This window comes from Bombina bombina, chromosome 12 (assembly GCF_027579735.1).
Source record: "Bombina bombina isolate aBomBom1 chromosome 12, aBomBom1.pri, whole genome shotgun sequence".
Taxonomy (NCBI): domain Eukaryota; kingdom Metazoa; phylum Chordata; class Amphibia; order Anura; family Bombinatoridae; genus Bombina; species Bombina bombina.
The window spans coordinates 99,585,168-99,657,256 of record NC_069510.1 but is presented as its reverse complement, the minus strand read 5'-3'; positions in this window follow the sequence as shown (position 1 = coordinate 99,657,256).

Sequence of the window (72,089 nt, the reverse complement as noted above, 5' to 3'; positions counted from 1 at the left end):
TATTTGGAACTTTGCTTGCTAGACTAATCTTCTGATTAACCCCAAACTGCTTGATTACACGTTACTGGACACTGCTTGTTTGACAATTCTACTGTTTAACCCCATACTGCTTGATTACACGTTGCTGGACTTTGTTTGTTTGATAATTCTACTGGTTAACCCCAAACTGCCTGATTACTCGTTGCTGGACATTGCTTGTTTGACAATTCTACTGTTTAACCCCAAACTGCTTGATTACACGTTGCTGGACTTTGCTTGTTTGATAATTCTTCTGGTTAACCCCTAACTGCCTGATTACACGTTGCTGGAACTTTGCTTGCTACTCCAAACTGCCTGATTACACGTTGCTGGACATTGCTTGTTTGACAATTCTACTGGTTAACCCCAAACTGCCTGATTACACGTTGCTGGACATTGCTTGTTTGATAACTCTACTGGTTAATCCTTATCTGCTTGATTACATGTTGCTGGACATTGCTTGCTTGATTACTCTTCTGGTTAACCCCTACCTGCCTGATTACTCGTTGCTGGATATTGCATGCTTGATTACTCTTTTGGTTAACCCTATCTACACAAAGTTTCTTCTCCTGACCCTGCTGTGCCAACTTCCAGTTTATTTCAGTGAGTATTTTACTGTAGCTGTCGCAGGGTCAGGTCCTGGTATATACTCACAGTGCTAGTGTGTTTACAAACTTCATTCTAGCATTTGGGTCTAACTCTGGACTTAACCTATCCTGACACTGACACTCTGCGAGCAGAAGAAATAGCCACCAGAAATAACACTTTCCAAGATAATAGCTTAATATCTAAGGAATGCATAGTCTCAAACAGAGCCCCTTGAAGAACATTGAGAACTAAGTTATGACTCCATGGAGGAGTAACTGGTTTGAACACAGGCCTGATTCTGACCAAGGCCTGACAAAAAGACTGAACATCCGGAACATCCACCAGACGTTTGTGTAACAGTATAGACAAAGCTGAAATTTGACCCTTTAAGGAACTAGTAGATAAATCTTTCTCCAACCCTTCCTGGTAAAAATTCTAGGAATCCTAATTCTACTCCATGAGTAGCCCTTAGATTCACATCAATAAAGATATTTACACCAAATATTATGGTAAATCCTTCTAGATACAGGTTTACAAGCCTGAATCATGGTCTCTATGACCGAAACAGAAAACCCTCGTTTGGATAAAATTAAGCGTTCAATCTCCAAGCAGTCAGCTTCAGAGAATCTAGATTTGGGTGAAGGGCCCCTGAACCAGAAGGTCCTTTCGCAACGGAAGTCTCCAAGGAGGTAGACGTCATCTGCACAAGATCTGCATACCAAATCCTGCGAGGCCAGGCCAGTGCTATGAGAATCACTGAGGCCCTTTCCTGCTTGATTCGAGCAATTACTCGAGGAAGAAGAGCAAATGGAGGAAACAGGTATGCTAGATTGAAGGTCCAGGGGGCCGCCAGAGCATCTATTAGCTCTGCCTGGGGATCCCTGGATCTCGACCCGTATCTCGGGAGTTTGGCATTCTGCCTGGATGCCATGAGATCTATGTCCGGCTGACCCCACTTGAGGATCAGACTGGAGAACACTTCCGGATGTAGTTCCCACTCCCCCGGATGAAAGGTCTGCCTGCTCAGAAAATCCGCCTCCCAGTTGTCCACCCCTGGGATGTGAATTGCCGACAGACAAGAATGGGCCTCCGCCCACTGAATTATTTAGGTTACCTCTGTCATCGCCAAGGAACTCCTCCCTGATGATTGATGTAGGCCACTGATGTTATGTTGTCCGTCTGGAACCTGATAAACTGAGCCGAAGCTAACTGGGGCCAGGCTAGGAGAGCATTGTAGATTGCTCTCAGCTCCAAAATGTTTATGGGCAAAAGGGACTTGGAACTAAATTCCCTGAGCCTTTAGGGAGTCCCAGACTGCTCCCCATCCTAGTAGGCTTGCATCTGTTGTCACAATCACCCAAGATGGTCTGCGAAAGCATGTTCCTTGGAAGAAATGATCCAGAGACAACCACTAATGAAGAGAATCCCTTGTCTCTTGTTCCAGTAGAAGCCGAGGGGACAAGTCTGAAAAATCTCTGTTCCATTGTCTCAGCATGTTCAACTGCAGAGCCCTGAGATGAAAGTGAGCAAACGGAATGATGTCCATTGCTGCCACCATCAGTCCGATTAACTCCATGCACTGAGCCACTGAAGGACGAGGAGTGGACTGAAGGGCCAGACAAGAATCGATAATCTTTGATTTCCTGACTTCTGTCAGAAATATCTTCATAGACAGAGAGTCTATTATGGTTCCTAGGAAAGTCACTCTTGTGTGTGGAACCAATGAACTCTTTTCTAAATTCACCTTCCAACCGTGGGATCTTAGGAAGGACAGCACCAAGTCTGTGTGGGATCTTGCTAGCTGAAAGGATGGCGCCTGAACTAGAATGTCGTCCAGATAAGGCGCCACCGCAATGCCCTTTGAACGAAGTACTGCCAACAGAGATCCCAGAACCTTTGTGAAGATTCTGGGGGCTGTGGCAAGACCGAAAGGAAGAGCCACAAACTGGTAGTGTTTGTCCAGAAAGGCAAACCTTAAGAACTTGTGATGATCCCTGTGAATGGGAAGATGTAAATACGCACCCTTCAAGTCCACTGTGGTCATAAATTGACCCTCTTGGATCAATGGCAGAATGGAACGAATGGTTTCCATTTTGAAGGACGGTATCCTGAGAAACTTGTTTAGACTCTTGAGGTCTAAAATTGATCTGAAGGTTCCCTATTTTTGGGAACTACAAACAGATTGGAATAAAATCCCAGTCCTTGTTCTTGCACTGGAACGGGAACTATCACTCCCTGGAGAACACTTCCGGTGGGAGGAAAAACCTTAAACTCCAGCTTGTATCCCTGAGACACTATTTCTATCACCCAGGGATCTTGAACATCCCGTACCAAAGCTTGAACAAAGAAGGATAGTCTGCCCCCTACCTGATCCGGTCCCGGATCAGGGGCATACCCTTCATGCTGACTTAGAATCCCCAACCTGCTTCTTGGGCTGTTTGCCCTTGTTCCAAGACTGGTTGGGTCTCCATGCAGGCTTCGACTGCTCTTGCTTAGAGGAGGAAGAGGAAGAGTTTGTCTTGAAGTTTCGAAAGGAACGAAAATTACTCTGGCGACCTTTTTGCTTATTTCTCTTATCTTGCGGGAGAAGATGACCCTTACCTCCCGTGATATCAGAAATAATCTCCTTGAGATCAGGTCCAAACAAGGTCTTCCCCTTATATGGAATGGCTAAAAGCTTAGACTTAGAAGATAAATCCGCAGACCAAGGTTTTAACCATAAGGCTCTGCGGGCCAAGACAAAGAAACTCGATATCTTCGCTCCCAATTTAATAACTTGAAGGGAAGCATCCAAAATAAAGGCATTTACAAGTTTAAGAGCCTTTATCCTATCTTTGATCTCATCTAGAGAAGTCTCAGTCCTGAGGGCTTCAGACAGCACATCAAACCAATATGCTGCCGCACTAGTAACGGTGGCAATACACACGGCCGGCTGCCACTGCAGCCGGCCTGCAGTGGCAGCAGGCCATCGCAATGCCCTTTGAACGAAGTACTGCCAACAGAGATCCCAGAACCTTTGTGAAGATTCTGGGGGCTGTGGCAAGACCAAAAGGAAGAGCCACAAACTGGTAGTGTTTGTCCAGAAAGGCAAACCTTAAGAACTTGTGATGATCCCTGTGAATGGGAAGATGTAAATACGCATCCTTCAAGTCCACTGTGGTCATAAATTGACCCTCTTGGATCAATGGCAGAATGGAACGAATAGCTTCCATTTTGAAGGACGGTATCCTGAGAAACTTGTTTAGACTCTTGAGGTCTAAAATTGGTCTGAAGGTTCCCTATTTTTGGGAACTACAAACAGATTGGAATAAAATCTCAGTCCTTGTTCTTGCACTGGAACGGGAACTATCACTCCCTGGAGAACACTTCCGGTGGGAGGAAAAACCTTAAACTCCAGCTTGTATCCCTGAAACACTATTTCTATCGCCCAGGGATCTTGAACATCCCGTATCAAAGCTTGAACAAAGAAGGATAGTCTGCCCCCTACCTGATCCGTTCCCGGATCAGGGGCATACCCTTCATGCTGACTTAGAATCCCCAACCTGCTTCTTGGGCTGTTTGCCCTTGTTCCAAGACTGTTGTCTCCATGCTGGCTTCGACTGTTCTTGCTTAGAGGAGGAAGAGCTTGTCTTGAAGTTTCGAAAGGAACGAAAATTACTCTGGCGACCTTTTTGCTTATTTCTCTTTTCTTGCGGGAGAAGATGACCCTTACCTCCCGTGATATCAGAAATAATCTCCTTGAGATCAGGTCCAAACAAGGTCTTCCCCTTATATGGAATGGCTAAAAGCTTAGACTTAGAAGATACATCCGCAGACCAAGGTTTTAACCATAAGGCTCTGCGGGCCAAGACAAAGAAACTCGATATCTTCGCTCCCAATTTGATAACTTGAAGGGAAGCATCCAAAATAAAGGCATTTACAAGTTTAAGAGCCTTTATCCTATCTTTGATCTCATCTAGAGAAGTCTCAGTCCTGAGGGCTTCAGACAGCGCATCAAACCAATATGCTGCCGTACTAGTAACGGTGGCAATACACACGGCCGGCTGCCACTGCAGACCCTGGTGTACATCAATTTTCTTGAGTAATCCCTCTAATTTCTTATCCATGGGGTCCTTGAAAGCACAACTATCCTCTATGGGGATAGTAGTTCTCTTAGCCAGGGTAGAAACTGCTCCTTCTACCTTAGGAACTGTTTGCCAAGCCTCCTTAACAGTGTCGGCTACTGGAAACATTTTCTTAAAAATGGGAGAAGGAGAAAAAGGGATTCTCGGTCTCTCCCACTCCTTAGTAATAATTTCAGTAGCTCTTTTAGGGACTGGAAATACATCTTTATAGGAAGGAACCTCAAAATATCTATCTAGTTTACTAGATTGTTGGGGAACAACCACAACTGTGGAGTCACTGTCGTCTAAGGTAATTAAAACCTCCCTAAGTAGTAGACGAAGGTGTTCTAATTTAAATCTGAAGAATACCACCTCTGAGTCAGTCAGAGGTAACAAACCCTCTGAGTCTGAAATTTCTCTCTCAGAAGCTACTACAGCATCCTCCTCATTAGGTTGTTGAGAAGGCACGTCTGAAATTGCAACAATGGCGTCTGACACCTCGCTCACTGAGTGTCTGGCCTTTCTCTTACGCTTACCCTGTAACATAGGAAAGGCAGACAAGGCATAAGATATAGTTAAAGACATAACAGAAGCTATGTCTTGTAAAGAAATCCCCGCAGGGACTATAGCAGAACCGCAGGGTACTGTTTGTGAGGGCAGAAAATTCTGGGACGCTTGGGGAGAGAGCTGCGGCATAGATTGACTTTAAACATTAGATTCCTGGACAACATCTGCCTTAGATGAGACTGGCTCAGAAAAAATCTTGTCCCTATAGCTTACAGTCCTTTGAATATATGAAGGACAGAAAGGGATTGGTGGTTCCACATTAGCATCAAAGCATAGGTGACATCTTGCAAGTCCCCTTGGTCCATACTTGCACATATAAGTAATGAAATTTAGCAGGTAAATAGAAATACTTAGTTTTGAGAAAAAACGTTACTGTCTCTTTAAATTTTAAATGGTTGTTTTCTCTTTAACTGCAGTAAAATGACAAATAACGATCTTTTTAGTCTGAAAAACAAAATTTATGCTTACCTGATAAATTTCTTTCTTTTGCGATGTACCGAGTCCACGGATTCATCCTAACTTGTTGGATATTGTCCTTCCTGACAGGAAGTAGCAAAGAGAGCACCACAGCAGAGCTGTCTATATAGTTCCCCCCTTAACTCCACCCCCCAGTCATTCGACTGAAGGCCAAGGAAGAAAAGGAGAAACTATAAGGTGCAAAGGTGACTGAAGTTTACATAAAAAAATACTATCTGTCTTGAATAGACAGGGCGGGCCGTGGACTCGGTACATCGCAAAAGAAAGAAATTTATCAGGTAAGCATAAATTTTGTTTTCTTTTGCATGATGTACCGAGTCCACGGATTCATCCTAACTTGTGGGATACCAATACCAAAGCTTAAGGACACGGATAAAGGGAGGGACAAGACAGGAACCTAAACGGAAGGCACCACTTCTTGCAAACCTTTCTCCCAAAAATAGCCTCCGAAGAAGCAAAAGTATAAAATTTGTAAAATTTTGAAAAGGTATGAAGCAAAGACCAAGTCGCAGCCTTACAAATCTGTTTAACAGAAGCATCATTTTTAAAAGCCCATGTGGAAGCTACCGCTCTAGTAGAATGAGCTGTATTCCTTTCAGGAGGCTGCTGTCAAATCCCTCTTGGAAAAAAGACAAAATCCTAGGAATCCTGATTTTACTCCAGGAGAAGCCTTTGTATTCGCACCAAAAAATATATTTACGCCATATCTTATGATAAATTTTCCTAGTAACAGGCTTTCGAGCCTGAATCAAGGTATATATGACTGACTCAGAGAAACCCCGCTTTGATAGAATCAAGCGTTCAATCTCCAAGCAGTCAGTTGCAGAGAAATTAGATTTGGATGCTTGAGTGGACCTTGAATCAGAAGGTCCTGTCTCAATGTCAGGGACCATGGTGGAAGGGATGACATGTCCACCAGGTCTGCATACCAAGTCCTGCATGGCCACGCAGGTGCTATCAAAATCACCAATGCTCTCTCCTGTTTGATTCTGGCAATCAGACGTGGAAGGAGAGGGAAAGGTGGAAACACATAAGCCAGGTTAAACAACCATGGTACTGCTAGAGCATCTATCAGTACAGCCTGAGGATCCCTTGACCTGGAGCCGTAACGAGGAAGTTTGGCGTTCTGACGAGATGCCATCAGATCCAACTCTGGTGTGCCCCATAGCCAGACCAGCTGAGCAAACACCTCCGGATGGAGTTCCCACTCCCCCGGATGAAAAGTCTGACGACTTAGAAAATCTGCCTCCCAGTTCTCTACACCTGGGATATAGATCGCTGACAGATGGCAAGAGTGAGCCTCTGCCCATTGGATTATCCTTGAGACCTCTATCATCGCTAAGGAACTCTTTGTTCCTTCTTGATGATTGATATAAGCCACAGTCGTGATGTTGTCCGACTGAAACCTGATGAATCTGGCCGAAGCCAGCTGAGGCCATGCCTGGAGAGCATTGAATATCGCTCTTAATTCCAGAATATTTATCGGTAGGAGAGCCTCCTCCCGAGTCCACAAACCCTGAGCTTTCAGGGAATTCCAGACTGCAACCCAGCCCAGAAGACTGGCGTCTGGCGTCACTATAACCCATTCTGGCCTGCGGAAACACATTCCCTGGGACAGATGATCCTGTGACAACCACCAAAGAAGAGAGTCTCTGGTCTCTTGATCCAGATTTATCTGAGGAGATAAATCCGCATAATCCCCATTCCACTGATTGAGCATGCATAGTTGCAGTGGTCTGAGATGCAAGCGAGCAAACGGAACTATGTCCATTGCCGCTACCATTAGTCCGATTACCTCCATACAATGAGCCACTGACGGCCGAGGAATGGAATGAAGAGCTCGGCAGGTGGACAAAATCTTTGATTTTCCTGACCTCTGTCAGAAATATTTTCATGTCCACCGAGTCTATCAGAGTCCCTAGAAATGAAACTCTTGTGAGGGGGGAAAGAGAACTCTTTTTTACGTTCATTTTCCACCCGTGAGACCTTAGAAAGGCCAACACTAAGTCCGTGTGAGACTTGACTAGTTGGAAGGACGATGCATGAATTAGAATGTCGTCTAGATAAGGCGCCGCTGCTATGCCCCGTGGCCTTAGAACCGCCAGAAGGGACCCTAGCACCTTCGTAAAGATTTGCGGCGCCGTGGCCAACCCGAAAGGAAGAGCCACAAACTGATAATGCATGTCCAGAAAGGCGAACCTGAGGAACTGGTGATGATCTTTGTGGATAGGAATGTGTAGATACGCATCCTTTAAGTCCACGGTGGTCATATATTGACCCTCCTGGGTCAATGGTAAGATAGTCCAAATGGTCTCCATCTTGAAAGATGGAACTCTTAGGAATTGGTTTCCCTTTTTGGGAACTATAAACAGATTGGAGTAGAACCCCTGCCCCTGTTCTGCTTTTGGAACTGGGCAGATCACTCCCATGGTAAAAAAGGTCTTCTACACAGCGTAAGAACGCCTCTCTTTTTGTCGGGTTTACAGACAATTGAGAAAGATGGAACCTCCCCCTTGGAGGGGAATCCTTGAAATCTAGAAGGTATCCCTGGGTTACAATTTCTACTGCCCAGGAATCCTGAACGTCTCTTGCCCAAGCCTGAGCAAAGAGAGAGTCTGCCCCCTACTAGATCCGGTCCCGGATCGGGGGCTACCCCTTCATGCTGACTTAGTGGCAGCAGCAGGCTTTTTGACCTGTTTACCCTTGTTCCAAGCCTGATTAGGTCTCCAGGTTGGCTTGGATTGAGCAAAGTTCCCCTCTTGCTTTGCAGCAGGGGAAGAGGTAGAGGGACCACTCTTGAAGTTTCGAAAGGAACGAAAATTATTTTGTTTGGTCCTTGTATTATTTGACTTATCCTGAGGGAGGGTATGACCCTTCCCTCCAGTAATGTCTGAAATGATCTCTTTCAATGCAGGCCCGAATAGGGTCTTACCTTTGAAAGGGATGGACAAAAGCTTAGATTTAGATGACACATCAGCTGACAAGGACTTAAGCCATAACGCTCTACGCGCTAAAATGGCAAAACCTGAATTCTTTGCCGCAAATTTAGCAAGATGAAAAGCGGCGTCTGTAATAAAAGAATTAGCCAACTTAAGAGCCTTAATTCTGTCCAAAATATCATCTAGTGGGGTCTCCATCTGAAGAGCCTCTTCTAGAGCCTCAAACCAAAAGGCAGCTGCAGTGGTTACAGGAACAATGCACGCTATAGGTTGAAGAAGAAAACACAATTTATGCTTACCTGATAAATTTATTTCTCTTGTGGTGTATCCAGTCCACGGATCATCCATTACTTGTGGGATATTCTCATTCCCAACAGGAAGTTGCAAGAGGACACCCACAGCAGAGCTGTAATATAGCTCCTCCCCTAACTGTCATAGCCAGTCATTCGACCGAAAACAAGCCGAGAAAGGAGGAACCATAGGGTGCAGTGGTTACTGTAGTTTAAATTTAAAAATTACCTGCCTTAAAATGACAGGGCGGGCCGTGGACTGGATACACCACAAGAGAAATAAATTTATCAGGTAAGCATAAATTGTGTTTTCTCTTGTAAGGTGTATCCAGTCCACGGATCATCAATTACTTGTGGGATACCAATACCAAAGCTAAAGTACACGGATGAAGGGAGGGACAAGGCAGGAACTTAAATGGAAGGAACCACTGCCCGTAAAACCTCTCTCCCAAATATAGCCTCTGAAGAAGCAAAAGTATCAAATTTGTAAAATTTTGAAAAAATATGAAGCGAAGACCAAGTCTTCGCCTTGCAAATCTGATCAAAAGAAGCCTCATTTTTAAAGGCCCAAGTGGAAGCCACAGCTCTAGTGGAATGAGCTGTAATCCTTTCAGGAGGCTGCTGTCCAGCAGTCTCATAGGCTAAGCGGATTAAGCTTCTTAGTCAAAAAGAAAAAGAGGTTGCCGAAGCCTTTTGACCTCTCCTCTGTCCAGAGTAGACAACAAACAAAGCAGATGTTTGACGAAAATCTTTAGTAGCTTGTAAGTAAAACTTTAAAGCACGGACCACGTCCAGATTGTGTAACACAAGGATGGAACAACAATCTCTTGATTGATATTCTTGTTAGATACCACCTTATGTAAGAACCCAGGTTTGGTACGCAGGACTACCTTATCCGTATGAAAAATCAGATAAGGAGAATCACATTGTAAGGCAGATAGCTCAGACTCTACGAGCCGAGGAAATAGCTACCAAAAAAAGAACTTTCCAAGATAAAAGCTTGATCTATGGAATGAAGAGGTTCAAACTGAACTCCTTGAAGAACCTTAAGAACCAAGTTTAAGCTCCATGGTGGAGCAACAGGTTTAAACACAGGCTTGATTCTAACTAAAGCCTGACAAAATGCCTGAACGTCTGGAACATCTGCCAGACGCTTAATTAGCTGACAATCCTTTTTCCAAACCTTCTTGGAGAAAAGATAATATCCTAGAAATCGTGACCTTACTCCATGAGTAACCCTTGGATTCACACCAATAAAGATATCTACGCCATACCTTATGGTAAATTTTCCTGGTGACAGGCTTTCGTGCCTGTCTTAAGGTATCAATAACTGACTCGGAGAAGCCACGCTTTGATAAAATCAAGCGTTCAATCTCCAGGCAGTCAGCCTCAGAGAAATTAGATTTGGATGGTTGAAAGGACCCTGAAGTAGAAGGTCCTGTTTCAGAGGCAGACACCATGGTGGAAAGGATGACATGTCCACTAGATCTGCATACCAGGTCCTGCGTCGCCACGCAGGTGCTATCAGAATCACTGATGCTCTCTCCTGCTTGATCTTGGCAATCAGTCGAGGGAGCAGAGGAAACGGTGGAAACACATAAGCCAGGTTGAAAGACCAGGGCGCTGCTAGAGCATCTATCAGTGTCGCCTTGGAATCCCTGGACCTGGATCCGTAACACGGAAGCTTGGCGTTCTGGCGAGACGCCATGAGATCTAGTTCTGGTTTGCCCCAACGATGAATCAGTTGTGCAAATACCTCCGGATGGAGTTCCCACTCTCCCGGATGAAAAGTCTGACGACTTAGAAAATCCGCCTCCCAGTGCTCTACACCTGGGATATGGATAGCTGATAGGTGGCAAGAGTGAATCTCTGCCCAGCGAATTATTTTTGAAACCTCTAACATCTCTAGGGAACTTCTCGTTCCCCCTTGATGGTTGATGTAAGCTACAGTCGTGATGTTGTCCGACTGAAATCTGATGTACCTCAGAGTTGCTAACTGAGGCCAAGACTGAAGAGCCTTGAATATCGCTCTTAGTTCCAGAATATTTAATGGAAGGAGAGACTCCTCCTGAGTCCACGATCCCTGAGCCTTCAGGGAATTCCAGACTGCACCCCAACCTAGAAAGCTGGCATCTGTCGTAACAATTGTCCAATCTGGCCTGCGAAAGGTCATACCTTTGGACAGATGGACCCGAGATAGCCACCAGAGAAGAGAATCCCTGGTCTCTTGGTCCAGATTCAGTTGAGGGGACAAATCTGTGTAATCCCCGTTCCACTGACTGAGCATGCATAGTTGCAGCGGTCTGAGATGTAAGCGTGCAAACGGCACTATGTTCATTGCCGCTACCATTAAGCCGATTACTTCCATACACTGAACCACCGAAGGGCGCGGAATGGAATGAAGAACCCGGCAGGAATTTAGAAGCTTTGATAACCTGGACTCCGTCAGGTGAATTTTCATTTCTACAGAATCTATCAGAGTCCCTAGAAAGGAAACTCTTGTGAGTGGGGACAGAGAACTCTTTTCCTCGTTCACTTTCCACCCATGCGACCACAGAAATGCCAGTACTACGTCCGTATGAGACTTGGCAATTTGGAAGTTTGACGCCTGTATCAGGATGTCGTCTAAATAAGGGGCTACTGCTATGCCCCGCGGCCTTAGGACCGCCATAAGTGACCCTAGAACCTTTGTAAAGATTCTTGGGGCTGTAGCTAATCCCAAGGGAAGAGCTACAACTGGTAATGCCTGTCTTGAAAGGCAAACCTGAGAAACCGATGATGATCTTTGTGTATCGGAATGTGAAGATAAGCATCCTTTAGATCCACTGTAGTCATATATTGACCCTCCTGGATCAGTGGTAGGATGGTACGAATAGTTTCCATCTTGAACGACGGAACTTTGAGGAATTTGTTTAAGATCTTTAGATCCAAAATTGGTCTGAAGGTTCCCTCTTTTTTGGGAACCACAAACAGATTTGAGTAAAAACCCTGTCCCTGTTGCTCCTTTGGAACTGGATGGATCACTCCCATAACTAGGAGGTCTCGTACACAGTGTAAGAATGCCTCTCTCTTTATCTGGTGTGCAGATAATTGTGAAAGGTGAAATCTCCCTTTTGGGGGGGAAGCTTTGAAGTCCAGAAGATATCCCTGGGATATAATTTCCAACGCCCAGGGATCCTGAACATCTCTTGCCCACGCCTGGGCAAAAAGTGAAAGTCTGCCCCCTACTAGATCCGTTCCCGGATAGGGGGCCGTTCCTTCATGCTGTCTTAGAGGCAGCAGCAGGCTTTTTTACCTGCTTACCTTTTTTCCAGGTCAGGTTTGGTCTCCAGACCGTCTTGGATTGAGCAAAAGTTCCCTCTTGTTTAGCATTAGAGGAAGTTGATGCCGCACCTGCCTTGAAGTTTTGAAAGGCACGAAAATTAGACTGTTTGGCCCTAGATTTGGACCTGTCCTGAGGAAGGGCATGACCTTTTCCTCCAGTGATATCAGCAATAATCTCCTTCAACCAGGCCCGAATAGGGTCTGCCCCTTGAAGGGAATGTTAAGTAGCTTAGATTTTGAAGTCACGTCAGCTGACCATGATCTAAGCCATAGCGCTCTGCGCGCCTGTATAGCAAAACCAGAATTCTTAGCCGTTAGTTTAGTCAAATGAACAATGGCATCAGAATAAAAGAATTGGCTAGCTTAAGTGCTCTAAGTTTGCCAAGTATGTCATCCAATGGAGTCGCTACCTGTAAAGCCTCTTCCAGAGACTCAAACCAGTACGCCGCAGCAGCAGTGACAGGGGCAATGCATGCAAGGGGCTGTAGGATAAAACCTTGTTGAATAAATATTTTCTTAAGGTAACCTCTAATTTTTTATCCATTGGATCTAAAAAAAAAAAGCACAACTGTCCTCGACAGGGATAGTAGTACGCTTTACTAGAGTAGAAACTGCTCCCTCCACCTTAGGGACTGACTGCCATAAGTCCCGTGTGGTGGCGTCTATTGGAAACATTTTTCTAAAAATAGGAGGGGAAGAGAACGGCACACCTGGTCTATCCCATTCCTTATTAATAATTTCTGTAAACCTTTTAGGTATTTGGAAAAACATCAGTACACACCGGCACTGCAAAGTATTTATCCAGTCTACACAATTTCTCTGGCACTGCAATGGTATCACAGTCATTCAGAGCAGCTAAAACCTCCCTAAGCAACACACGGAGGTGTTCAAGCTTAAATTTAAATGTAGAAATATTAGAATCAGGTATCTTTCCTGAGTCATTAACATCACCCACTGACTGAAGCTCTCTTTCCTCAGCTTCTGCATATTGTGAGGCAGTATCAGACATGGTTCTTAAAGCGTCAGTATGCTCTGCATTTTGTCTCACCCCAGAGCTATCTCACTTACCTCTAAGTTAAGGTAGTCTGGCTAATACCGCTGACAGTGTATTATCCATGACTGCCGCCATGTCTTGTAAAGTAAACGCTATGGGCGCCCTAGATGTACTTGGCGCCATTTGAGCGTGAGTCCCTTAAGCGGGAGTCAAAGGGTCTGACACGTGGGGAAAGTTAGTCGGCATAACTTCCCCCTCGTCATATTCCTCTGGTGATAAATTTTTTAAAGACAGAAAATGATCTTTATTGCATAAAATGAAATCAGTACATTTGGTACACATTCTAAGAGGGGGTTCCACCATGGCTTTTAAACATAATAAACAAGGAGTTTCTTCTATGTCAGACATGTTTATACAGAATAGCAATGAGACTAGCAAGCTTGGAAAACACTTTAAATCAAGTTAACAAGCAAATATAAAAAATGGTACTGTGCCTTTAAGAGAAACAAATTTTGTCAGAATTTGAAAAACAGTGAAAAAATGCAGTAAATCAAACGAAATTTTTACAGTGTGTATAATAGGCTAACAGAGCATTGCACCCACTTGCAAATGGATGATTAACCCCTTAGTTCAAAAAACGGATCAAAAAAACGAAATAGACATTTTTTAACAGTCACAACCAACTGCCACAGCAAGCTGTGGCCCTACCTTCCCCAATAAACGACTTTGGAAAGCCTTTGGGCCCTTTAGAGATGTCCTATAGCATTCAGAGGGCCTTTGAGGGAAGCTGGATGTCACAGTTTGTAATTTTAACTGCACCAACTGTAACTTTTATACTACAACAGTGGAAATTGTTTCTAGTCAAAATTTAAGCCAGCCATGTGGAAAAAACTAGGCCCCAATAAAGTTTTATCACCAAAGCATATATAAAAACGATTAAACATGCCAGCAAACGTTTTATATTGCAATATCATAAGGGTATTACCCCTGGGAGTAAGCATGATACCAGTCGTTATTAAATCACTGTATTCAGGCTTAACTTACATTAATCCGGTATCAGCAGCATTTTCTAGTGTTTTCCATCTCTAGAAAAAATAATAACTGCACATACCTGATAGCAGAATAAACTGCACGCCATTCTCTCGCTGAAGTTACCTCATCTGTGTAATCCCCTCAGACATATGTGAGAATAGCAATGGATCTTAGTTACAACCTGCTAAGATCATAGAAACCTCAGGCAGATTCTTCTTCTATTTACTGCCTGAGATAAAATAGCACAACTCCGGTACTATTTAAAAATAACAAACTTTTGATTGAAGAAAATAAACTAACTATATTTAACCACTCTCTCCTACAACGTCCTTGCTTGTTGAGAGTTGCAAGAGAATGACTGGCTATGACAGTTAGGGGAGGAGCTATATTACAGCTCTGCTGTGGGTGTCCTCTTGCAACTTCCTGTTGGGAATGAGAATATCCCACAAGTAATGGATGATCCGTGGACTGGATACACCTTACAAGAGAAAATCTTGATGAACAAAAATTTTCTTTAGGAAACCCTCTAATTTTTTATCCATAGGATCAATGAAAGCACAACTGTCTTCAATAGGTATAGTTGTACGCTTAGCCAGGGTAGAAATAGCTCCCTCCACCTTAGGGACCGTCTGCCATGAGTCCTTTATGGTGTCAGAAATGGGAAACATTTTCTAAAAAACAGGAGGGGGAGAGAACGGAATACCTGGTTTATCCCACTTCTTTGTAACAATGTCCGAAATCCTCTTAGGGACCGGAAACACATCAGTGTAAACAGGAACCTCTAAATATTTGTCCATTTTACACAATTTCTCTGGAACTACAATAGGGTCACAATCATCCAGAGTAGCTAAAACCTCCCTGAGCAATAAGCGGAGGTGCTCTAGCTTAAATTTAAATGCCGTCATATCTGAATCTGTCTGAGGGAACATCTTTCCTGAATCAGAAATCTCTCCCTCAGACAGCAAATCCCTCATCCCTACTTCAGAACATTGTGAGGGAATATCGGATACGGCTACTAAAGCGTCAGAAGGCTCAGCATTTGTTCTTAACCCAGAGCTACTGCGCTTCCCTTGCAACCCAGGCAGCTTAGATAAAACTTCTGTGAGGGTAGTATTCATAACTGAAGCCATATCTTGCAAGGTGAAAGAATTAGACCCACTAGAAGTACTTGGCGTCGCTTGTGCGGGCGTTACTGGTTGTGACACTTGGGGAGAACTAGATGGCAAAACCTGATTTCCTTCTGTCTGATAATCATCTAATGCCAAACTATGCTGTTTGCAATTTATAGACATATCAGTACAAGTGGGACACATTCGAAGAGGGGGTTCCACAATGGCTTCTGAACAAATTGAACAATGAGTTTCCTCAGTGTCAGGCATGTTTAACAGACTAGTAATAAAGCAAGCAAGCTTGGAAAACACTTTATTTAATGAAAAAAAACACAATTTGCAAAAACGGTACTGTGCCTTTAAGAGAAAAAAAAGGCATACCCGAACTGCAAAACAGGTTAAAATTGCTTCAATTTTTCTGAAATTTTAACAGTGTACCCACTAAGCATTAGAAGGATTGCACCACAAGTTAATAAGCAATAAACCCCCAAATAAAAAAAACGGATTGTAATATGTCTAAAACCGGTTAAACACCCCTAAATGCACCTTGCCACAGCTCTGCTGTGGCCCTACCTGCCCTTAGGAACGATAATATGGGGTTAAAGCTTCGAATAGGCCCTCAGAAGAACATCAGGACCTCAGGAGAAGTTGCTTGCTGCTTGTCTGTATAACTAAATGCGCAACTGAGGCCCTGCCCACCTCACTCGATGTTACTGGGGCCTACTCAAATCTAACAAACCTAGTTTGAAAACCATGTGGGTTATAACAAACCCAAAATAAGCCAAATGACCCCTCAAGCAAACGTCCCCTAAACATAAAAAACGTTACTCCCAGAACACACAAACGTTTGTCCCAATTTTACATAAACAAACTGAGTGCCCAAAATTATTTTAGCCCTTTTTGCAAGCTAGTGAAACCTCTTTCATACTAGGATTACTGCTTACCCTTCCCCTAATGGGGATACTGTCAGCCTTTCTGAGTTAACACAGTCTCTGCAGAAAAATGACTGAACATACCTCATTGCTGTATAGCAAGAACCGTTCCTCACACTGAAGTTTTCCTGTACTCCTCAGCTCATGTGGGAACAGCAGTGGACCTTAGTTACAAATGCTAAGATCATCATCCTCCAGGCAGAAATCTTCATCTATGTCCTGCCTGAGAGCAAATAGTACAACACTGGTACCATTTAAAAATAACAAACTCTTGATTGAAGATAAAATAAAAACTAACAGTTTAACACCTCTTCTCTTTACTCTTCCTGCTTAGAGCCAGCAAAGAGAATGACTGGGGGGTGGAGTTAAGGGGGAGCTATATAGACAGCTCTGCTGTGGTGCTCTCTTTGCTACTTCCTGTCAGGAAGGACAATATCCCACAAGTTAGGATGAATCCGTGGACTCGGTACATCATGCAAAAGAAAAAAAACGCTTAAATTTGTCCCAAAAATTAAATAAACTTTTACACCTCAGCACCTGCTGAAGTGCTCCTACCTGCCGGAGTGCCCCAAGGATATTAAATCTTTATCGATTCCAAAGAAGCACCAGAACGATCTTCTTGCAGAATGAATAATAAATCAGTCACTACTAGTCTGTACCGGAATCGCGCAACACATATGCGACTCCCAGACAGACCAAACATAAACTGCGCAAAGAACTAGGTACAGTAGCGCTACTAAAGGCGCCAAAACCCAGCCAGAAAGACAGCCCATCGTGGGCATGGCCTGATCCCTATAGTAAAACCACCGGAGCCCATTTTAAGTCTCACAAATAATAAAAGTCTTTCTCCAGCCCCAGTGCCCTGTATGCTGCCCAAAATCTTTCCCACAGAGAAAAGAAATTATGTCCCACACAGAGTACTCATAAATAAAAAGGAGCCCCTTATGTAATAAGGGTGCTTTTATTTGTACAAGATGTCTGAGTCCTTATCCCAGAAAAAGGAAGCACTTTCCTTGTCTTCTGTCTGGCACCAAAGGCAGCTCTCAGGTTTGAGAGGTCCTATCCCTCACATAGCCCTGAGAAAGAGAATGCTGAGTAACTAAAAAACCTCAGACTAAAGGATAAGGGCAGCAAGAAATCATGGGAGGCGCAGTGAGAATTATGTCCCACAAGTTCCCATTGCTCTAAAGCCACCAAAGCTCTACTGCAGAGACTGATTTTGACTATGGCTACACCCCAGAACAAAGCAGCACTCTCTGGCACTACTTTAAAAATAATAAACTCTTGATTGAAGAAGTTAATCTAACACCTCACTTTACCTCTTCCTATCACTAACGTAGGCAAAGAGAATGACTGGAGAGGGAGGGAAGGGAGGAGCTATATATAACAGCTCTGCTGTGGTGCTCTTTGCCTCCTCCTGCTGACCAGGAGGTGTAATCCCACAAGTAAGGATGATGATCCGTGGACTCATTGTGTATTTAAAAAGAAAAAGGACACGAAGATAAAGTAAGTTTGATAGCGGAAGCAGATTGGAAAGTGTTTGTGTTTTTTTTAATTGCATGCTCTATATCAGTAGTTCCCAAACTTTTTCCAGCCACTGCCCCTTGGTTCCATAAACATCAGCGCCCCCTAGCTTACCTGTTAAAATATTAAACATTTATTATAATAGTATAAAACTAATCTTGATATTGCACTGTAATGCAAGCTTTTTAAAGTTGATAGTCACTGTGCAGAAGTCTTATATATCACTTTTAGTAATTCACTATTCAAAATTTGGTTCATGGGATGAATGGGCTATATAAAGTGATCACGGCATAAAGTTGGATCCAATAACACAAACTATCTTTAGTGCTGTGAAAATATAAAACAGGTTTACTGCACAAAACCCAAGTGGATATCAATTCACTTCAACAGCACAATCTCCTGTATGACTCTTTATTGAAACATAGGGTCTGCAGAAATAGGAAACATTTCGAGCACTCAGCTCTTAATCATGCCATAATTTACACCTTCACTATATCCAATATGTAGCTATAAAATATTCTATAGAGTGGAAAAAGCACCAGACCATAGATCACCTTACAAAAAGTTCATTAGAATGAAAGGTAACACCTAGCAGTCAATTTCAGCAAATACCCTCAATAATATTTAAAGACAGTCTTCTTGATAATTGTTTAAAAAGATAGATAATTCATTTAATAACTATTCCCCAGTTTTCCATAACCAACACTGTTATATTAATATACGTTTTACCTCCATGACACTGGTTTTCAAACCTGTCCTCAGGCCTCCTAAACAGGACAGTTTTTCAGGATTACTTTGGATGAGAGCAGGAAAAATAAACACATTTACTAAGCAGCTGATTTCACCTGTGCTCCAGCTCAGATATCCTCAAAATGTGGCCTGTTAGGGAGGTCTGAGGTCAGGTTTTAAAACCAGTGCTCTATGATTACTTTGTATCTAAGCCTCTGCTTAGATGCACTGAGACTGCCCCTTATCTCAGTGCTTTTTACATACTCACATTATAACCAATTAGTGCTGGTTCCTTCATAACCATTATCCACAGGAGTAAGCACAATGCTGTCTATATGTCACAGATGAACTAGAACTGTCTGGCTGTAAAAAGCTTATAAAAAGCACTGAGGCAAGATGTGGCCTGCAGGCACTAAGAAACAGGCAAATTTAGAGGTTATAAAATATTTTAATATAACAATGTTGGTAATGCAAAGCTGGGGAATGGGTAATAAAAGCTGTTCTCTATCTTTTTAAACAAAAAAATCAAGTAGACTGTCCCTTTAAGGAATGTGATTTTTGTATATAGTATATAAACAAAGGTTTTTGCAACATTTAATTAAAAAAAGTGAAATCCTTTTCACTGTTCACACATTTAGGATACAGTTTCCAAATGTGAAATCCAGCAAGTCTGTTTTAAAAGTAGTTCCCTGTCTCCTACCTTCCTAGGTCTCTCAATACTATAAATAATTTGCCAACGCATTCAGCTTACTGAATGACCTGCATCTAGGAAATGGGATGAGACAGGGGCTTCCTTATTTTTACGTCTAATGTTAGATTAGGGACAGGAACTACTTTAAAACAATCTTTCTGGTTTTCCCATTTAGAAACAATCGGCTAGATTACAAGTTATGGCGTTATGGCTGCTTGCTAATTTCGTATATGTTATTTTCATCGCTCACCTTTTATAGCGCTGCTATTACAGGTTTTGAAAAAGCAGGCTTGCGCGGGCGATATGGTGGCGTTGAACTCCATGCTTCACCCAAATACAAGCGCTGCTTTGACGTGATTGTGCACGATTTCCCCATAGACATCAATGGGGAGAGCCGGCAAAAAAAACAGCCTAACACCTGCGATCGCGGAAACAAAAGCTCCGTAACGCAGCCCCATTGATGTCTATGGGGAAAGAAAAAGTTACGTTTAAACCTAACACCCTAACATAAAAACCATGTCTAAACACCCCTAATCTGTCGCCCCCGACATTGCCGCAGCCTATATAATGTTATTAACCCCTAATCTGCCACCCTTAACATCGCCGTCACCTAAATAAAACTATTAACCTCTAATCTGCCACTCCCGATATCGCCGCCACCTACATACAGTTATTAACCCCTAATCTGCTGCCCCTAACATCGCCGCCACCTAAATACAGTTATTAACCCCTAATCTGCCGCCCCTTAACATCGCCGCCACCTACAATACAGTTATTAACCCCTAATCTGCCGTCCCCAATGTCGCTGCCACTATACTAAACTTATTAACCCCTAAACCTCTGGCCTCCAACAACACTTACAATACATAAATATATTAAGCCGTGAACTCTCATATTAAGAAGGAAAAAGAGGTGTAGAAGTATTATCTTCTTCCTTGGAATAAATCAGAGGAGAAAATTCATAGCGCAATATGTTTGTGTATAATGTATAGATAATAAACAAAAACAAATGCACTCACATTTGGTGAAGCACTTCCAAGTGTTTTATTCGCAGGCCAGATATTCTAGAGTAATCAGGTTAACTCATGCAAGGTGTCAGGAACAAAAGAGCAAGTTGCTCATAGATGTGATTGGATCCAAAAAACTTTACAGGGATTTAAGCCCTAAGCAAATTTTTGTTTGCAAACAAATCCCATGCAAATGAAGTGTACAAAAATGATATTTATTTATCAAAGCTAAAAACACAGCAACGCGTTTCTCAGTATAACACCGTTTCATCAGGCTGCTATTGTTACAAACAAAACTAGAAAGCTAAGGGGCGTTTACGTTCCTGGAGACTGTCCAGTGTGTGTGGAAGCCGGTTGCTCTCTTGAGCCGGAAATGAAACCAACGAAGTTACGTGTTGTAGATGGAGTGAGGTTCTCCTTCCTGAATCGCTATGGCGGTGGACGCTGCCTGCAGTATAGGGATGTGTGTTCGACAATCACATCCAGAGAGGAACAAGCTGAAAATAGAAAACAGAAACAGGCGCAGCCCGATTCAAGTGCAGCAAATTTTATTTGGAGTAAGTGCACATAGACAAATGGCTACTTACAAGATAGAATAGATAAAACAGCATATAAAAAAGGCTTGGTTTCCAGACTGTATTTCACTGATGTGATGAAAGATATCCTCTGCGCAAAATAGCAGCCCAACTGTTACAAGAAACCAAATGTGGCAGAAAGCTGATGGGTGACCTTCCGTGTTACAGGATAGACACCGGCAATTTAGCTGGAACCAAAGTCCAGCGGTGTTAGAGTCTCTACGCATTTCGTCTGAGAACGCTCAGACTTTTTCAAGAGAAAAAGTAAAAGTAACAAAAGAGAGGCTCCTACCGGCTTTTTAAAGGAACCAATAAATGCAAAGTTAGGTTATCAGCCAATCAATGCCCAAGTGTGCTCAATTAATGAACTTTGAATGAAAAAACATATGTTTGTCTAGTAATTACATTGTTTCTTAACACGGTAACATCATAAAAGAATATGTAAAACAAACCACAGTATGAACATTTATAAAATAAACTTAAATGAAACCTATAAACTATGTTAAAAACATTAATAATACTGAAAGTATTAAAAATGTAAAAATATATTTATCTCCTCAGTACCTGCAATTGATAAAAACTAGATGTAGAACTATAAATTAGTGCCCATAGTGAGACAACTGATTTACTATAAAAATTAAAAGATGCAAATACCAGTTACATAGAATACTGTACCATTCCTGACCTTATCAGTAAATTGCAGAGCTAAGAGACAAATCTATGTATACTGCCACAGATAAATGGGTAAGCAGTCTTAATATAATGTATTGGCAGTAATTGTATAATAACTACATGAATGCTTGTAGGTCAAGTTCTAAATTTAACCCTGCCGGTTGCATGGCGTCTGATAAATCCACCATGATTCTCTGCATCTAAGTGTTAACAGTCTATTTGAGAATTTATTAGGGGGTATCCAGTCTATAACCTGAATTTTAAGACTTGAGGGGTTAGAGTTGTGAAAAAGTTTAAAATGTTCTGGCACACTATGTGTGATTAAACCATTTTTTATATTATTAACATGTTCTCCTAGTCTAGTACGGATATTCCTTTTGGTTCTTCCTATATAGATTAAATTACAACTGCAGCTCAACAGGTATATTGCATAAGTGGTGCTGCAGTTACTTCTAAATTTTTACTTAAATACTTTGTTTCCCCCTGAATTAGTGAATGTGGCCTCCCTATTTACATATTTACACATACCACACCTGGGTACCCCGCAATTGTAAGTGCCAGGTTTTTGTTGTAACCAATGTATTTGGTCTTTAGTGTTTTGTTGTTTCACTGTATCTCGCAATTTGGTGGGTGCTAAAATATTTTTAAAATCAGTGTTTTTTCTAAAGGTGACCAATGGTTGGTCTGGTAAACTGCCGCCCAATACGGGATCAGCCTTTAGGACCCCCCAATGTTTCCTCAGAATGTTTTGAATTTCTCTTGAGCCCTGACTATAAGTCGTGATAAATCTAACATTATTTTGTGTATTCTGTTGTCTTCTTATTTTTGTTTTTTCAGTAGGTTGTAAGAGGGATTTTCTGTCCATTAGTGAAACCTTTTCTTTTGCCTGTTCCAGGATTTTGACTTGGTAGCCTTTCTCAATAAATCTAGAGTCTAGTACTGCAACTTCTTGCTTGTAATCGCTTAGTTTGGTACAATTCCTTTTTACTCTTTGGTATTGACCCAGGGGGATGTTGGTTTTCCACCTGGGTAAATGACCACTACTTGCATTAAGGAACCCATTCTTGTCAGTTTGCTTTCTAAAGTTTTTTACTGCTACTCTGTTATTATCATCTTTTTTTTTTTTTTTAAATCATTTTTATTGATTATTCGATGCACAAAAATAAATCACACAAAGATAAACACAAAAAAAAACAAAAAACCAAAAAAAAACAAAAAAAACATTTCGTATATCTTGTCTGGAGACACAGCTCCACGTAGCTATAAATCAGAAAAACTATAAGCATCTAAACATATAATACATTAACATGAAGGGTGTTAACAGATACATATTCCAATCTTCAACAAACTAACCAGTTCTAGTCAGCTTCCTGACTGAAAGTAAAATGATTAATACTACTATCTTGGATAGCTAAAAAATAGACAGCTATCAACTTTCTTATATACATTTTCCCTACATTGCTTTCCATATTCTTTCCCTTCAAGAGACAACAAAAAAAAATATAAGAAGAAGAAAAAAAAAAAAAAAAAAAGAAAGAAATATTTCTCTCTCACTCCCCACCCCCGACGCCCCCCCACCCCTCCACAACGCCACCGACTAGGGATCCCCTAGCGTGTAGCAATCCATGTGTGTGGAAAAACATTAAGTAAAGTTAATTCAGCAAAACTCACTGAAGAAAGGAAAGAAGAAAGGATCCGCTTTTGCAAAGGTAATGAATAAGATAGAATAACTGGCGTCCATTTCCAGAGGAACTTCTTGATTCATTTCTCTGAGGCCTCATACAGATGATATGATTCAAAAACAATTTGATCTTGTAATGTTCTGAAGATCATAGCTAATCCCGGAACAGACCTAGCTTTCCAGTTTTTAAGTAAACAGTATCTAACAGTCAGAATAATAGTATTTAAACTATTAATAGTGATATCATTAACCATCTCTTGTGGGGGGAGTAGGAAGAAGACATCTTCCGCAGATAATCCAATTGTTGTTTTATAAAGTTTATTAAACCAGAAAATAATCTTTAACCACAGTTGTCTTACCATAGGACAAGTCCAAAACATGTGCATCAAATCTGCCCTAACATGTGAACATCGAGGACATAAACTACCCGAGGACGGATAATATCTAGAAACTTTCCACAGAGAAAGATAAAACTTATTGATCAATTTCATCTAGGATTCATTCCACGATATCGGGACTTTACACTTACGTAGAGAGTCAAAGCTCTGAGTAATTTTATCATGGTTTACCGAGGGGATAAGAGGTAGCCAGGACTTACAAATGTTATCTTTAAATAGTAGGCTCTGCTTGGACAGCATAATATCATACATCAAGGATATCGAGGAGTTTCCTGCAACAAATTTTTGTACAGCAAGCTTAATATCCGACCAGGCGGAAAAAGCAGAGAGAGACAGACTTTGTGAAGAAATAAAGTGGCGGATTTGAAAATACGCAAATAAATTAAATCTAGGTAAATCAAATTTGTTAAAAATAACATCCGCCGCTAGTAATTGATCATTTTCATCAAATAACTGTTTTACATAGTGTAGTCCTTTATCAGCCCAGTCTTTGAAAACTTTTTGGTATATACCTGGCAGAAAATTAGGATTATTTGCAATCGGAAGCCATTCAGAGAATGAGAAATCTATATCAAGAATTGCACAAAACTTTTGCCAGGCTAAAACAATATTTCTAAAGGTGATAAGGCAGCTAACATTCTGAGGGAGCTTCTGAACTGGAGAATGTAATATAGCTTTTAACCCGAATGGGGCAATCAAATAATTTTCAAGCTCTTCTGATGAAACCAAATTAGTACCAGCAAGCCAATCTATTGCTGTTTTAACCATCGCCGCCAAGTTATACAATTTAAGATTAGGCAAAGCCAATCCCGCTGATCCACGATTTTGCATTAGTCTTGCGAGCGCAATTCGAGGCCTTTCATTATTCCAAATGAATTTAGAGATTTGAGCATGAAAAAGCTTTAGATCTTTATTCAGTAAAAATAAAGGAAGATTCTGAAGAGGATATAGCAAACGTGGAAAAATGATTGATTTTATTAGATTAACCCTGGCTGTGATAGACAACGGAAAAGCAGCCCAAAGATGCAGATCCATTCCTATTTTTTGAAATAGGGGCTCAAAGTTAGCTTTATACCAGAGTTTAGGGTTTTTGTGTAAAACTAAACCTAGATATTTAATAACCTCAACCTGTTTGAAAGGGATATTAAGTCCTACTAACTGGGAATTATTTATACACATTAATTCACTCTTGTCTATGTTTATCTTATACCCTGAAAAAGAACTAAAAGCTTCCAACACATCAAGGATCATAGGAATAGACTGCTGAATGTTGGCTACAAAAACCAGCACATCATCTGCATACAGCAGTGTTTTAAGACGCTGTAAACCAAATGGGACTCCTATCAGAACATCTCTGAATCTTATTGCGAGAGGTTCCAGTGCGATATTAAAGAGTAGAGGAGACAGAGGGCAGCCTTGCCTGGTGCCTCTCTGCAATATTATTTTAGGTGATAGAGATCCATTGATAAGTAAACAGGAAATTGGATTATAATAATAAGCTTTGACCGCATCCAACGAAAGAATAGCAACGTCTTGCCATAGTGGCTTCTTCCTAGCCTTATCCATATTCCAGGCATAATCCAAAAAGTTAATCAGTTTACGAATATTTTTTATTGGATTTCTAGCTACCATAAATCCTGTTTGGTCAGGGTGAATAATTTTATGTAAGCAAGTAGATAATCTTGATGCAATAATTGCCATTAAAATCTTATAGTCAATATTCAGTACCGAGATCGGCCTATACGAAGCCAAATCCTCGGAATTTTTACCTTTCTTTAAAATAAGGGAGATATTGGCCGCCGAGAAATAGTTAGAGATAGTGTTATTTGAACTATAGTAGAAATTAAAAAGTTTTTCTAATGTTGGAAGACCTCACCAAGACATTTATAAAGCTCCGCTGGGAACCCATCTGGTCCAGGCGCCTTATTCAATTTCAAATGATCTATGGCTCTTCTAATTTCATCCAATGAGATTGGGGCATTAATCAACACTAGATCCTCGCTACTTAATTGGGGGGTCTTTATCATAGACAAAAAAATGTCTTGACTCTCCTTATTTATTTCAACTCTAGAATATAGTTGTTGATAGTAAGCAAAGAAAGCCTCACTAATCTCATTAGTCTCCGTATATCTTCCCTTGTTGGTTTGAATCACGGAAATAAAGTTTTTCTTTTTTCTAGCTTTGGTAAGTCTGGCCAGATATTTTGCAGAGGAGCCATGAACTCCTTTAAAGTGAAGATTTATTTTTGCTTCATCTTCTAGCAGTTTTTGTTTTAAGAACACATCTCTTTCCTTCCTATTATCTTGATACCTTTTCCAGTTTACTGAGGTACGATATAAACAGTATTTTCTATAAGAGATCCTGACTTTATTCACAATTTGTGTTTCACGTGCTCTGCTCTTTTTCTTAGCTATGCCAACATATGTCTGTATTTCCCCCCGCATAACAGCTTTAAAAGCTTCCCAAAAAATTTCCGGTTTGTTGAAGTAACTTACATTGTCAGAATAGTATCGCTGCCACAGAGATCTTAAAAAGTTAACAAATTTGGGATTAGTATATAAGTATCGGGGGAAATAAAAACTCGACGTTTGAGTCCTGTTTTTAAGACAGGTGGGAAATGACACAGAGATAATCGCATGATCTGATATGATAATATCTCCAATTCCTGTCTCTAGATTCTGAATAGAAAGTTTCTCTGAAATTAGAAGAAAATCTATTCTGGAGAAAGTACCATGTACTTTAGACTCACAAGAAAATAACTGTTTATCCGGATTTTTTAGACGCCATACATCTACTAATCTCAGCTTCGTACAGAATTGTGATAGGTATTTTGCCTGTTTCTCATAGACTGATCTATTTTTGTTAGAGAGTCTGTCTAAAGCAGGGCATAGAGTAGCATTAAAGTCGCCCCCTAATATTAAATTTTCAGTGATAAAAGGAAATAATTTAATTTTTATATTCTCCCAAAATTCTCTAGAGAATTTATTTGGGGCATAGACATTACACAGTACAAATTTTATGTTCTTTATAAACACTTGAATGAGAATATATCTAGCCGCAGGGTCTACTTCTACCTTGTCTATCTTATACTCCAATTCTTTGTGAAAAAGAATGACAACCCCACACTTTCTAGACACGCCAGTAGTAGAGACTACTTCCCCTACCCATTTTGTCTTCAATTTAAAAGCTTCTTGCTCATTAAGATGAGTCTCCTGAAGGAGGACAACATCTGGTTTATACTTAGCTAAGGTTTTAATAATTAATTTGCGTTTAATGGGGGAAGTTATCCCAGCTATATTCCAAGATAAAATCTTAAGTCCTTCCACCATCTAAAATCAGGCTAAATAGCCAATTTATAAGGGACAACCCAGTCGGGCGCACCGAGGGCGCGGCGGGGAACCGGGAGCGGCGGAGGGAGAGAGAAAAAGAAAACAAAAAAAAAACAAACAAAAAAAATATATATAAAAAAAAAAAAAAAAAAGCAACGATAATTACACCAAAAAATAACAACCTGCTAACCAACTCTAATATGGAAAGACTGCTATTCACCATTACAGAGTAACGTCAAGACATCTGGCAGTTTTCCTAAGTTTTCTAGGATTAACTGCTTTCAATGTATTTTTTAACTTCTGCAACCTCGTCAAATACATGTCTAATACCCTGATTCTCTACTATAATTCTGGCTGGATAAACCATCCAAGCCTTTAACCCTTTATTTATTAATTGCGTGCAAAGGGGGGCCATTAGTCTTCTTTTCAAGGAGGTCTCAATAGAGAAGTCCTGAAACAATAGTACCCTGCTATTTCCAAAAACTTGAGGCTCAGATTTTTTAAACAGTTTCAGTAAATCAACTTTGTCTTGGAATCTTAAGAGTTTGAATAGACAGACTCTACTTTTTGTAGCTCCATCTGAAGCAGGCTTCTTGGGGCCTAATCTATGGGCACGCTCAATCGAAAGTGGTAACAAATGGGGGGACATACCAAGTGCAAGAGGTAATGTAGTGGACGTAAATTTTATTAAGTCCTCATATTCTACCAGTTCGGGGAGCCCCACTAGTCTAATATTATTACGCCTGGAGCGATCCTTGAGATCCTCCAGGCGTAACTGCATATTTTTAATTTTAGATTCTTGTTTTTGTAAAGTGTCGGCCTGCCTATGAGTCTGATCTTCTATATCAGAGATCCTGGACTCTGCTTCTGTTAACCTTGTAGAAAACTGTCTTACTTCAGCAGAAAGTGAACCTATTTCAGTAGAAATTGAGCCTAGCTCCTTTTTAATCGCCTCAAATTGTGGTGAAAATTGTTCAGACATTTTAGCAATAAGGGCTTGAGAGTCAAAAGGGGATCTGCTGGCTTCCATAGTGCTATCTATACTGGTATCAATTGTTTTATTTTTCTTGTCTTTTGATTTCGCAGGCATTTTAGGTGAGTTAGATTTCCCCTGTGAAAAAAAAAAAAAAAAAAAGGGGGGGGGGAACACCCCCCGTGACCACTGCCGGGCAGAACCAGGCAAAACAAAAGTGCAAAGTGTATATCTTAAACAAGCGTGTAACAAACTTCTCTTGCTTCCCTTATCCCCTTATCTCTATTATTATTGTTCCGTGAGAGAGGAAAAAAAAAAAAAAGGAAAAAAACATAATTTATGCTTACCTGATAAATTTATTTCTCTTGTAGTGTATCCAGTCCACGGATCATCCATTACTTATGGGATATTAACTCCTCCCCAACAGGAAGTGCAAGAGGATTCACCCAGCAGAGCTGCTATATAGCTCCTCCCCTAACTGCCATTACCAGTCATTCGACCGAAAACATGCAGAGAAAGGAAAACCATAGGGTGCAGTGGTGACTGTAGTTTAATGGAAAAATTACCTGCCTTAAAGTGACAGGGCGGGCCGTGGACTGGATACACTACAAGAGAAATAAATTTATCAGGTAAGCATAAATTATGTTTTCTCTTGTTAAGTGTATCCAGTCCACGGATCATCCATTACTTATGGGATACCAATACCAAAGCTAAAGTACACGGATGACGGGAGGGACAGGCAGGCTCTTTATACGGAAGGAACCACTGCCTGAAGAACCTTTCTCCCAAAAACAGCCTCCGAAGAAGCAAAAGTGTCAAATTTGTAAAATTTGGAAAAAGTATGAAGAGAAGACCAAGTTGCAGCCTTGCAAATCTGTTCAACAGAAGCCTCATTCTTAAAGGCCCAAGTGGAAGCCACAGCTCTAGTAGAATGTGCTGTAATTCTTTCAGGAGGCTGCTGTCCAGCAGTCTCATAGGCTAACCGTATTATGCTACGAAGCCAATAGGAGAGAGAGGTAGCCGAAGCTTTTTGACCTCTCCTCTGACCAGAATAAACGACAAACAGGGAAGACGTTTGTCGAAAATCCTTAGTTGCCTGTAGATAAAATTTCAGGGCACGGACTACATCTAGATTGTGTAGCAGACGTTCCTTTTTCGAAGAAGGATTAGGACACAAAGATGGAACCACAATCTCTTGATTGATATTCCTGTTAGTGACCACCTTAGGTAGGAACCCAGGTTTAGTACGCAGAACTACCTTGTCTGAATGAAAAATCAGATAAGGAGAATCACAATGTAAGGCAGATAACTCAGAGACTCTTCGAGCCGAGGAAATCGCCATTAAAAACAGAACTTTCCAAGATAACAACTTGATATCAATGGAATGAAGGGGTTCAAACGGAACCCCCTGTAAAACATTAAGAACTAAGTTCAAACTCCATGGTGGAGCAACAGTTTTAAACACAGGCTTGATCCTAGCTAAAGCCTGACAAAAAGCTTGAACGTCCGGAACTTCTGACAGACGTTTGTGTAAAAGAATGGACAGAGCTGAAATCTGTCCCTTTAAGGAACTAGCGGATAAACCCTTTTCTAAACCTTCTTGTAGAAAAGACAATATCCTCGGAATCCTAACCTTACTCCATGAGTAACTCTTGGATTCGCACCAATATAAGTATTTGCGCCATATCTTATGGTAAATCTTTCTGGTAAAAGGCTTCCTAGCCTGTATTAAGGTATCAATAACTGACTCAGAAAAACCACGTTTTGATAAAATCAAGCGTTCAATTTCCAAGCAGTCAGCTTCAGAGAAATTAGATTTTGATGTTTGAAGGGACCCTAGATCAGAAGGTCCTGTTTCAGAGGTAGCGACCAAGGTGGACAGGATGACATGTCCACTAGATCTGCATACCAAGTCCTGCGTGGCCATGCAGGCGCTATTAGAATCACTGATGCTCTCTCCTGTTTGATTCTGGCAATCAATCGAGGAAGCATCGGGAAGGGTGGAAACACATAAGCCATCCCGAAGGTCCAAGGTGCTGTCAAAGCATCTATCAGAACCGCTCCCGGATCCCTGGATCTGGACCCGTAATGAGGAAGCTTGGCGTTCTGTCGAGACGCCATGAGATCTATCTCTGGTTTGCCCCAACGTCGAAGTATTTGGGCAAAGACCTCCGGATGAAGTTCCCACTCCCCCGGATGAAAAGTCTGACGACTTAAGAAATCCGCCTCCCAGTTCTCCACTCCCGGGATGTGGATTGCTGACAGGTGGCAAGAGTGAGACTCTGCCCAGCGAATTATCTTTGATACTTCCATCATTGCTAGGGAGCTTCTTGTCCCTCCCTGATGGTTGATGTAAGCTACAGTCGTGATGTTGTCCGACTGAAACCTGATGAACCCCCGAGTTGTTAACTGGGGCCAAGCCAGAAGGGCATTGAGAACTGCTCTCAATTCCAGAATGTTTATTGGTAGGAGACTCTCCTCCTGATTCCATTGTCCCTGAGCCTTCAGAGAATTCCAGACAGCGCCCCAACCTAGTAGGCTGGCGTCTGTTGTTACAATTGTCCAGTCCGGCCTGCTGAATGGCATCCCCCTGGACAGATGTGGCCGAGAAAGCCACCATAGAAGAGAATTTCTGGTCTCTTGATCCAGATTCAGAGTAGGGGACGAGTCTGAGTAATCCCCATTCCACTGACTTAGCATGCACAATTGCAGCGGTCTGAGATGTAGGCGTGCAAAGGGAACTATGTCCATTGCTGCTACCATTAAGCCGATCACCTCCATGCATTGAGCTACTGACGGGTGTTGAATGGAATGAAGGACACGGCATGCATTTTGAAGCTTTGTTAACCTGTCTTCTGTCAGGTAAATCTTCATTTCTACAGAATCTATAAGAGTCCCCAAGAAGGGAACTCTTGTGAGTGGAAAGAGAGAACTCTTCTTTTCGTTCACCTTCCATCCATGCGACCTTAGAAATGCCAGTACTAACTCTGTATGAGACTTGGCAGTTTGAAAGCTTGAAGCTTGTATCAGAATGTCGTCTAGGTACGGAGCTACCGCAATTCCTCGCGGTCTTAGTACCGCCAGAAGAGCACCCAGAACCTTTGTGAAGATTCTCGGAGCCGTAGCCAATCCGAATGGAAGAGCTACAAACTGGTAATGCCTGTCTAGAAAGGCAAACCTTAGATACCGGTAATGATCTTTGTGAATCGGTATGTGAAGGTAAGCATCCTTTAAATCCACTGTGGTCATGTACTGACCCTTTTGGATCATGGGTAAAATTGTCCGAATAGTCTCCATTTTGAACGATGGAACTCTTAGGAATTTGTTTAGGATCTTTAAATCCAGGATTGGCCTGAAAGTTCCCTCTTTTTTGGGAACCACAAACAGATTTGAGTAAAACCCTTGTCCCTGTTCCGACCGTGGAACTGGATGGATTACTCCCATTAATAAAAGCTCTTGTACGCAGCGTAGAAACGCCTCTTTCTTTATTTGGTTTGTTGACAACCTTGACAGATGAAATCTCTCTCTTGGGGGAGAGTATTTGAAGTCCAGAAGGTATCCCTGAGATATTATCTCTAGCGCCCAGGGATCCTGGACATCTCTTGCCCAAGCCTGGGCGAAGAGAGAAAGTCTGCCCCCCACTAGATCCGTTCCCGGATCGGGGGCCCTCAATTCATGCTGTTTTAGGGGCACCAGCAGGTTTCCTGGCCTGCTTGCCCTTGTTCCAGGACTGGTTAGGTCTCCAGCCTTGTCTGTAGCGAGCAACAGATCCTTCTTGTTTTGGAGCAGAGGAAGTTGATGCTGCTCCTGCTTTGAAATTCCGAAAGGAACGAAAATTAGATTGTCTAGCCTTAGGTTTGGCTCTGTCTTGAGGCAGGGCATGGCCTTTACCTCCTGTAATGTCAGCGATAATTTCTTTCAATCTGGGCCCGAATAAGGTCTGCCCTTTGAAAGGTATATTAAGAAATTTAGACTTAGAAGTAACGTCAGCTGACCAGGATTTTAGCCACAGTGCTCTGCGCGCCTGAATGGCGAATCCGGAATTCTTAGCCGTAAGCTTAGTTAAATGTACTACGGCATCTGAAATAAATGAGTTAGCTAACTTAAGAGCTTTAAGCCTGTGTGTAATCTCATCTAATGGAGCTGATTCAAGTGTCCCTTCCAGAGACTCAAACCAAAATGCTGCTGCAGCCGTGACAGGCGCAATGCATGCAAGGGGTTGCAATATAAAACCTTGTTGAACAAACATTTTCTTAAGGTAACCCTCTAACTTTTTATCCATTGGATCTGAAAAGGCACAGCTATCCTCCACCGGGATAGTGGTACGCTTAGCTAAAGTAGAAACTGCTCCCTCCACCTTAGGGATCGTTTGCCATAAGTCCCGTGTGGTGGTGTCTATTGGAAACATCTTTCTAAATATCGGAGGGGGTGAGAACGGCACACCGGGTCTATCCCACTCCTTAGTAACAATTTCAGTAAGTCTCTTAGGTATAGGAAAAACGTCAGTACTCGACGGTACCGCAAAATATTTATCCAACCTACACATTTTTTCTGGTATTGCAACTGTGTTACAATCATTCAGAGCCGCTAACACCTCCCCTAGTAATACACGGAGGTTTTCCAGCTTAAATTTAAAATTTGAAATATCTGAATCCAATCTGTTTGGATCAGAACCGTCAGCCGCAGAATGAAGCTCTCCGTCCTCATGTTCTGCAAGTTGTGACGCAGTATCTGACATGGCCCTAACATTATCAGCGCACTCTGTTCTCACCCCAGAGTGATCACGCTTACCTCTTAGTTCTGGTAATTTAGCCAAAACTTCAGTCATAACAGTAGCCATATCCTGTAATGTGATTTGTAATGGCCGCCCAGATGTACTCGGCGCCACAATATCACGCACCCCCCGAGCGGGAGATGCAGGTACTGACACGTGAGGCGAGTTAGTCGGCATAACTCTCCCCTCGTTGTTTGGTGAAATGTGTTCAATTTGTACAGATTGACTTTTATTTAAAGTAGCATCAATACAGTTAGTACATAAATTTATATTGGGCTCCACTTTGGCATTAGCACATATAGCACAGATGTCTTCCTCTGAATCAGACATGTTTAACACACTAGCAAATAAACTAGCAACTTGGAAATACTTTTCAAGTAATTTACTATAATATGAAAACGTACTGTGCCTATAAGAAGCACAGAAAGAGTTATGACAGTTGAAAGTTAATAAACTGAAAGGTTATAGCATCAAATCTTTGTAAAAAACACAATTTTAGCAAAGGCTTGTTCCCATTAGCGAAGGATAACTAACCCTGATAGCAGAAAAAAAAGTTACAGAAATAAACGTTTTTTATCACAGTCAACTACAATCTCACAGCTCTGCTGTGAATGATTACCTCCCTCAAAACAAGTTTTGAAGACCCCTGAGTTCTGTAGAGATGAACCGGATCATGCAGGAAATACAATGAGCTTCTGACTGAATTTTTTTACCTCCCCCTCACACACAACAGTGAGAGAGATCAGTAAACTGTCATAAATTAAATAAAACAACTGCCAAGTGGAAAAAATAATGCCCAAAACATTTTATTCACCCAGTACCTCAGAAAATGAAACGATTTTACATGCCAGCAAAAAACGTTTAACATAAATTAAGTGTTATTAAAGAGCCTGTTGCCAGTCCCTGCAAATTAGGCTAAAGTCTTATGCACACAGTATAATTCCAGTGAAGTGCCATTCCCCAGAATACTGAAGTGTAAAATATACATACATGACAGCCTGATACCAGTTGCTGCTACTGCATTTAAGGCTGAGTTTACATTATATCGGTATGGCAGAATTTTCTCATCAATTCCATTGTCAGAAAATAATAAGCTGCTACATACCTCTTTGCAGATTAATCTGCCCGCTGTCCCCTGATCTGAAGTTTACCTCTCCTCAGATGGCCGAGAAACAGCAATATGATCTTAACTACGCCGGCTAAAATCATAGTAAAAACTCAGGTAGATTCTTCTTCAAATTCTACCAGAGAAGGAATAACACACTCCGGTGCTATTATAAAATAACAAACTTTTGATTGAAGGTATAAAACTAAATATAATCACCATAGTCCTCTCACACATCCTATCTAGTCGTTGGGTGCAAGAGAATGACTGGTAATGGCAGTTAGGGGAGGAGCTATATAGCAGCTCTGCTGGGTGAATCCTCTTGCACTTCCTGTTGGGGAGGAGTTAATATCCCATAAGTAATGGATGATCCGTGGACTGGATACACTTAACAAGAGAAAATGTGAATATATATTTTTTTTTAGTGATAGAGTAAAGCCTGCAGTCTCTTGAACAGATAAAGCTTTTTCTTTCTCTTTAAACCAGTTAGATAGTCTAGACTCCTACAAGACCTATTTTCTTTATAGGGGAGAGAGGATAATATAGGGAGAAAGCCTCAGCCACCCCAATAATGGTTTATACAAAACTTGCAAAGAAATTTTAAGTTGTGAAATTAATCAGCATTACACATATTGTTGTGACTTCACCAAATCAGCATATATTCTGAACTCCTATGAGTCCTACTCTTATTGAAAAGATATTGACCATATAGCAAGATAGAAAGAACTTTCCCCTCCCTTGTAATAATCAGTACAAACTTAACAGGTTACTTAAAATGTACTAAATTCAGCAGCATTAAATAGGTTTTAAACCATTTAGAATTTCTCTAGAAAATGCTCTGATATCAAGCCAATTAGCTATAGTATTCGCCAAGCAGTAACACAAAATTCATATATATAAACAAGAACATAGTGATAGACACATAGACCTGGCGAGAGTCCGATTTTAAACCTCTTTAATAGTACTAGAGGGATTCTGTTTGCCCCTTTCTGTAGTAAAAATAAAAAGTTTGTACTATAACCCTCAGGTTACAATATAGTAAAGCAAGGGACACGCCAGATACTTTAACCAGGTATAGCAACAGTCTCTCCTTGCAAAGATATTGCAAAACAGATCCTTTTTTTCCTGTTTAATAGCTGCGGTATCACACCTCCTTCTCCAGCCCACCGCAGTGAATTTAGAGCCCGTTAGAAATAGTCAAACATGGGCAGAAATAGCAGATAACACTCACAGTCTATGTGCTTCAATGTCCAGTGCGCCTCGGTCCTGGGGGAGCTAAGAGCAACTGAGGGCATCCGAGTTTTGCAGCGAACATCTGCTCCCCTCCTCGAGTTTCGCAACTGATAGACTGTAGTCCTTCCGTGAGCCGTTTCTGCTGTGACGGCAGCTGTGACGACAGCTCCTTGGCACACCTCTGATTCTGATTGGGCAAAAACAGAATTTATGCTTACCTGATAAATTACTTTCTCCAACGGTGTGTCCGGTCCACGGCGTCATCCATTACTTGTGGGAAATGTTCTCCCCCACAGGGAAAGGCAAGGAGAGCACACAGCAAGAGCTGTCCATATAGCTCCCCCTCTGGCTCCGCCCCCCAGTCATTCGACCGACGGTTAGGAGAAAAAGGAGAAACCATAGGGTGCCGTGGTGACTGTAGTGTATAAAGAAAAATTTTTCAACCTGATTAAAAAAACCAGGGCGGGCCGTGGACCGGACACACCCTTGGAGAAAGTAATTTATCAGGTAAGCATAAATTCTGTTTTCTCCAACATTGGTGTGTCCGGTCCACGGCGTCATCCATTACTTGTGGGAACCAATACCAAAGCTTTAGGACACGGATGAAGGGAGGGAGCAAATCGGGTTACCTAAACGGAAGGCACCACGGCTTGCAAAACCTTTCTCCCAAAAATAGCCTCCGAAGAAGCGAAAGTATCAAATTTGTAGAATTTGGCAAAAGTGTGCAGAGAAGACCAAGTCGCTGCCTTACATATCTGGTCAACAGAAGCCTCGTTCTTGTAGGCCCATGTGGAAGCCACAGCCCTAGTAGAGTGAGCTGTGATACGGTCAGGAGGCTGCCGTCCGGCAGTCTCATAAGCCAAGCGGATAATGCTTTTCAGCCAGAAAGAGAGAGAGGTAGCAGTAGCTTTTTGACCTCTCCTCTTACCAGAGTAAACGACAAACAAGGATGAGGTTTGTCTAAAATCTTTTGTTGCTTCTAAATAGAACTTTAAAGCACGAACAACCTAAATTGTGTAATAAACGTTCCTTCTTTGAAACTGGATTCGGACACAAAGAAGGAACAACTATTTCCTGGTTGATGTTCTTGTTGGAAACAACTTTTGGAAGAAAACCAGGCTTAGTACGCAAAACAACCTTATCTGAATGGAACACCAGATAGGGTGGATCACACTGCAAAGCAGATAATTCAGAAACTCTTCTAGCAGAAGAAATAGCAACCAAAAACAGAACTTTCCAAGATAGTAACTTAATATCTATGGAATGTAAAGGTTCAAACGGAACCCCTTGAAGAACTGAAAGAACTAAATTTAGACTCCAAGGAGGAGTCATGGGTCTGTAAACAGGCTTGATTCTAACCAAAGCCTGAACAAAAGCTTGTACATCTGGCAAAGCTGCCAGTCGTTTGTGCAACAAGACGGATAATGCAGAAATCTGTCCTTTTAGAGAACTAGCTGACAATCCTTTATCCAAACCTTCTTGGAGAAAGGAGAGAATCTTTGGAATTTTAATCTTACTCCAGGAGAATCCTTTGGATTCACACCAACAGATATATTTTTTCCATATTTTATGGTAAATCTTTCTAGTCACAGGTTTTCTGGCTTGGACCAGAGTATCAATCACAGAATTTGAAAACCCACGCTTGGATAAAATCAAGCGTTCAATTTCCAAGCAGTCAGCTGCAGAGAAACTAGATTGGGATGTTCGAATGGACCTTGTACTAGAAGGTCCTGTCTCAAAGGTAGCTTCCATGGTGGAGCCGATGACATATTCACCAGGTCTGCATACCAAGTCCTGCGTGGCCACGCAGGAGCTATCAGAATCACAGAGGCCTTCTCCTGTTTGATCCTGGCTATGAGCCTGGGGAGGAGAGGAAACGGTGGAAACACATATGCTAGGTTGAACGACCAAGGCGCCACCAATGCATCCACTAGAGTCGCCTTGGGATCCCTGGATCTGGACCCGTAGCAAGGAATCTTGAAGTTCTGACGGGACGCCATTAGATCCATGTCTGGAATGCCCCATAATTGGGTTAACTGAGCAAAGACCTCCGGATGGAGTTCCCACTCCCCCGGATGGAAAGTCTGACGACTCAAATAGTCCGCCTCCCAGTTGTCTACTCCTGGGATGTGAATAGCAGATAGATGGCAGGAGTGATTCTCTGCCCATTGGATTATCTTGGTTACTTCCTTCATCGCTAGGGAACTCTTTGTTCCCCCCTGATGATTGATGTACGCAACAGTCGTTATGTTGTCCGACTGAAATCTTATGAACCTGGCTTCCGCTAGCTGAGGCCAAGCCAGGAGCGCATTGAATATAGCTCTTAGTTCCAAAATGTTTATCGGGAGAAGCGATTCTTCCCGCGACCATAGGCCCTGAGCTTTCAGAGAGTCCCAGACCGTGCCCCACCCCAAGAGGCTGGCGTCGGTCGTGACGATGACCCACTCCGGTCTGCGGAAACTCATTCCCTGAGACAGGTGATCCTGGGTCAACCACCAGAGAAGTGAGTCCCTGGTTACCTGGTCTACTTGAATTTGGGGAGACAAGTCTGTATAGTCCCCATTCCACTGATTGAGCATGCACAGCTGTAATGGTCTTAGATGAATTCGAGCAAAAGGAACCACATCCATTGCTGCGACCATTAGTCCTATTACTTCCATGCATTGAGCTATGGAGGGTTGAGGAATAGAGTGAAGAACTCGACAAGCTTTTAGAAGCTTTGTCTTTCTGACGTCTGTGAGAAAGATCTTCATTTCCACAGAATCTATTATTGTTCCCAGAAAAGGAACCCTTGTGGACGGTGACAGTGAACTTTTTTCTATGTTCACTTTCCACCCGTGAGATCTGAGAAAAGCCAACACAATGTCTGTATGAGCCCTCGCTTTGGAAAGAGACGACGCTTGGATTAGGATGTCGTCTAGATAAGGTGCTACAGCGATGCCCCTCGGTCTTAGGACCGCTAGAAGGGACCCTAGCACCTTTGTGAAAATTCTGGGAGCGGTGGCTAAACCGAATGGAAGAGCCACAAACTGGTAATGTTTGTCCAGAAAGGCGAACCTCAGGAACTGATGATGAGATTTTTGGATTGGGATATGCAAATACGCATCCTTTAGATCCACGGTAGTCAAAAATTGACCCTGCTGGATTGTTGGTAAGATTGTCCGAATGGTTTCCATCTTGAAGGATGGAACTCTGAGGAACTTGTTTAATATCTTTAAATCCAGAATTGGCCTGAAAGTTCCCTCTTTTTTGGGAACCACAAACAGGTTTGAGTAAAACCCTAGACCTTGTTCCCCGGAGGGGACTGGGTTTATCACTCCCATCTTTGATAGGTCTCTTACACAATGTAAGAATGCCTGTTTCTTTATCTGGTCTGAAGATAAGCGAGACAGGTGGAACCTTCCCTTTGGAGGAAGTCCCTTGAACTCTAGTAGGTATCCCTTGGAGACTATCTCTAGTGCCCAGGGATCCAGAACATCTCTTGCCCAAGCCTGAGCGAAGAGAGATAGTCTGCCCCCTAAGATGCTACTTGTTCAGAGCGGCAAGGAGAATGACTGGGGGCGGAGCCAGAGGGGGAGCTATATGGACAGCTCTTGCTGTGTGCTCTCCTTGCCTTTCCCTGTGGGGGAGAACATTTCCCACAAGTAATGGATGACGCCGTGGACCGGACACACCAATGTTGGAGAAAAGCCGGGCTCGCCTTATCCACACTCGGTGATTGGGCACTTTAATCCATCTGATTTTAACACATACGCCGTCTACGGGGGTCTAAGGCTCAGCAATTAGATATAGCCGCAAAAGTACACAGTGCTCTAGGAGGTCTAGGAGCCCCACAACGAGTACTTATTACCCTCCGTCAGGCGCCGGCTATAAGATAAAGCCCCATATTCAGCCTTCACGGTGCACTTAGGAGCAGCCTGTGCTAATAGTGGTAAACAAATGACAGCAGTAGATTCCATGGTCCGTGGTTTTTAAATAAGTCTCAACAGCAGATAGTTGCTAGCCTAGAGACGGTAGCAAGGTTGCGGCTCTGTCCGAGGAGCCGAAAATGACTCTAGAGGTTTTCCTGCTTGGGCTTGGATGTATTCGCCCACTCCCTAGGATGCAAGCTGCACCGGCAACGGGAGAAACAGCAAGGGGAGATAATTGGAATAACTTGTGCTTCGTGCACACGCCAACTCCAGCGTGTGTGCTGCTCAGCACAACTCCTCCTACCGGAAATCCCCGATCTTCACCCAGTAAAATGTCATTATCATCTATGTATAAGACCAAGTCGAGAAACTCAATCTGTTTCTTATCTATTTTTGATGTAAATTTTAAATTATAGTTATTTGTATTCATATACTCAATGAATTCTTGACTAGATGTTTCATTTCCTCGCCATTTCCTCAATATATCTAAAATAACGAATTAGGTGATTGTTATATGGATTGTTGGACCAAATGTGATTCTCCTCAAAATTGTGCATATAAAGATTTGCATACGATGGGGCAAATGTGGTCCCCATCGCAGTGCCCTGTATCTGTCTATAAAACTGCTTCTCAAATACAAAATAATTATGTGAAAGTATAAAATTAATGCCTGTTAAGATAAACTCGAGGTGTTGTTGTGATGAAAAAACTTTACTTAGTATTTCCTTAATTGCTCTAATACCTTGATCATGCGGAATGCATGTATATAGCGACGATACATCGCAAGAAACCCACAAAAACTCGTTAGACCAGTCTAAACCTTCAAAGGTATTAATTGTGTGTATAGTGTCCCTAAGATACGCTTTAGTAGACTGTACTACGGGCTGTAAATAATGGTCAATGTAGACTGACAAATTGTTGGTTAGTGACCCGATCCCAGAAATTATGGGCCTGCCGGGCGGGGATACTAAGGTCTTGTGCACTTTAGGCAGGTGGTAAAAAGTGGGTATGGTGGGATAATTTTCAGTTAGAAAATGAAACTCATCATTATTAAGAATGTTGTTGTTTTTTGCTTCTTTAAGAATAATATTAAGTTCCTTTTTAAACTTAAGAGTGGGGTCAAAGTTAAGTTTCTTATATGTACTTTGATCATTTAAGATGTTAAAGGCCTCTGCTAAATAATCCTTCCGGTTTTGTATCACCACCCGACCTCTCTTATCCGCTGCCCTGATTATAATATTTCGGTTAGTTTGTAAATCTTTTAGAGTTTCCTTTTCAAGATAAAATAATAACACATTAATTATAGTTTTTCTTAACTCCTCCTCAAGAATACACAATATAATATTTATCTGAGTTTGGTAATTTGAGTCATTATGAATAACTATGAGTTTGGGGATTGCCCAGACAGACACCTTAGAAAAGGTGCACTCAATTTACTAAATCAGACTAATGTTACATTTACAAACTCTGAAAATCTTGATCCTAATGTTTTATTTAAGGATTTAGAAAAATTATTAAATAATGACACTAGAGAATGGCAGGATCTTATACTGCTCGACAATTATGTTTTACATGACATAGTTCCCAGGGGTCTAAGATTATACAAAAAAAACAGCATTTGAGCTGGAGGAAGTGGAGTTTAGTACAGAATGGGACAAAGCTTTCCATGACTGTTCCCTCACCCTGATAAAAATTCTAATAAAATACAGGGAATATAAATTGGATAAAATAAAAGTTGCCCTAGATAAGCTATTACCTAAAATCCAGAATTTCCAAAATATAGATCATTGGAAAAAACTTAACGATAGTATCCAAGAGAGAAACAATAAATATGGGTCTGATTTAATGAGTGCAAAGCATAAAAAGCTTTGTAGGGACATGGAAGACTATCAAAATGACAGAGTCCATACATATAAAATAAAAGAAATTCCCAAAGATTGTATTGAGACTAATGAGATTGATCACGTTATTCATGAACAAAGATCCTCAAATCCCCATATTAGAAAGAATAATTCACACAATAATGACAACTTGTACCATCTGAGACATCAAATAGTGAATTATAATGGGCATTCTAGTGACAACTACAATACTGATTCACAACAAATAACAAATCATAATAGGCAGTTTAGAGAGAATTGTAGTACTAACTTTCAGCTGACAAATGAACATAGAAGAATCCAGCATACACATGCCTCCAACAGGCCGTTTACAGTTCCTAACAAGAGTCACAACACAGGATATAGAAGTGATAATTATTATAATAATAATAATAATAATAAAAATGGCAGTACAAGAAGAAATTCAAATATCGGACATCACAATACACGTCAAACTACACACATGAGTTCATATTCCTCTAAACAAGGCACTTGGAGGAACAGGAACAATTCTAGCTGTTTAACTCCACCTTATTTAAAGGAAACTAGATTCAATATTCCAACTACTAATAGGTTTGATACTCTAGACAATTTAGAGAATGGAGACCCAAAAACATTCCCAAAACAAAATTGGCAAATACAGGGGGCAAAACCTAAGACCACACATTTAACACATAACAAAATGGATCAGAGTAATAGAAATCATCAACTTCATTTTTTAGATCTCGCAACCTCCCCAACAGGGAGATTTCGAAATCCAATAGCGTCACAAGAACATGCAATAGAAAACATAAGAATTTTGCCAGGCAAAAGAAGAAGAGCAAGCGGGGATGTAGAGGGGGGAGAAAGATACAACTACTCAAATACAAAAAGAATGAGGTAGAAAAAAAAAAGCTAACATATTTAATTTATTGTCTACAACATTGGGTAAAAAAGAAATCAATCTTTTAGCTAAAGGCCTCAACTTTGCCCCAATACATAAATATAATGACAATTTATCAATGGATGAGAGAAAAACTCTAAAAGATTTACAAACTAACCGAAATATTATAATCAGGGCAGCGGATAAGGGAGGTGGGGTGGTGATACAAAACCGGAAGGATTATTTAGCAGAGGCCTTTAACATCTTAAATGATCAAAGTACATATAAGAAACTTAACTTTGACCCCACTCTTAAGTTTAAAAAGGAACTTAATATTATTCTTAAAGAAGCTACCCACTTTTTACCACCTGCCTAAAGTGCACAAGACCTTAGTATCCCCGCCCGGCAGGCCCATAATTTCTGGGATCCTGTCACTAACCAACAATTTGTCAGTCTACAATGACCATTATTTACAGCCCGTAGTACAGTCTACTAAAGCGTATCTTAGGGACACTATACACACAATTAATACCTTTGAAGGTTTAGACTGGTCTAACGAGTTTTTGTGGGTTTCTTGCGATGTATCGTCACTATATACATGCATTCCGCATGATCAAGGTATTAGAGCAATTAAGGAAATACTAAGTAAAGATTTTTCATCACAACAACACCTCAAGTTTATCTTAACAGGCATTAATTTTATACTTTCACATAATTATTTTGTATTTGAGAAGCAGTTTTATAGACAGATACAGGGCACTGCGATGGGGACCCCATTTGCCCCATCGTATGCAAATCTTTATATGCACAATTTTGAGGAGAATCACATTTGGTCCAACAATCCATATAACAATCACCTAATTCGTTATTTTAGATATATTGATGATGTCATCATCATATGGCGAGGAAATGAAACATCTAGTCAAGAATTCATTGAGTATATGAATACAAATAACTATAATTTAAAATTTACATCAAAAATAGATAAGAAACAGATTGAGTTTCTCGACTTGGTCTTATACGTAGATGATAATAACAGAGTAGCAGTAAAAAACTTTAGAAAGCAAACTGACAAGAATGGGTTCCTTAATGCAAGTAGTGGTCATTTACCCAGGTGGAAAACCAACATCCCCCTCGGTCAATACCAAAGAGTAAAAAGGAATTGTACCAAACTAAGCGATTACAAGCAAGAAGTTGCAGTACTAGACTCTAGATTTATTGAGAAAGGCTACCAAGTCAAAATCCTGGAACAGGCAAAAGAAAAGGTTTCACTAATGGACAGAAAATCCCTCTTACAACCTACTGAAAAAACAAAAATAAGAAGACAACAGAATACACAAAATAATGTTAGATTTATCACGACTTATAGTCAGGGCTCAAGAGAAATTCAAAACATTCTGAGGAAACATTGGGGGGGGGGGTCCTAAAGACTGATCCCGTATTGGGCGGCAGTTTACCAGACCAACCATTGGTCACCTTTAGAAAAAACACTGATTTTTATATTTTAGCACCCACAAAATTGCGAGATACAGTGAAACAACAAAACACTAAAGACAAAATACATTGGTTACAACAAAAACCTGGCACTTACAAATGCGGGGTACCCAGATGTGGTATGTGTAAATATGTAAATAGGGAGGCCACATTCACTAATTCAGGGGGAAACAAAGTATTTAAGCAAAAATTTAGAAGTAACTGCAGCACCACTTATGCAATATACCTGTTGAGTTGCAGTTGTAATTTAATCTATATAGGAAGAACCAAAAGGAATATCCGTACTAGACTAGGAGAACATGTTAATAATATCAAAAACAAAATTTATGCTTACCTGATAAATTCCTTTCTCCTGTAGTGTGGTCAGTCCACGGGTCATCATTACTTGTGGGATATTAACTCCTCCCCAACAGGAAGTGCAAGAGGATTCACCCAGCAGAGCTGCTATATAGCTCCTCCCCTCTACGTCACCTCCAGTCATTCGACCAAGGACCAACGAGAAAGGAGAAGCCAAAGGGTGTAGTGGTGACTGGAGTATAATTCAAAAAATTTCTACCTGCCATAAAAAACAGGGCGGGCCGTGGACTGACCACACTACAGGAGAAAGGAATTTATCAGGTAAGCATAAATTTTGTTTTCTCCTGTTAAGTGTGGTCAGTCCACGGGTCATCATTACTTGTGGGATACCAATACCAAAGCTAAAGTACACGGATGACGGGAGGGACAGGCAGGCTCTTTATACGGAAGGAACCACTGCCTGAAGAACCTTTCTCCCAAAAACAGCCTCCGAAGAAGCAAAAGTGTCAAATTTGTAAAATTTGGAAAAAGTATGAAGAGAAGACCAAGTTGCAGCCTTGCAAATCTGTTCAACAGAAGCCTCATTCTTAAAGGCCCAAGTGGAAGCCACAGCTCTAGTAGAATGTGCCGTAATTCTTTCAGGAGGCTGCTGTCCAGCAGTCTCATAGGCTAACCGTATTATGCTACGAAGCCAAAAAGAGAGAGAGGTAGCCGAAGCTTTTTGACCTCTCCTCTGACCAGAATAAACGACAAACAGGGAAGACGTTTGTCGAAAATCCTTAGTTGCCTGTAGATAAAATTTCAGGGCACGGACTACATCTAGATTGTGTAGCAGACGTTCCTTCTTTGAAGAAGGATTAGGACACAAAGATGGAACCACAATCTCTTGATTGATATTCCTGTTAGAGACCACCTTAGGTAGGAACCCAGGTTTAGTACGCAGAACTACCTTGTCTGAATGAAAAATCAGATAAGGAGAATCACAATGTAAGGCAGATAACTCAGAGACTCTTCGAGCCGAGGAAATCGCCATTAAAAACAGAACTTTCCAAGATAACAGCTTGATATCAATGGAATGAAGGGGTTCAAACGGAACACCCTGTAAAACATTAAGAACTAAGTTCAAACTCCATGGTGGAGCAACAGTTTTAAACACAGGCTTGATCCTAGCTAAAGCCTGACAAAAAGCTTGAACGTCCGGAACTTCTGACAGACGTTTGTGTAAAAGAATGGACAGAGCTGAAACCTTCTTGTAGAAAAGACAATATCCTCGGAATCCTAACCTTACTCCATGAGTAACTCTTGGATTCGCACCAATATAAGTATTTGCGCCATATTTTATGGTAAATCCTTCTGGTAACAGGCTTCCTAGCCTGTATTAAGGTATCAATAACTGACTCAGAAAAACCACGTTTTGATAAAATCAAGCGTTCAATTTCCAAGCAGTCAGATTCGGAGAAATTAGATTTTGATGCTTGAAGGGACCCTGGATCAGAAGGTCCTGTTTCAGAGGTAGAGACCAAGGTGGACAGGATGACATGTCCACTAGATCTGCATACCAAGTCCTGCGTGGCCATGCAGGCGCTATTAGAATCACGGATGCTCTCTCCTGTTTGATTCTGGCAATCAATCGAGGAAGCATCGGGAAGGGTGGAAACACATAAGCCATCCCGAAGGTCCAAGGTGCTGTCAAAGCATCTATCAGAACCGCTCCCGGATCCCTGGATCTGGACCCGTAACGAGGAAGCTTGGCGTTCTGTCGAGACGCCATGAGATCTATCTCTGGTTTGCCCCAACGTCGAAGTATTTGGGCAAAGACCTCCGGATGAAGTTCCCACTCCCCCGGATGAAAAGTCTGACGACTTAGGAAATCCGCCTCCCAGTTCTCTACTCCCGGGATGTGGATTGCTGATAGGTGGCAAGAGTGAGACTCTGCCCAGCGAATTATCTTTGATACTTCCATCATTGCTAGGGAGCTTCTTGTCCCTCCCTGATGGTTGATGTAAGCTACAGTCGTGATGTTGTCCGACTGAAACCTGATGAACCCCCGAGTTGTTAACTGGGGCCAAGCCAGAAGGGCATTGAGAACTGCTCTCAATTCCAGAATGTTTATTGGTAGGAGACTCTCCTCCTGATTCCATTGTCCCTGAGTCTTCAGAGAATTCCAGACAGCGCCCCAACCTAGTAGGCTGGCGTCTGTTGTTACAATTGTCCAGTCCGGCCTGCTGAATGGCATCCCCCTGGACAGATGTGGCCGAGAAAGCCACCATAGAAGAGAATTTCTGGTCTCTTGATCTAGATTCAGAGTAGGGGACAAGTCTGAGTAATCCCCATTCCACTGACTTAGCATGCACAATTGCAGCGGTCTGAGATGTAGGCGTGCAAAGGGTACTATGTCCATTGCCGCTACCATTAAGCCGATCACCTCCATGCATTGAGCTACAGACGGGTGTTGAATGGAATGAAGGACACGGCATGCATTTTGAAGCTTTGTTAACCTGTCTTCTGTCAGGTAAATCTTCATTTCTACAGAATCTATAAGAGTCCCCAAGAAGGGAACTCTTGTGAGTGGAAAGAGAGAACTCTTCTTTTCGTTCACCTTCCATCTATGCGACCTTAGAAATGCCAGTACTAACTCTGTATGAGACTTGGCAGTTTGAAAGCTTGAAGCTTGTATCAGAATGTCGTCTAGGTACGGAGCTACCGAAATTCCTCGCGGTCTTAGTACCGCCAGAAGAACACCCAGAACCTTTGTGAAGATTCTTGGAGCCGTAGCCAATCCGAATGGAAGAGCTACAAACTGGTAATGCCTGTCTAGAAAGGCAAACCTTAGATACCGGAAATGATCTTTGTGAATCGGTATGTGAAGGTAAGCATCCTTTAAATCCACTGTGGTCATGTACTGACCCTTTTGGATCATGGGTAGAATTGTCCGAATAGTTTCCATTTTGAACGATGGAACTCTTAGGAATTTGTTTAGGATCTTTAAATCCAAGATTGGCCTGAAAATTCCCTCTTTTTTGGGAACCACAAACAGATTTGAGTAAAACCCTTGTCCTTGTTCCGACCGCGGAACCGGATGGATCACTCCCATTAATAAAAGATCTTGTACGCAGCGTAGAAACGCCTCTTTCTTTATTTGGTTTGTTGACAACCTTGACAGATGAAATCTCCCTCTTGGGGGAGAGGATTTGAAGTCCAGAAGGTATCCCTGAGATATGATCTCTAACGCCCAGGGATCCTGGACATCTCTTGCCCAAGCCTGGGCGAAGAGAGAAAGCCTGCCCCCCACTAGATCCGTTTCCGGATCGGGGGCCCTCAATTCATGCTGTCTTAGGGGCAGCAGCAGGTTTCCTGGCCTGCTTGCCCTTGTTCCAGGACTGGTTAGGTCTCCAGCCTTGTCTGTAGCGAGCAACAGCTCCTTCCTGTTTTGGTGCAGAGGAAGTTGATGCTGCTCCTGCTTTGAAATTACGAAAGGAACGAAAGTTAGACTGTCTAGCCTTAGGTTTGGCTCTGTCTTGAGGCAGGGCATGGCCTTTACCTCCTGTAATGTCAGCGATAATTTCTTTCAACCCGGGCCCGAATAAGGTCTGCCCTTTGAAAGGAATATTAAGCAATTTAGATTTAGAAGTAACATCAGCTGACCAGGATTTTAGCCACAGTGCTCTGCGTGCCTGAATGGCGAATCCGGAATTCTTAGCCGTAAGTTTAGTTAAATGTACTACGGCATCCGAAATAAATGAGTTAGCTAACTTAAGGGCTTTAAGCTTGTGTGTAATCTCATCTAATGTAGCTGATTCAAGTGTCTCTTCCAGAGACTCAAACCAAAATGCTGCTGCAGCCGTGACAGGCGCTATGCATGCAAGAGGTTGCAATATAAAACCGTGTTGAACAAACATTTTCTTAAGGTAACCCTCTAACTTTTTATCCATTGGATCTGAAAAGGCACAGCTATCCTCCACCGGGATAGTGGTACGCTTAGCTAAAGTAGAAACTGCTCCCTCCACTTTAGGGACCGTTTGCCATAAGTCCCGTGCGGTGGCGTCTATTGGAAACATCTTTCTAAATATTGGAGGGGGTGAGAACGGCACACCGGGTCTATCCCACTCCTTAGTAACAATTTCAGTAAGTCTCTTAGGTATAGGAAAAACGTCAGTACTCGACGGTACCGCAAAATATTTATCCAACCTACACAATTTCTCTGGTATTGCAACTGTGTTACAATCATTCAGAGCCGCTAACACCTCCCCTAGTAATACACAGAGGTTTTCCAGCTTAAATTTAAAATTTGAAATATCTGAATCCAGTCTGTTTGGATCAGAACCGTCACCCGCAGAATGAAGCTCTCCGTCCTCATGTTCTGCAAATTGTGACGCAGTGTCTGACATGGCCCTAATATTATCAGCGCACTCTGTTCTCACCCCAGAGTGATCACGCTTACCTCTTAGTTCTGGCAATTTAGCCAAAACTTCAGTCATAACAGTAGCCATATCCTGTAATGTGATTTGTAATGGCCGCCCAGATGTACTCGGCGCCACAATATCACGCACCTCCCGAGCGGGAGATGCAGGTACTGACACGTGAGGCGAGTTAGTCGGCATAACTCTCCCCTCGTTGTTTGGTGAAATATGTTCAATTTGTACAGATTGACTTTTATTTAAAGTAGCATCAATGCAGTTAGTACATAAATTTCTATTGGGCTCCACTTTGGCTTTAGCACATATAGCACAGAGATATTCCTCTGAGTCAGACATGTTTAACACACTAGCAAATAAACTAGCAACTTGGAAATACTTTTCAAGTAATTTACTATAATATGCAAAAACGTACTGTGCCCATAAGAAGCACAGAAAAAGTTATGACAGTTGAAAATTGATAAACTGAAAAGTTATAGCATCAAATCTTTGTAAAAAACACACTTTTAGCAAAGGATTGCTCCCATTAGCAAAGGATAACTAACCCTGATAGCAGAAAAAAAATACAGAAATAAACGTTTTTTATCAGAGTCAACTACAATCTCACAGCTCTGCTGTGAGTGATTACCTCCCTCAAAACAAGTTTTGAAGACCCCTGAGTTCTGTAGAGATGAACCGGATCATGCAGGGAAGACAATAAACTTCTGACTGGATTTTTTGATGCGTAGCAAAAGCGCCAAAAAAGGCCCCTCCCCCTCATACACAACAGTGAGAGAGATCAGTAAACTGTCATAAATTAAATAAAAACAACTGCCAAGTGGAAAAATTAGTGCCCAAAACATTTTTTCACCCAGTACCTCAGAAAATTAAACGATTTTACATGCCAGCAAAAGAACGTTTAACATAAATAAATTAAGTGTTATTAAAAAGCCTGTTGCTAGTCCCTGCAAATTAGGCTAAAGTCTTATTCATACAGTATAATTCCAGTGAAGTGCCATTCCCCAGAATACTGAAGTGTAAAATATACATACATGACAGCCTGATACCAGTTGCTGCTACTGCATTTAAGGCTGAGTTTACATTATATCGGTATGGCAGAATTTTCTCATCAATTCCATTGTCAGAAAATAATAAGCTGCTACATACCTCTTGCAGATTAATCTGCCCGCTGTCCCCTGATCTGAAGTTTACCTCTCCTCAGATGGCCGAGAAACAGCAATATGATCTTAACTACTCCGGCTAAAATCATAGAAAAAACTCAGGTAGATTCTACTTCAAATTCTACCAGAGAAGGAATAACACACTCCGGTGCTATTATAAAATAACAAACTTTTGATTGAAGGTATAAAACTAAGTATAATCACCACAGTCCTCTCACACATCCTATCTATTCGTTGGGTGCAAGAGAATGACTGGAGGTGACGTAGAGGGGAGGAGCTATATAGCAGCTCTGCTGGGTGAATCCTCTTGCACTTCCTGTTGGGGAGGAGTTAATATCCCACAAGTAATGATGACCCTTGGACTGACCACACTTAACAGGAGAAAATGGTTTAATCACACATAGTGTGCCAGAACATTTTAAACTTTTTCACAACTCTAACCCCTCAAGTCTTAAAATTCAGGTCATAGACTGGATACCCCCTAATATATTCTCATATAGACTGTTAACACTTAGATGCAGAGAATCATGGTGGATTTATCAGACGCCATGCAACCAGCAGGGTTAAATTTAGAACTTGACCTACAAGCATTCATGTAGTTATTATACAATTACTGCCAATACATTATATTAAGACTGCTTACCCATTTATCTGTGACAGTATACATAAATTTGTCTCTTAGCTCTGCAATTTACTGATAAGGTCAGGAATGGTACAGTATTCTATGTAACTGGTATTTGCATCTTTTAATTTTTATAGTAAATCAGTTGTCTCACTATGGGCACTAATTTATAGTTCTACATCTAGTTTTTATCAATTGCAGGTACTGAGGAGATAAATATATTTTTAAATTTTTAATACTTTCAGTATTATTAATGTTTTTAACATAGTTTATAGGTTTCATTTAAGTTTATTTTATAAATGTTCATACTGTGGTTTGTTTTACATATTCTTTTATGATGTTACCGTGTTAAGAAACTGTAATTACTAGACAAACATATGTTTTTTCATTCAAAGTTCATTAATTGAGCACACTTGGGCATTGATTGGCTGATAACCTAACTTTGCATTTATTGGTTCCTTTAAAAAGCCGGTAGGAGCCTCTCTTTTGTTACTTTTACTTTTTCTCTTGAAAAAGTCTGAGCGTTCTCAGACGAAACGCGTAGAGACTCTAACACCGCTGGACTTTGGTTCCAGCTAAATTGGCGGTGTCTATCCTGTAACACGGAAGGTCACCCATCAGCTTTCTGACACATTTGGTTTCTTGTAACAGTTGGGCTGCTATTTTGCGCAGAGGATATCTTTCATCACATCAGTGAAATACAGTCTGGAAACCAAGCCTTTTTTATATGCTGTTTTATCTATTCTATCTTGTAAGTAGCCATTTGTCTATGTGCACTTACTCCAAATAAAATTTGCTGCACTTGAATCGGGCTGCGCCTGTTTCTGTTTTCTATTTTCAGCTTGTTATTGTTACAAACTGTTGTTAGTCATTATACACATAGTATCCAATCACAGGTGATACATTCTATAACACACCCATCTCCACACCCTCCCCCTGTATGTGTATGGCGCTAAAAAGCGCCCTATGTAAAATGATTAAAATCGTTACTAAAAATAAGCTTCTGTATATAAATCTTCATTGAAAATGCATTGTATAACAGAACAATTAAAATTGATATTAAATGACGATATTCATTGATACGATCTATAGCATAGTATGAGGGCGTGAAATAAATGTGATAACAAAAATCATAAAAGGAAAACCAAATAAAATTCTGAATCAAGGATATGTCTGTGTCCTCTGGATGAGTTTTTCAGCTTGTTAGCATTCCTCAGTGAGATCCCATAAAAAAGGAAACAGAAAATTGCAACATAGTGTGAATCTGTAACGGCACTTTGAGGAAGTAGTTGTTTTGTAACAAATGACTACTCACATTTGTTGGAGCTTTCGACTAAGCTCAAGGATATGCGCACTCCCACTTTATACTGATGGGAAAACAGTACACTAGGCAAAACTTGGATACAAATTTATTTTAAAATATATAAAAGCGTCACATAAGCCTTGATAACACCACAATGTAAGGGTACAAAAGCAGATATGCTGTAACAAATGCTTCAAATCGTCAAACTTGCAAAGAGGTAAATGGATCAGCAGGAGTGTTACCAGCTGAAACCAAAACTCCTTGACAAAGCATACCAGCGAAACGTACGTCGGAACTGAACTGTTCTATATTGAGTTTTATCGCGTCTCTACACTAGCCAGGACACCTGGGGGCTTAGCGCTATTGTCTTGCTACTAAAGAGGTTTTGGTTTCAGCTGGTAACACTCCTGCTGATCCATTTACCTCTTTGCAAGTTTGGCGATTTGAAGCATTTGTTACAGCATATCTGCTTTTGTACCCTTACATTGTGGTGTTATCAAGGCTTATGTGACGCTTTTATATATTTTAAAATAAATTTGTATCCAAGTTTTGCCTAGTGTACTGTTTTCCCATCAGTATAAAGTGGGAGTGCGCATATCCTTGAGCTTAGTCGAAAGCTCCAACAAATGTGAGTAGTCATTTGTTACAAAACAACTACTTCCTCAAAGTGCCGTTACAGATTCACACTATGTTGCAATTTTCTATTTCCTTTTTTATGGGATCTCACTGAGGAATGTTAACAAGCTGAAAAACTCATCCAGAGGACACAGACATATCCTTGATTCAGAACTTTATTTGGTTTTCCTTTTATGATTTTTGTTATCACATTTATTTCACATTTTTTTCTTTGTGATATTCGGTATATTTATTGTAATAGTATGAGGGCGTGTTGTTTGTTATTTTGATACACCAGTCAGTCCCTCTCAACAAGCTTATATCTGACACATTCATTGCAACATTAATAGTCCTCATACAATTTTCACATACTTTTTTCACTATTATTATATATATATGTATATACATATATATATATATTTACACCGTTTGCTATATATGACACAACTTTCTAACAAAGCACCATGACTTTAAATATAAGTCTATATGAAAATTAGAATTTCTTCTATAAGGTTCGATGAGTCCACGGATTCATCCTTTACTTGTGGGATATTATCCTCCTGCTAACAGGGAGTGGCAAAGAGCACCACAGCAGAGCTGTCTATATAGCTCCTCCCTTAGCTCCATCCCCCAGTCATTCTCTTTGCCTACTCTAAGTACTAGGAAGGGTAAAGTGAAAGAGGTGATAAAATATTAGTTTTTAATTTCTTCAAGCAAGAGTTTTTTGTTTTAAATGGTACCGGTGTGTACTATTTACTCTCAGGCAGCAGATGGATGAAGACTTCTGCCTGGAGGATGATGATCTTAGCATTTGTCACTAAGATCCAGTACAGTTCCCACAGAGGCTGAGGGGTACAAGAAACTTCAGTGTGAGGAACGTTTTCATGCTATATAGCAGTGAGGTATGTTCAGTCATTTTTTCCGGAGAGTCTGTGTATTTCAGAAAGGCTGACAGTATCCCCATGAGGGTAAGGGTAAGCAGTAATCCTAAGAGCTATAAAAGGGCATAACTAAGCTTGCAATAAGGGGCTAATTAAAAAAAGGTTGACACTGAGTTTTTGAATGTTTGTGGAGCAAACGTTTTGTAACTGGGAGTGCTTTAACGTTTTGTGGGCAATAACGTTTTTTGGGCAACTTTATTGAGGGTACACTTGGCTTATTTTTTGGGTCTCAGAACCCACATGGCTAGTTTAAAACCGCTCTGGTGTGGTTCTTTGAGGCTGTAGAGACATCGAGTGAGATGGGCGGGGACTATTTTCGCGCCTCAGATGCGCAGTTGTTTTCACTCAGCAAGCAGAAAGCTCCAACTTCTGAGGGCCCATGTGGATGTTTTGGGCCAAATCGAAGCTTTAACCCTATATTTACAATCCCTGAGGGCAGGTAGGCGCCACAGCAGGGCTGTGGCGAGGTGCTGGGGGTGTTTTTTTTCCGGATTTAGGCCTTATTTCAATCCGGTTTGCACATTAAAGGGTTAAATGTTTTATTTTCTTGTGGGGCAAACTTAACTACACAAATTAAGTCTGCTATCAAAAATTTGGAAAGTTTGGTGTATTTTAAAGCAGTTTTGCAGAACGTGTATGCTTTTTTTCTCTTAAAGGCGCAGTACCGTTTTTTAAGATTGTTGTTTTTTCACTAAATAAAGTGTTTTTCAAGCTTGTTTGTAGTCATTACTAGCCTGTTCAACATGTCTGACATTGAGGAAAGTCATTGTTCAATATGTTTAGAAGCCATTGTGGAACCCCCACTTAGAATGTGTCCCTCATGCACTGAAAGGTCAATAAATTGCAAGGAACATATTTTAGCTACTAAAAGTATGTCGCAGGATGATTCTCAGTCAGAAGGGAATCAGGTTATGCCATCTAATTCTCCCCAAGTGTCACAACCATTAACGCCCGCACAAGCGACGCCAAGTACTTCTAGTGCGTCTAATTCTTTCACCCTGCAAGATATGGCCGCAGTTATGAATACTACCCTCACAGAGGTTTTATCTAAGCTGCCTGGGTTGCAGGGGAAGCGCAGTAGGTCTGGTGTGAGAACAAATGCTGAGCCCTCTGACGCTTTATTAGCCATATCTGATGTACCCTCACAATGTTCTGAGTTGCGGGTGAGGGATTTGCTGTCTGAGGGAGAGATTTCTGATTCAGGAAAGATGTTCCCTCAGACAGACTCAGATATGACGGCTTTTAAATTTAAACTAGAACACCTCCGCTTGTTGCTCAAGGAGGTTTTAGCGACTCTGGATGATTGTGACCCTATTGTAGTTCCAGAGAAATTGTGTAAAATGGACAGATTTCTAGAGGTTCCTGCCTACACTGATGTTTTTCCAGTCCCTAAGAGGATTTCGGACATTGTTACTAAGGAGTGGGATAGACCAGGTATTCCGTTCGCTCCTCCTCCTACTTTTAAGAAAATGTTTCCCATATCAGACACCATGCGGGACTCGTGGCAGACGGTCCCTAAGGTGGAGGGAGCTATTTCTACCCTGGCTAAGCGTACAACTATACCTATTGAGGACAGTTGTGCTTTCAAAGATCCTATGGATAAAAAAATTAGAGGGTCTCCTTAAGAAAATATTTGTTCATCAGGGTTTTCTTCTCCAACCTATAGAGTGCTTGGTTCCTGTAACTACTGCAGCTTCTTTTTGGTTCGAGGCTCTTCAGGTTGAGACCCCATTAGATGATATTCTGAATATTATTAGGGCTCTCAAGCTAGCTAATTCTTTCATTACAGATGCCGCTTTTCAACTGGCTAAATTAGCGGCAATGAATTCAGGTTTTGCCATTTTAGCACGTAGAGCGTTATGGCTTAAGTCCTGGTCTGCTGATGTGTCATCAAAATCTAAGCTTTTAGCTATCCCTTTCAAAGGTAAGACCCTGTTCTGGCCTGAATTGAAAGAGATCATTTCAGACATCACTGGAGGGAAAGTGTGATAAATAGGTTCAAAATAGATTTATATTTAATCAAAAAATTCTTATTAGATTATAAATCAAGTAAATGTTTGTATTCTAAATCTCCACAATACCACTGCTTAGATATTATGGTCATGTTTGAATACATTTTTACTAAAAGATTTGTATATGAATACACAACTAAATATCTCTTTTGTTGTGATAAACTCAATATGAGATTAGGTAAAAAACAGATAATGAAAACGTATGATAATGAATATGAAAAACAATGAAAGATGATTGGAATCAGTCACAGATAATATTATTGGTGGTTCAGAGGAAAATTATGACTTTTCATATAAGGATATCAACTCTGATAATAAGCGTTAGAGTTAATGATAAAGTTCAAATTACTAAGATATTAGCTTGAGTTATTATTCCAATAATGAAAGAAAGGATATGAAAAATGTATGAAGATGATAAAAAAACACCAGTTGATTTAAATAAGGAATGTTCAGTAATGCATTACTATTTGATGTAGTTCCAGCATGCTTAAATAATCGTTGGTGCACACACCTTTCAAAGTTAGTTTTGAGAGAGATTGAAAGTCTTACTTGTTATACGGAGATCCCAGCAACTTTACAAGGAGACAGGAGTGCAGCGTTCAGCGTGACCAGCAAGGTTACCGACACTGGCGTGCTGCGCAGATGAATCACTGTGAGCGGTGATGACGTCAGCTGATCAGGGAGCGTCCGTTCAGAGTCAGACTCGGCAAGGAGCTGCAGTTTGTCGGCTAAATGATTTAAGCTTCCAAAAAAGTTAAATAAAGCAGAATATGAAATTCTGAATATGTCCTCAAGATATGGGAATAAGTTTAAATGATTCCCAAATATTGAAGAAAGAGTTTAGGTTAGATTTGGCTCAAAATAAAATGGAGATTAGAGAGACTGAGTGATAGTCACCTAAACACACTTTAATAATCAAGTAATGATTCCTGGGAAAATGTGAACTTAAATAGGATTCAATTTGGGGAGGAGATCTGGTGTTAAAGGTGTAGTGAATAACCAAATGCTGACAGAAAGGCCATGTCCTTCCTCAGGATAAGACAAATATAATTTTCGTTCCTTTTGAAACTTCAAAGGTGGTCCCTCTACCTCTTCCCCTGCTGCAAAACCAGAGGGGAATTTTGCTCAATCCAAGTCAGTCTGGAGACCTAACCAGACTTGGAACAAAGGTAAACAGGCCAAGAAGCCCGCTGCTGCCACCAAGACAGCATGAAGGGGTAGCCCCCGATCTGGGTCCGGATCTAGTAGGGGGCAGACTTTCTCTCTTTGCTCAGGCTTGGGCAACAGACGTTCAGGACTCCTGGGCTTTAGAAATCGTAACCCAGGGGTATCTTCTAGATTTCAAAGATTCTCCTCCAAGGGGAAGATTCCATCTTTCTCAATTGTCTGCAAACCAGACAAAAAGAGAGGCGTTCTTATGCTGTGTAGAAGACCTATATACCATGGGAGTGATCCGCCCAGTTCCGAAAGCAGAACAGGGGCAAGGGTTTTACTCCAATCTGTTTGTGGTTCCCAAAAAAGAGGGAACCTTCAGACCAATTTTAGATCTAAAGATCCTAAACAAATTCCTCAGAGTCCCATCTTTCAAGATGGAGACCAATCAGACTATTTTACCAATGATCCAGGAGGGTCAATATATGACCACCATGGACTTAAAGGATGCATATCTACACATCCCTATCCACAAAGATCATCACCAGTTCCTCAGGTTCGCCTTTCTGGACAAGCATTACCAGTTTGTGGCTCTTCCCTTCGGGTTGGCCACAGCTCCCAGAATTTTCACAAAGGTGCTAGGGTCCCTTCTGGCGGTTCTAAGGCCGCGGGGCATAGCAGTGGCGCCTTATCTGGACGATATCTTAATTCAGGCATCGACACCAACTAGCCAAGTCTCACACGGACATCGTGTTGGCTTTTCTAAGATCTTACGGGTGGAAGGTGAACGTAAAAAAGAGTTCACTTATCCCTCTCACAAGAGTTCCATTCCTGGGAACTCTGATAGATTCGGTGGACATGAAAATTTTTCTGACGGAGGTCAGAAAATCAAAGATTTTAACCACATGCCGAGCTCTTCATTTCATTCCTCGGCCGTCAGTGGCTCAGTGTATGGAGGTAATCGGACTAATGGTAGCGGCAATGGACATAGTTCCGTTTGCTCGCTTGCATCTCAGACCACTGCAACTATGCATGCTCAAACAGTGGAATGGGGATTATGCAGATTTATCTCCTCAGATAAATCTGGATCAAGAGACCAGAGACTTTCTTCTTTGGTGGTTGTCTCAGGATCATCTGTCCCAGGGAATGTGTTTCCGCAGGCCAGCATGGGTCATAGTGACGACAGACGCCAGCCTATTGGGCTGCGGTGCAGTCTGGAATTCAGTAGTGAGAGAGGTGCAGCGTCGCTCAGTCCACATCACACAGCTGAACAGAATGATCCTTTCCAAAATTCTGAAGGTGGGTAATAGGTCTGTGTTGGAGCGGTGCCAGCACAAAAAAAAGGTTTGAGCAGACCAAAAAGTAATATAGAGAAGGACAGGCGGCACTCCAGGATAAAAGTTAAAAAGTCATTCTTTATTCAAAGATGCATTAAAATGACAACACTCATGTTGCAAACAAACAAAAGGTGGAGGAGGAGGAAACCTTACATGTTTCGTGCCCTGCGGCACTTAATCATAGGTATAATCTCCCTCACATGTGTGGACAATTTAAACCCTGATCAACCAATCAGGAGGTGACAGTGTGGTTACTATGTTAACCATTCAAAATACACACAAGTCCTCACAGTGGAGTATGAGTACACATACACAAAAAAACAAACAACAATATATATATATATATATATATATATATATATATATATATATATATATATATATATATATATATATATATGCTATTAAAAAATGCCAGGGGTTGAAAAAAACAACACTCACCCTAGACTGATAAATTTGTACTCATTATAGCACTCAAAAAGTATGATATTTGATATAGTACAGTAGAAAAGTAGTTGTTTATTAAACTTGACATGTAATATATGTTCAAATCATGTTCTTATAAATATCTATAAATATCTATAAATATTTAATAATCACAAATATCCAAAAACATTCAAATATTTAAATATTTAAGTAAGTCCAAGGTACAATTACACTAAAGACTCTATTGAACTAATAAGAACCATCTATATCATGTTCAATCCCTGCTCCATATGCTCTATACAAAACTATACCCTAAAGTGGTATAGATATGAATATTCAGTTTATAAATACATGTTGAATTAGACTGAATTGCACAGAACATATAAAGCAGGAAAAAGTTGCAACAGAAAGGAATAATATTGGTTAATTCGCCACGAAGTGTGATTGCTTAATATCCACTATAAAAACACACACCTAACAAACTGATAGGCATAAACAAATAAATACAAAATATAAACCCTAATATGCATCAAAATATAGATGTGTCTATATAAACATGGATACTAAAATACCAAAAGCCTATTTCTGATGTCATAAATGTTACCCTACAAAGTAACTAATATCCCACTCCTTATTTAGGCCTCTTGGTGATCTAGTACCCAATTTACAAATCCAGTATAGCTCTTTTCTGGTTAGAATATTGTACCTATTACCACCCCGTAATGGCCTTCTGGCTACATCTATGACTTTTACCAAAATTCTGGGCTCATTGATAAAATGAACTCCATTAAAATGTTGAGCCACACTAGAGTCCTTGTTGTAATTTTTTATGTCCCTCTTATGTTCACCTACTCTTGAACGTAGGGAACGGGAGGTCTGGCCTACATACTGTTGATGACAGAGTTCACACTCAAGAAGGTAGACAACAAAATTCGTGCCACAATTGGCATAGTGTTCTATCTTAAAATTCTCACCAGTAACACTACTTAGAAACAAATTTTCTTATTGTATAACTTCGCAAGTGACACAGTTTCTAGATAGACATCTAAAAGTACCTTTTCTAGATAGCCAATTACTGGCTCCCATAGTACCTTTGCTGGTGACTAAGCTAGGCGAAAGAATAGTGGATAGAGTGGGTGCTTTTTTCGGGACAAACTTAATATTATCAACAACTTTAACCAGGAGATCATCTCCTTTCAAAATAGGCAAATTCTTTTTGATAATATTACACAATTGCTGATACTGCTGAGAGAATTCTGTTGAAAAAACCACCATGTCATCATTGAACTTATTCACCCTATTCTCTTCAGCTGATCCCACAAGTGTGAGGTCCAAGAAATTAACTTTATCCTTATATACATCTCCAGTGAACCTTAGACCTAGATCATTGTTGTTAACATAGCTTAAAAAATCATCAAATACAAGATCGTCTTTAACCACAAAAATCAAATCGTCTATCAATCTCATAAATAAAATTATACTTTCTGCAAAAGGATTCTTATCAGCATCATAGAGGACGTTGAGTTCCCACCATCCCACAAACTGTGGGATAAGTGTCCTAAGACACCCATCTTTCACCACCTACCTAAGGTCCACAAGGATCCTTTGAATCCCCCAGGGCGTCCCATCATTTCTGGGATAGATTAATTATTTGAACCACTCTCTGAATGGGTGGATTCAATATTGCAACCCATTGTTCAAGGGTTAAGCAGTTATCTGAGGGATTCGAGTCATCTTTTGAAGATCCTCAAAAATGTACAATGGGAGGAGGACCTTAGGTGGGTGGTGATCGATGCTGTGTCTCTATACTCAAGTATACCGCACGAACTGGGCATACGGGCTGTGTCCTTTTTTCTGGATACTAGTACCAATTATTCGAGTGAGTTTAAGTTGTTTTTCTGTGAGGTCGTTGAATTCCTGCTGTCCCACAATTTCTTCATGTTCGATGGAGAATATTATTTACAAGTCTGTGGAACAGCAATGGGGGCTAAATTTGCCCCCTCCTTTGTGAACCTGTTTGTGGGATGGTGGGAACTCAACGTCCTCTATGATGCTGATAAGAATCCTTTTGCAGAAAGTATAATTTTATTTATGAGATTCATAGACGATTTGATTTTTGTGGTTAAAGACGATCTTGTATTTGATGATTTTTTAAGCTATGTTAACAACAATGATCTAGGTCTAAGGTTCACTGGAGATGTATATAAGGATAAAGTTAATTTCTTGGACCTCACACTTGTGGGATCAGCTGAAGAGAATAGGGTGATTACTGACACTTATAGGAAAGCCACATCAGGAAATTCCATACTACATGCTAAATCATGCCATCCTCAACACCTGATAAAATCCATACCTAAGAGCCAATTTTTACGATTGAGACGAAATACAAATTCTGATGATCTTTTTGATACTCAAGTCAAGGATCTAATTGAGAGACTGGCAACCAGGGGTTACGATGTAGAGATGCTAAAGCATACGGCAAAGGAAGTTAATGATACTTATTTAAATACCTTAGCCTGTCCTAGGGATACCACCAAACGAACTAAGTTCAATGATGACATGGTGGTTTTTTCAACAGAATTCTCTCAGCAGTACCAGCAATTGTGTAATATTATCAAAAAGAATTTGCCTATTTTGAAAGGAGATGATCTCCTGGTTAAAGTTGTTGATAATATTAAGTTTGTCCCGAAAAAAGCGCCCACTCTATCCACTATTCTTTCGCCTAGCTTAGTCACCAGCAAAGGTACTATGGGAGCCAGTAATTGGCTATCTAGAAAAGGTACTTTTAGATGTCTATCTAGAAACTGTGTCACTTGCGAAGTTATACAATCAGAAAATTAGTTTCTAAGTAGTGTTACTGGTGAGAATTTTAAGATAGAACACTATGCCAATTGTGGCACGAATTTTGTTATCTACCTTCTTGAGTGTGAACTCTGTCATCAACAGTATGTAGGCCAGATCTCCCGTTCCCTACGTTCAAGCATATGGAGCAGGGATTGAACATGATATAGATGGTTCTTATTAGTTCAATAGAGTCTTTAGTGTAATTGTACCTTGGACTTACTTAAATATTTAAATATTTGAATGTTTTTGGATATTTGTGATTATTAAATATTTATAGATATTTATAGATATTTATAAGAACATGATTTGAACATATATTACATGTCAAGTTTAATAGACAACTACTTTTCTACTGTACTATATCAAATATCATACTTTTTGAGTGCTATAATGAGTACAAATTTATCAGTCTAGGGTGAGTGTTGTTTTTTTCAACCCCTGGCATTTTTAAATAGCATTTTATATATATATATATATATATATATATATATATATATATATATAGTTGGGTTTTTTTTTGTGTATGTGTACTCATACTCCACTGTGAGGACTTGTGTGTATTTTGAATGGTTAACATAGTAACCACACTGTCAGCTCCTGATTGGTTGATCAGGGTTTAAATTGTCCACACATGTGAGGGAGATTATACCTATGATTAAGTGCCCCAGGGCACGAAACATGTAAGGTTTCCTCCTCCTCCACCTTTTGTTTGTTTGCAACATGAGTGTTGTCATTTTAATGCATCTTTGAATAAAGAATGACTTTTTAACTTTTATCCTGGAGTGCCGCCTGTCCTTCTCTATATTGCAGTCTGGAATTCCCTGAAAGCACAGGGTTTGTGGACTCAGGAGGAGGCTCTCCTCCCGATAAATATTCTAGAACTGAGAGCAATATTCAACGCGCTTCAGGCGTTGCCTCAGCTGGCTTCGGCCAGATTCATAACCCAGTCGGACAATATCACGACTGTAGCATATATCAATCATCAGGGGGAACAAAGAGTTCTCTAGCGATGATAGAGGTTACCAAAATAATTTGATGGGCAGAGACTCACTCTTGCCATCTATCAGCAATCTATAACCCAGGAGTGGAAAACTGGGAACCGAATTTTCTAAGTCGTCAGACTTTTCATCCGAGGGAGTGGGAACTCCATCCGGAGGTGTTTGCACAATTGATTCAGCAATGGGGCACACCAGAATTGGATCTGATGGCGTCTCGTCAGAACGACAAACTTCCTTGTTACGGGTCCAGGTCAACGGATCCTCACGCAGTACTGATAGATGCTCTAGCAGTACCCTGGTCGTTCAACCTGGCTTATGTGTTTCCACCATTTCCTCTCCTTCCTCGTTTGATTACCAGAATCAAACAGGAGAGAGCTTTGGTGATTTTGATAGCGCCTGCGTGGCCACGCAGGACTTGGTATGCAGACCTGGTGGACATGTCATCTCTTCCACCATGGACTCTGCCACTGAGACAGGACCTTCTGATTCAAGGTCCGTTCCAGCATCCAAATCTAGTTTCTCTGCGGCTGACTGCTTGGAGATTGAACGCTTGATTTTATCCAAGCGGGGTTTCTCTGAGTCAGTCATAGATACCTTGATTCAGGCTCGAAAGCCTGTCACTAGGAAAATTTATCATAAGATATGGCGTAAATATCTTTATTGGTGCGAATCCAAAGGCTACTCATGGAGTAAGATCAGGATTCCTAGGATTTTGTCCTTTCTCCAAGAAGGATTGGAGAAGGGGCTATCAGCTAGTTCCTTAAAGGGACAGATATCTGCTTTATCAATTCTACTGCACAAGCGTCTGGCAGATGTTCCAGACGTTCAGTCGTTCTGTCAGGCTTTAGTTAGAATCAAGCCTGTGTTTAAACCTGTTGCTCCGCCATGGAGTTTGAATTTAGTTCTTAAAGTTCTTCAAGAGGTTCCGTTTGAACCTATGCATTCCATAGATATTAAGCTTCTATCTTGGAAAGTTCTGTTTTTAGTTGCTATCTCTTCGGCTCAAAGAGTTTCTGAACTATCTGCATTACAATGCGACTCGCCTTATCTTGTTTTCCATGCTGATAAGGTGGTTTTGCGTACCAAACCTGGATTCCTTCCTAAGGTTGTTACTGTAAGAAGTATAATTTGGATTACAATTTCTTGTTGAATTCAGACTTAATATCTAAACCAGTTTCTAGGTACAAATTGAACTAACTAGAGATGGGTATCTCTGAACAGAGCTTCAAAGGATGAAACCTGTTTCTCAAGAGTGGTATCTCATTGCAAATATGTACTAGACTGAAATACAACAGATTGTATCTTTGAACAGAAATTCAAATGATGTCCTTTCACAATCACCACAGATATAAAGGCTTATGGAGTCCTTGGGTGGATAACTGCATATCATTCCTGGAACTTCAAAGGATCATAAACAGCATTGCCCAACATCAAACAGTGTACGCCCTGGAGTCCTGTCAAATGTGTTGTCCAACATCAAAGGAGGTTAACAGCTTATGCACTGGAGTCCTGTCAAATGTAATTTCTTGGACAACAGTGACACCTACAGGTAGCTGGCTACTTTTGCTGGGACTTAACTGGACATTTAAGCAATTATCAACTGGACATTTAAGCATTTGATTGGCTAAGACATTCTTCAAGGTGGGGCTATATTTCTTTAAATATGCTGTGGAAAGAACAGACAGGTAGGAAGGACACATAACACCAACAGGTAATAGACAGACTGCAGCAATCTTTGCATGCACCCACCCACAGGCATTAGTTTATAGTGTAGACAGGTTAGACGAATAGAGCCTTGTACGTTAGACGCTTCTCTCACCACTCATGTATAGATTTGTCATTTAATAAATGTATCCCTTTTTAGAAGACTGGTGTAAGTATCATTCTTTAAACAAGGTAAATGTATTATAAGGAAAAGCCTGACACTGATTTTAGTCACTGACCCAATATTAGAAAAGGGGCTTTTCACATTGGCGAGCCAGCCAGGAGGTTAGCGTTCCAGTTTTTTTTTGAGACGACAAACTATTGGGGAACCCAGTACAAGCAACAGTTGTGACAGGACTCAGACGTGAGCGCACTGGAAGGCTATATCAAAACAAGAATTCTGGACTGGTCATTGTGAGCAGGTGAGATGGAAGTTATTAACAGATGTGCAAATAATAGTACTATTGAATATGTGTGTAAAAATAATTTAAATGCATTAGAATTATTTAATGATTTGTTGCAACAATTTGAGGATGCTGTTTGTAAAATAAAGAAGTCTGTGTTGAATAAGAAAGTAAAGTATAATGGTAATTTAGCAAAACTTATTGTACAGTACAAAGGTGCATTGGAAAGGTTAGAATTGTCCCCTGTTTTATCAGAAAAAGATAGATGTGTAAACAGTAATTATGCTAAGCATGGTGTTTGTCACAAAAGTGAATCTAGCCAGACAGAGAATGTAGTTGAACATTCACAGAAAGAAAGAAATGCTACAATAGCAACAACAAATACATTAGAAGAAGGTAAATCTAAGACACTGCCATTGTTTAGTGTAAATACCACAACAGAGCTAAAACCTATTTCTACCATGTGCCAGGATAGATTAGAAAGTCCACAAACAACAGGGACTCAGACTATTGGAGACAGTGTACAGACTACCTCTGTGCTGACTAGTGCACCAGAAGACCCATATAAAAAATATGCTAGGAAAATCAAAGCTTTAATTCCACCATTTGACCCAAAATTGCATATCTTGCATAGTATAGTTAAATTTGAGCAACATGTAGCACAGTATAGCTTAGATGATCAGACTGCGTGTTATCTATTTAAGTTCTGGCTGCCAGCATACTACAGTAAAGCACTGCAGCTTTTACAGCAGAATGGGTTATGGGCTGAGAAAAAGACACGTGCTAACATGTTGTTAGAACTAACTGCTGTGGATTTAACAGATACATCATTTTTAGACACAGTAGTTCCACACCCAATGGAAGAACCATTTGCTTTCTGTAATAAATTTCATCAATTATACTGTAATCTAAAAGGCACACCAAATTTAGAGATTGGAGATCCCAGAATGTTAAGAATTCTAGCAGGAAAATATGAAGGACTTGATTTTGTTAATAGAAATTTACTAGCTAGAGCACGTAATTTCAAGGAATTCCTTTGCATTCTTGCAGACTGGCAAAATGAGTCAAAATTTAAAAGTGCACCGCCAGAGCTAACACATAGAAATAATTGCAATAATAATAACAATAACAACAAAAACATATACATGCCACAAACCACTTTTTGCTTTGTTTGTGGGAAGATGGGACTCAAAAGAAGATACTGTTGGTACAATAAAAGTTTCCAGAAAAGAACAGGCCAGGAATATGCTGGTGTTAATTATAGAAATTGGAAGTGCAAACCAACAAATGTAAAACTCTATCATCCCAGAAATAAAATAAAAAATTATCAAACATGGGAAACTATGTTTCCTCCACTTTTAAAGATTGTTTAGAATTACATAAAGTAAGAAAGTAAACAAATTATAAAACAGTGTTGCTTTCTTTGAATGTAGCTATTTGTTTTATGTTTTCACTTTCACATTTGTTTTGCAGGATTTCTCAAGGAAAGGATAGTTTTTATTCATATTGGCTGACATAGCATTTGGTTACTTCATGTGCAAATACAAGGTAAAATGACAAAAATATTTTTGTAATATGAAATCAAAACCACGTGGTAGAAATCTGAGCTCAAAACTAAATTGTTTGCAAACAATTCTATTATTTTTATTATTAATGTGGCCACTGTGTAAGAAAAATATTTTTGTTTTTAAATTTGCATATGAATTGTTTTCACTTCTAACTTTTGTGGATAACTCACTTGGTTTATTTTTGCAGGCTATGATGAACCTAACTTTAGATGTAATTTTAATTTTTTTCTTTCTTTCCTCAGGTAATTTCTGCAGATAGTACACACAGTTAAATGAGGAAAACACAGATCAACTGTACTTTTGCATTTATAGTCATTTTAAATTATAAATAGAAAAATAAAGATTAAAAAGTTTAATGATTAGAAAATGCAAAAGATAAACAAATTAATGTGTGTAGACCAGTGTTTTTAATGTGATGTTTCTTTGCTTGTGGTTTGTGATTACTTTTTTTTTTTTTTTTTTTAATTCTTTTTATTACTGGAAACAAATATGGTACAACAGAAAGTCAGGCATTACAATAGATATTATAGAATTTACACTAGTATTATGCATCCATATTGATTACATTTCTGCAGATGGCTTGTCAGAGCCAAGTGCGCAGAGTAGTCCATGAGAGAGGAGGGCTAGGTATGGTCTTTATAGGCTTTAATCTGTAACATTTTGATGTAGTAAAGTCCGTCCAGTAAACTTTGTATGCCACATCCGTCTCCATTTTCCAAAATAGTTTTATAACATAACATATAACAATAACAGTAACTAAAACATACTAACATTGTAATAAAAGGGTGGGGTTCAAGGCGGGGAGGAGAGTTGGGGAGGGGAGGGAGAGAGAGGAAAAAAAAAAAACAACCGGGTTGGATCCCGTTATCTAGAAAAGCATCTCCTCAGTCGGGTATTTGGTGGTATTAAGGGTCTCCCCCTCAGTTTCACCGGGGTTAGAGTTAAGAGTAAGCTGGGGCATCATCTCCGACTGGAGAAATGGTCTCATGATCTGCTGTTTCAAGTCTTCGTGGAACGTATTAATAAGAGGGCACCATTTTCTCCAGAAGGGCCTCAGTCGTCTGGTCACATCTAACCTCACGTCATATTGTTCTATGTAAAGTTGTTTAATCAATAAGTGTTTAAATTGTGCTATTGTTGGGGGATGTTTAGATATCCATCTTGTCAGGATACAGTGCCTTGCCAGTATGGTGCACATCGTAAGTATCTTGTGATGTCGTTGGTGTGTATCTCCCCATTTGAAGAGATATATTTCGGCCGTGGTGAGTTCTATTTCAACCCTAAGGGTGATTTTTACCCAGTATTGAAAATGTCCCCAAAAACGTCTGATAGCTGGACAGGTATAGAAGTAGTGCAGGAAAGAGGGGGCTGCACTGCTGCACTTAATACATTGGTTGGGGCATGCGTTATTCCATTTTGCTAATCTATTAGGAGTAATATAGTCCTTGTGTAATAGTCTAGTCTGCGCCTCTCTATAGGTTATTGCGAGAGTGGCTTGTTTTGTGCTGTCTAGACTGTCTTTCAAATCTTGTACCGATACTTCAATATGGATGTCTGTAGCTAGTCTTGCTAGCATGTTGGCTTGTATGGTGGCCTCAGTATGTTTTATTAGTTGTGTGTAGAAATGTGTGAGGGAGAACCGTCCCACTAGGAATAATGTCTGAGCGATAGCGAAGGGTGATTTGTCCCAGAAGCTGTCATGAGATGCCTGCAGAGACATCACATAGTGCCTCAACTGAAGGTAAGCATAAAAATGCTGATTTGGAAGCTGATATTTCGTCTTTAGCTCCTGGAAAGAGCGTATCGTGTGCAGCAATGGGTCCAGGATGTCTCCCACTGTCCTGATACCCCGGGTTTCCCATACGCGGAACGGTGCATGCTCATCACCTGCTGGGAAGTCTGCGTTCCCACGGATAGGGATATACCTTGGGGAGGGGGTATCTATTTTTAGGAATTTGTGAATCAGCTGCCACGCCCTCAGTGGGTCACGGTATAGTGCACTGTTGGCAACTCTAGGGGGAAGAGATGCCATTCTCGCATAGGGGAGATAAGCCGGCGTTAGAGGGGCGACAATCGCTTCTTCAAGCGCTATGTCGGTGAAGTGTTTCGTATTCATCTGCCAGTCGGTGACCAATCTGGCTAATGCCACCCAGTTGTACAACTTGAGATTTGGCATTCCCAAGCCTCCCCCCAGGTATGGGAGGTGTAGCTTGTTCGCTGCTATTCTGGGTTTACCTCCCTTCCAGATAAATCGCGACATGGCACGCGAGAGCATCCTCAGGTCCCTTCTGGACATCAGAAATGGTAACATAAGCAGTGGATATAAAATTTTGGGTAGTATTGTCATCTTGATCAAGCCAATACGACCCGACAAGCCCAGAGGGAGGTTAGACCAGTTCGTTAGCTGAGAGGCCAACTCTGAACATTTACGTGATATGTTGAGATCATACATCTTAGAGGGATCTCTATGGAGTTTAATGCCAAGGTAGGTTAGCCCCTCCGAGACTTCCACGAATGGATAGCTTTGGGTAGAGGACGTATGTCTATGTATCCATAGTATCTCTGACTTTGAGGTGTTTATTTGATATCCCGAAAAGGTACCGAAGTTCGAAATCATGTGCAGTATGTGTGGTATATGAACGGCTGGTGTGTCGACAAATAGTAGCATGTCATCGGCGTATAACGCCAGGTGCAGGGGGATCCCTCTTATCGTGATCCCTGGGAAGAGTTGTCGCAGTTTCATCGCGAGGGGTTCCAGTGCTAGGTTGAACAGCAGCGGTGAAAGGGGGCAGCCCTGCCTGGTGCCCCGACGTAGCTGAAAATCCGAGGAAAAGAGGCCATTTGCGATAACCCGTGCCACCGGTTGGTGGTACACTTTACCTATAACCTCCAAGAACGGACCCGTAAAACCGAACCTCCGCATAGTATCTAAAAGATGTGGCCATTCTACCCGGTCGAAGGCCTTCTCTGCATCCAAGGATAGCAGGAAGGCCTCCGGTGTGTCTTTCCTATCCCTTTCCTGCCCCTGTGCCCAGTAATGTTCTATCACCTGCATGACCCTGCGAAGATTCACCACCGATGAACGTTTGAAGACGAAGCCCGTTTGGTCCGGATGGACTTGGTCAGGGAGAATCACCTTCAATCTGTTAGCAAGAATCTTCATGAACAACTTGTAATCTGTATTTAACAGAGATATTGGTCTGTAAGATTCAGGCTTTGAGCGGTCTTTACCCGGCTTGGGGATCAGCGTGATGTGCGCTGAAGTGAAATTGTTAGAGGGGGGGGTCTCCGTCTGAAGGAAGGTATTGTACAGTCTGGTCAGAGTAGGTGTGATCTGGGCCTGTAGTGATTTGTAAAATTCAGCCGGTAGACCGTCTGGCCCTGGTGCCTTACCTGCTGGCAAGGACCCCAGGGTGAAGGTGAGTTCCTCGAGTGTCACCGGGGCGTTTAAGCTGTCAATTTGGGTCTGTGTTAGTTGGGGTGGCTGCAGCGAACGCCAGAACTGCGTCTGAGTTCCCTCTGGAGCCGCGTCCTGTTGGGTATAGAGTTTTGCATAGTACTGTGCAAAGCACTGCGCTATGTCCTCTGGTTTAGTGTATGTTAGGCCTTGCGCTCTGATTGCTGTTATGTTGGCTCTTGCTGTCTGGGGCTTCGACAAGGCAGCCAGCATCCTGCCTGCCTTCCCACCGAATCTATAGAATTTTCCTGCTGTCTTTAATAGTCCAGCAGTCGCCTGTTGTTTCATGAAAGCCTCAAGGTCCGCTTTTGCCGCTAAGTATGTCTCATAGGTTATTTTCGTGTTAGCCTGTAGATATGTTTGGTATGTTAGACCCAGTTGTTTTTGTAAGTTCTTTAATTTAATTTATATTGTGTTTTGTGTCTTAATTTAGAGATGTATGAGATTATAGCTCCAGCAAACACTGTCTTGGCCGTCTCCCATAGGAGTTGGGTGTTTTCAGTATGTACTGCGTTATCAGTGAGAAAGTCCGTCCAAGTGTGCTGTAAATATTTGGTAAATGCCTCTGAGGTGGTCAGATAGGTCGGAAATCTAAGGGTGTTTCTGTTAGTGTGCCTTCTCCGGGTCCCAAGTGACAGTTCCACTGGTGCGTGGTCTGAAATCAGAATATTGTGTATCTTACAATGGTGCACTTGTGTGGTTAATTCCCCAGCAATCATGAATAAGTCAATTCTGGAGAGGGTATGTTTAGCTTTGGTCAGGCAAGTATAGTCCTTCCCCTCTGGATTCATCAACCTCCAGAGATAAAGATTTTAGTTTCAAATCTGGCTTTGTAATTTACCTTAGGGTCCCTGATAGAGTGAGGTGCCAGCCAAAGTCTATCCAGAATGTGTGTGGGTGAGATATTGAAATCCCCACCAATTATTAAATTTGAGCCTATGTGGGGAGCTAGTTGCCGGGTTAATTCTGACCAGAAACCTGTAGTTCTATGGTTGGGGGCATATAAGTTGCAGAACACATATTTCACAGAATTTACCGTAGCTTGCACTATCATGAACCGTCCGTCTTTGTCTAGATAGGTGTTGTCTATCCTAGTTGTTAACCTTTTCCCGAACATAATAACTAAACCCCGGCTGGCACTTGTATAAGATAGAAAGACTACCTGTCCCACCCAATCCCTCTGCAGTTTCTGGTGTTCTGGGTCTGTTAGGTGCGTCTCCTGTAATAAAGCTATGTCCGTGCCCAGTTTCCTAAGGTGAGTGAGTATCAGTTTACGTTTTATGGGCGAGTGTATTCCACCCACGTTCCAAGTCACTATTTTATGCGACATTCCTAGTTACATAGGATGAATAGAGGGGAGAGAGAAAAAAAAAAAAAAAAAAAAAGAAGGGGAGGGAGAGGGAGAGAGGGGGAAGGGGGAGCGGGAAGGGACACTGAAGGGTTAAGGCAGTTTCTTGATTTATTTTCATATAACTAACATTAAATGCAAGGCATTTTGGGCCTTCAGCAGAGTCCTTGATATTCAATGAGTACTCATTAAGTTTAGCGTGTGCACAGCAGAACCATATATACAGTATATTCCCAACATAGGCATTAACAGTTCTAATTTTAACCAAGTGCAATTGTTCCATACCCTTACCCCTGGGAGGAATAGATATTTGTGCTGGTGGGTTTGAGCCCGTCTGAGTCCCTGCTTGGAATAAAGAAGGTGCCCCTTGGACAATAGGCGCACAGGGCACCTCCATGATGTGCTTTTTGCACGTGAGGCACAGAAAATTAATGGAGGTTTTTGCTGGAATGGCAGCTATAAGGGTGTAGGCGGAGGGAGCAATCCTTTTAAGGGAGGGTGAGATTAGAATTAGGCTAGGTCGGTATAGGTTTCTGTAGGCAATACGCTTGTGGTGTCGTAAATTACAATCTAGATTTTCTCTATTGCCACTCAGATAGCTGGGGAACCTTTCGGGTTTTGAGTCTTCCTGTTTAGTTTCCTGCCTACATGGGGTGCCTGTGGCTGTCCCTGTGCCTGCCTCAGCACAACTGTCAACATACGCTATCCAAACATTTAAATATGTGTAAACACTATGGCCTGTATTAATTGAATCAACATGTGCATTACTCTGAGGCAGCTCAGCACTCCCAGGAAGGAGTGTATGCGTTAGTGACCCAGTGCTATAACCTGCTAGGAACTGTAAACAAATTAAGAACAAACAGAACAATAATAAAACAAGCATAACATGGAAAACATAAAAAAACAGGTCACATTTCAACATTACCCTAGAGGCAACGTCCCGCCTCTCTTTGAAGTCCATCAAACCTTTGGGAACCAGGTTAGTTCCATTCTTGAAAAAAAACATTAAGTAACAAAAAAGTTCAGCCATCTTTTATCTACTATGGCCCAAAAGAGCAGAAGAGGGAGTTAAAGGGAGAGGACCTCCCGTTTTGGGCAGACGATCTTCAGGTTGGGGGGTGCTGGTTTTCTGTTGCCAGATAACTTTTCACCGCCTGTGGTGAGTGGAAGAATTTAATACCATATGGTGTTTGTAGAAGAAGTTTTGCAGGAAAGAGGAGTGCCACTTGACGTCCCTGTTCGTGGAGTTGGGAGCAGAGCGGTGCAAATTCCTTCCTTTGTCTAGAGACCTCCAGCGAGAAGTCCTGAAACAGGAGCAGCTTCGAGCCCTCATATATCAGTTCCTTATGCGATCTATAGGCTCTCAAAATTTTCAATTTTTCCTGGAAGTTCAGGCATTTGAATATCACCTGTCTAGGTTTAGTTCCCATCTGATCCAAGGCCTTCTCAGGACCTATCCGGTGTGCACGTTCTACATCAATGGGTAGGATGTCGGCATGGATACCCAGTAATCTAGGGAGTTTCAGTGCCGTAAACTCAAGCAGATCTTTGCCCTTAATTGATTCTGGCACTCCTACGATCCGCAAATTATTGCGGCGACTCCTGTTCTCCAGGTCATCTATGCGGTCTTGGAGTAGTTGAGTTTTCTTCACTAATTGTTTGACTGTAGTATCCGAGGCAAATTGTCTATCCTCTACTTCCGAGATGCGGGTTTCGGCTGCGTTTAAGCGTGTGGAGAACTGCCGCACCTCGCTCGTTAGTGTGTCCACCCCTGCTTGCAGGGAGTCCATCCTTGGGAGAAAAAATGATTTTAATTCTTGTAGGAGAGCAGAGTGTGAAACTGAGTCTGAGACCGCTATTGGGTCAGGTACAGCTGGGCCCTCAGCATGGGCGTCCGACAGATGTTTCAGTCTCTTTTCATTGGTCTTTGATCTGTGAGACATATCTGGTTTGGTAGAGGGAGACAGTTTGTGAAAGTATTTATCCACTTTCATTAGAGTGGGGTATGAAATCTTCTGGGTGCAGGGGGAACAAGTTAGATGGTGAAGTACTCAGATATTGCGGCCGGTGTCACCTGCAAACAGTACAAACGGGTGCCCTGTATGTATGGTAGCGGGCAGAGGTGCACGCTCAGAGTCTCTCTGTAGTTATGTAGTTTCTGTCTTGATGATTTAGATGGTATAACCTGTCTCGTTATGATCAGCCATAGATGGAGGAGACACAGTCAGAATCAGTGCAGGCACAGGTATACTAGCAATTGTGGTTTTATGTTGCG